The following is a 70,259-nucleotide window of genomic DNA, read 5'->3' on the forward strand; positions in this document are numbered from 1 at the left end:
ATCTTCGTTTTAAAAGCCAGGAGAGGGGGTTGGGGATTTAGCTCAGTGGTAGAGCGCTTGCCTAGCAAGCCCAAGGCCCGGGGTTCAGACCCCAACACAAAAAAAAAAAAAAAAAAAAAAAAAAAAAAAAGCCAGGAGAGATTGATAAGTGAGTAGAGATGTTTGCTGACTAGTCTTTGGAACCTACAGAAGAGAATGGACTCTGTATGATCTTCGCGCCCCCTGCAGCCCTCTCCTCTAATAATAATTAAGTAAATTGATTTTCTTTTTTTTTAAAAATATTTTTCAAGATTTATTTATTAGATATGAATACACTGTCGCTGTCTTCAGACATACTGAAAGAGGGCATCAGATCTCATTACAGATGGTTGTGAGCCACCATGTGGTTGCTGGGACTTGAACTCAGGACCTCTGGAAGAGCAATCAGTGCTCTTAACCACTGAGCCATCTCTCCAGCCCGTAAATTGATTTTCAAAAAGATTCCTTGCCCCACTCCATGGGGCCCCAAGTCTCTTGTGGGTTAGGTGCATCTTCTCTGCCTGAGTCCAGACCCAGCAGTCCTCTGCTGTATATGTGTTGGGGGGGCCTCATATCAGTTGGTGAATGCAGCCTGGTTTGTGGCTCAGAGATCCCAGGGGTCCAGACAGAAGTCCAGCAATGCTGTCCTCTAAGGGTCTACCCAGGAGCTGACTCAGACAGATGCAGAATCACAGAGCAAAGCAGTGGCTGAAGCTTGGGGATTCTTATGGAAGAACTGGAGGAAGGGTGGGGGCCCTGAAGGTAACAGGAACACCTCTGGAAGATAAACAGTGTGAACTAACCTAGACCATTGGCATTCTCAGAGACTCTACCACTAACCAAAAAAATACACATTCTAGACTAGGCCTCCCGGCACATATGTAGCAGATGTGCAGATTGGCCTTATGGAAATGGAACAACTGGAATGGAGCCTCTCCCAAGAGCTGTGGCCTGTACCTGGGATATGTGTTAGTTGGACTGCCTTGTCTGGTCTCAGTGGGAGAGGATGTGCCTGTCCTGGCTGACTTGATGTGCAAGGGTGGGGCCGTATCCAGGGAAGGGGAAGAGTTGTGCAGAAAGGATTCTGGGAGGGCACGGCAGGGAGGGGGCAGTGAGCAGGATATAAAATGTATAGTATAAATTAATAAATAAAAGAAAAAAGATTCCGGGGTTGGGGATTTAGCTCAGTGGTAAAGCACTTGCCTAGCAAGCACAAGGCCCTGGGTTCGGTCCTCAGCTCCGAAAAAAAGAAGAAAAAAAAATAAAAGAAAAAAGATTCCTTTAGTTTTATGTTACGTGGATGGGTGCTTGCCTGTAGTATGTAGTCTGGCTTGGTACCCACAGAGGCCAGAAGAGTGCTAGATATCATGGAACTGAGATTACAGGTGTTTATGAGCCCATATGTGGGCGCTGGGTCCTCTGCAAGAACAGCCAGGATTCGTAATGGCTGAGCCATCTCTCTAGTCCCTAAGACAGAAGAGTAGGGATGTGATCAACATCTGAACAGCTTGTTGATGGTGATGGTTTCCTGGCTATTCTAAAATTATGGAAATCTGTGTATTAAACATGTATAGCTTTTTATATGCCAACCACACTTGAGGAAAACAATTTGTTTTTGTTTTGTATTATTTATGTATGTACATGTGTGTATAGGGGCTGCAAATGTGTGCCACATGGGCGCAGATACCTGCAGAGACCAGAAGAGGGCGTCAGATCCTCTCCAGCTGGAGTGACAGGCGGGTGTGAGCTGCCTGACCTGTGTGTGGGGAACTGAACTCAGGTCCTCCGGAAGAGCAGGAAGCACTCTTAAACTACTGAACCATCCTCAGCCCCAAGAAAATAGGTTAAAAAAAATCTTCTGCTAGGCTTGAATCCTAGTATTCAGGAGGCAGAGGCAGGATGATTTCTGTGACTTGAGGCCAGCATGGTCTATACAGTGAGCTCCGGGCAGTCAGGGGTACATAGAGGGACACTGTCTCAAGAAACCAAAGTGGGTGGAGAGATACCTTTGTGGTTAAGAACACTGATTGCTCTTGCTAAGGACCTGGGTTCAATCCTTGGCACTCACATAATTCTTAACACCTGCATGATAGTTCACAATCATCCAGAATCCTAAGGGATCCAACACCCTTTTCAGGCCTCCAGGGGCACCAGGCATGCATTTGGCACATAGAACGTAAAATAAAATAAATTAATCTTTCAAAAAAAAAAGATTTTTTGCTGGGGATGGTGGTACATACATGTGATACCAATAGTTAGGAGGTTGAGGCAGGAGGATTACCATGAGTTAGTCAGCTTGCGCTACAGACCAAGACTGTGCCTTAAGGAATGAATATACTCACAGGGGCCCACGAATAGGACAGGCATCTCTCACCTTTGTCCGGCTTGCTATAACTTGCTGGCAGTCAGTAATGTGGTTACAATAATGTGGATAGCATTATAATTGCTCCCATTAACATTATGAATGAAGATTTCCTCATAGGAAGTCTCTGAGATACTTTAGCAGGCTGAAGATGATGGGGGTGGGTCAGGACTGAGGGCCATTTTTTTCTCAATCTGCAGGACCCACATGGAAAAGGGAAAGAACTGATCCCTACAAGCTGCCTTTTAACCTGTGCACACATAAACAAAAACTTAAAATAGATGAATAAATTTTTTTTTGTTTTTGTTTTTGTTTTTTTGAGACAGGGTCTCATGTAACCTAGGTTGGGTTTGAAGTCACTATGTAGTCAAGGATACAATAAACTTCTGACCCAGCCTCTAAAATAAAATGGTCTCACACTCATAGACCATCTCATTATTAAGGGAAAATTGCGGGCTGGAGAGATGGCTCAGTGGTTAGGATCACTGACTGTTCTTCCAGAGGACCTGAGTTCAAATCCCAGCAACCACATGGTGGTTCACAACCATCTGTAATGAGATCTGATGCCCTCTTCTGGTGTGTCTGAAGACAGCTACAATGTACTTATATAGAATAAATAAACAAATCTTTAAAAAAAAAAAAAAAAAAAAAGGGAAAATGGCATCCTCTCTGGATGGTTTACTTTGTTCTGTGTGAGGGAGGCGGGCAACTGGATTTTGCACCTAAAGAAAAATACAATCTAAATAAATTAGGCAAAAAGAAAAAAAAAATCAACCCATTGCTCAGATGGCTGGCTAGCAGCCGAAGCCAGATGAGTGTGCACTCCAGCTGCATAGCTAATCTTTACCCCAGCTTTGGTTCCAGTCTACTTCCACAGCTAGAGAGAGAAATCCAGGGTCTCGGTGACTCCTCCCTAGAGTCAGGGGAAAGAGCAGGACTCTGACACTTGGTACTACCCTTGGCTCAGCTCCATTGAAGCCCGTGCATCGGACAAAACTGAAATAGGGTTACTTACCCCAAAAGAACTATAGTGAGGATTGGCCCATTCCCACAAGCCAACAAGACATCTCTGGACTCACACGGAACTGAAGTAGCTCTGGGGAACCCAAACTCAGGAGAGGAGGGGGATGAGGAAATGGGCCCAAAGCCTCTTGCAACTGCACAGTTTTCGGCTTGCTTTTCTGCGCCAACAGAAATGCAAGCCTGCCAGGGGAGCTTGCAGATTCTGGGACATCGCCCTGCTGTTTCCCCAAGGTTTCTGGATTTCCTAATTCAAATCTGTAAGAACCCGACTGGCCAGGCTTGGATCAGGTTTTCTTTTGTCTCAGACCAATCAGCCAATCAGCTTTGGCAGGCTCAGTGGAGGGGAGGCCGAGCAGAGTCCAGTTTAAAAAAAAAAAAAAAGGGTGACTTGCTTTTACCCCTCCCTAAAGGCTGTGACTGGGAGACTGGGAGGGATCAATGAATAATCTTTCTAGTGTACTTTGATTCCAATTCCAAGAACTCCCAGGTTCCCTCCCTGTTCTAGCTAATTTCTTTTCTTTTTTTTTTTCTAGCCTTTCTTTTGTGGCTACTTCCTTGGATTTAAAATCTTCCCTTCTGGAAGGAAAGAGATTCCTAAAAGTCAGGAAGCTACCTTGCAGGCTCCCAGGTTCAGTCCCCAGTACCAGAAAGTAAAAAACAAAACAAAACAACAACAAAACACACAAAAACCCAAAAAAGCAGGAAGCTCTCGATATATATATGGCTTCGGAAGTTCAGCTATCAGACTCACGAGGCCCCTCTAAATAGTCAACAGCTAATGGAGAGGGGACTCTTGAACTTGTGCCCAGGTCAGGGATGCACACAGGTTTTGTGAGTTGGGAGCCCTTAGGGTGATCTTTTCAGCTACTTTGTTTCACCTTGTAAATAACTTCAACACACTCAATGGTTTGCCGAGGTAGACTTTGGGTGGAATTCTTTAGTTTGTCATCTGTGCTCTCTCTACAGCGAATAGTTGTCTATGTCTCCCCAGGGAAAGTGACACAAGCCACTCACTGAGTCTTAGGCAAGTGCCTTACCACTCCGACACATCTCCAGACTGTTTCATTCTAAACCAACACTGACACTCCCAGGGTGAGGTTCCCAGAAGCCAAATTTTCTGCCCACCCACGGACACACAGTCAAAAATGGCCCAGGGCGGCTGGGGAGGCCAGAGAAGGCTAGAACTCTTCAGGTATCTTAAAGGTACTTGGAGGATCTTGAACATTGGCTGTCTGCCTCACAGCTGGGCACCAGGGCTCAGGGCCAAGTGTAAGATTCTTGGAGACAAATCTTCCTCGTGTCCCCAGGTCTTGTCCTTCCAACTCTGCCTCCCTGTTGTGACTCAGCAGCTTTTGGTGCCTGGTTTTTAACTCTGGGAGTGGATTGGGTGTTTGTTACCGGGTAGGTGTGCAGACTTGAAAAGCTATGTAAAAACTGTGGTTCTTTCTAATGCAAAGCAAGCTCTGCCCACATCCTAGCCCGAAGGGCTTACCCTCATAGTCTAGATCTGGGCTTACGCCCGTTCCCCCAGCCCCCATCAGTTTCCTTCGTTCAGCCCACGGAAGAGCATTTTAAATCTGGAGTGGCCGCCAGTGTCCCAGCTGTCTTATTCAGCACAGCAGGTTGTGAGCAACCATCTGACGTCTCCTCTTCTGGACCCCAAATGCCTTGATTCTCCTAGGACGTCTGTCAATTGAAGGCAAAGGGTGTGAAGTCTTCACTCACATGCGATTTCACAAATTCTCCAAGCCTGATTTGGGTTTGGCTTGGTGTGGCACACTGGGAGCCTCAGCAGGGAAGGAGGCCATGCGCTGATGAGACCAGGCTGGGAGAAAGTGACCGCCCGCTCTACACTGCAGGAGAGCAGACATCCAGAAACCGCGTGACCTCCTCATATAGTGAGACTCCGCAGGCTCACGAAACTCACTTTGTCTTTTCTAATTTCTCAAATGCTTGGGAAATGGCGGAAAGCTGCTTCGACACCAGGGAAAATTGCACGCAAATGTGCAGTGCGGAGCCGGCCCTCGGGAGAGTTTAATTTGCAATTCACTCGCTGACGCACGCGGGCGTGTCGCAGGCTCCGGAAACCCAGTGTAGCGAGGTTGGAGCGCAGAGGACAGTAGCCGCTTTGCCCAATGCAGCGCCACCTTCGGAGCCCAGTGTGTCCCCACTGGGCCTCGGAGTGACTCGCGGCCTCGAGGCTGCGCAGGAGACACAAGACTCCGGGCGACCCTATTCGCTGAGGTCCTTAGGCCACTGCTCACTGTGCCGGAAACTCCCCTCCCCCTCTTCTCAAATGCTTTCAGCAGCCTGGTGGCTCCAACAGTGACCCGCGTGTCCCCGCGCACGCACACACCTCACGCACGTCAGACCCACGCCTCCCTACCGCCCCGTGCCAGAGTGCTCGCAGGCTTTTACGCGCGGTCGCACATGACCACACAGCCGCAGAGGGTGAGAACGCTGCTCGCGGGTAGGAAGAAGACCCCGGGACTGGTCTGGGCGCTGTCCGGGGTGGAGCCGAGGGCGGAGCTTCGAGTCGGGGCGCGTAGAGCTGGGGCGTGTCCGCGCCGTCGCGATCTGCGCCGCCCCGCCCTCGGCCGGTTCCCTGCGCTCCCAGCCTCCTCGCCGCAACCCCCGCCGTAGCTGCCGCTGCTCCCGCAGTCACCGCCTCCGAGGTAGGTGCAGCGGAGAGGGCCCGGGCTATGCCTGGGTCCCCAGGGCCTCGGGCCGCGCTCCTGGGGAGTCTCCAGGGAGGCGATCGAGGGAGGATCGGGCGAGGGCGCCGGGCCTAGGAGCTTAGCCCCGGGAAGGGTGAACCAGGGACGATCATCGCGGGCCTGGAGGGGCAGCGGGCTTGTAGAGGAGGCCTGGAGGGCAGGCGTAGAGCGGATCTCCGGAGGGAGAGATCCTAGCTCGAGTTTTCAGAGCTCCTGCATTTGGAAGCGAGGGGCTATCCGAACATGCGAGGGGCGGAAGGGCAAGGGCGGCCGCGTGGAGGCCGGGCGGGCCGCGGGTCTAGGTGACCTTTCCCGGCGGCGCCCTCTGGCTCTAGATCCGGTCGGCCTGGATCTGGTAGAGACCCTCCCACGGCCCAAGCCCTTCCCCGCCAGCTCCGAGGGCCTGTGCAGACCCGGCTTCCTTCGCCGAGAGGACGCGCTCCAGGCATGGCCATGCCCTGGATCCCCTGGCCCCTACATGCCTTAACCAGCCCACGCCCGGAGTAGGTGGCGCCGGGTCCCTCCCGTGCATGCTAGTGCCTTCCCGGGCGGAACGGGCTGCCCTGAGTGGACTTAGGCCGCAGGAACAGGGACCTGGGCCTGGACTGAAAGCGAGACCCCATAGGGAGCCATATGCCTGGCCTCCTTGGCCTTAGGGACGGATTCCGTGTTCTGTGTCGCCAAATGCAACTGTGCATTCTGGAAACTGTTTTCAGGGCCTGACATCAGATTGGAGGCCTGCAACTCTACATGGTTTGTCCAAGGTCACACTGGTAGGAAGATCTCAAACTTCAATCTTCTCATCTGCGAAATAGGAGCAATTATATACACTTCACTGAGTTTGGGGGAAGAATAAAATGATCCGATTAATACGAAGCCATGCACAAGGACACCTTAGAAACCTTGACACTTACCCTAGGAGTCGTAGGAGCTTTGGGGAGGGTTGAACTCAACCTCTGCAGACCTTCCCTCCCCCCCTTTTTTTGGTTCCACACGGTGTACTGGGAGGGATTCCCTACATCTACAGTCGTGTTATTTTAATGCCATTGTTACCGTGTCTGTAACAAGCATTTGGGCAGCACCAGGTACTGAATAACTGGAGAATAATTCACCAAACACTGTCTGTTTTCAGACTGACAGCCGTCAAGCTGGAACACTAAATCTGACTGCAGACCCAGAATATCCAAGGCTCCTCTTTCCTTGACCAGACAGATGAGTGAGGGGCTTTACTCCTCAGTCTTTTTTTTTTTTTTTTTGGTTCTTTTTTTCGGAGCTGGGGGCCGAACCCAGGGCCTCGCGCTTCCTAGGCAAGCGCTCTACCACTGAGCTAAATCCCCAACCCCTACTCAGTCTTGTTTAATAGCAAGCCAGGCATAGCTACTGAGGGCCTGCCTGTTTTTCTCCAGACTGACAAAACTCTAGGGCCAACTCAGGCTTACCTTTAGGGTCTTGGGTGGGACCACTTGACACACATTAGGTGGCTAAGAAAGGTCTGTGGGGTAAATTCACTTAAAAAAATGTCTATTTAATGTGTGTGGGTTTTTTTGCCTTTGTGAGTTTATATATATGCAGGTGAACTCAGCCCAGAAGAGGGTGTTGGCTCCTCTGAACTGGAGTTATAGGCAGTTGTGAGCTGTCGCACGTGGGTCTGGGAATTAACTACCAGGTATGGTGGGTGCACATTAAATCGTGGGATCTTAAACACCCATTCGATGACGTAGACCGCTCACTGACTTCTGGAAGCTCTCCTGGCCTAGCAGAGTCAGATATTATAAGAGCTACGACAGTACACGCTCACCTACAGCAGGAATCACGAGGGACGAGAAGCAGCTCCTTTAACATTCTACAACATCCTGAGTCCTCAGGGAACTTGTCAAACTGGTGTTTCTGGGCTTGAAGCTAGAGTGATATGGGTGAATGGGATTCGAGCCAAGGCCTTGGGCCTGTTGTGCTCTCCCCTTTCTGACAGGTTGTGTGGGTATGACAGCTAGAGTAAGGTGCCTGGCCCCAGTGGTAGTCGCGGGTGATTTGTTTTAGTTCTGATTTCTAGAATGAGGCTTTTTAGACAGGGGTTGTTTGGGACCATGTGGTCCTCATGCTGGAGCTGAGGCAGGTGGAGACTCTGGACTCTTGAGCTGGTGGTAGTAAGGGCTTGCCCCCCCACCTCCCACCCCCTCATCACTTTGCTCTCTGAGGACCTTTGCTGTTGCTGGAAATCCCCACAGTATGACAGACACCTTCAGTGGTAGTGACTGAGGGAAACATGTGGCCAAAGTGAGGAGGGTAGCCCCTAGGATTCCAGAAAGGTTGTTGTACTGTGTGTGGGGCTTTGAGCTTTCCCCAGGTTCCTGTGGTAGATGGATGGCCTCCATCCCACTGTTAGTCACAGCATGTGAGCACTTCACTTAGAGCTGAGCTAGAAAAAGTTCCAGAAGGGCAGCCTGGACTCTCAGTGCTGATCTGACTGACAAGAGAGCCACAGAGGCTAGCTCAGATGAAGTAGCTTTCTTGTGTCTTAGTTTCTCTGTTATACTGTAGTGGGGTTTTGTTTTAAAGAATTAAATGTTTGGAGGTGGGTAGCTCATGTGGAGGTCAGAGGGCAACTTCTGGGCCTCCACCCAGGCCTTGGGATCACCTGGGTCTGCTGTAGAAAGGTGACTGTCATTGCTGGACATCCTGGTGTTCTGTAGCCCTGCTGGGTGTACTTGGCGCTTGGGCACCAGTTCTCTGCTAGTATCCCCCACACCTCACTGCTGCTGCTTTGAGGAGCCGATAGGTGTGAGTGCCTCTGTAAAGCACTTACTGACTGGTTGGGAATGGAGAGAGGTACACTGCTGTGGGCCGTCTGTAGTGGACAATGCTCGCAGGAACCATTTTCCCCGGGACGAGATGGGAGGTGTTCTTCCAGGACCTGGCCAGATAGTATCTAACTAAACAATACCTCTTTATGGGTGGGGAGGACTCTGGACCCTGTGGTTCAGATTGAGCCTTTAACAAGATGCTCAGAAACCATTATTATAATAGTAAATATACAAAAGGAGAGCTTGGTTTGCTCCCTAGCCATATGGCAACAGAAACTGTCTATTGGACTGGCTCATATGGGACTTAGAATGCAAGCCCAGCATGCAGGAAGCCCTGGGTTCGACCTTCAACACCAGGGAAACTCAGTGTGATGGGGCGTACACTCAGAGGTGGAGGAGGAGGATCAAATTCAAGGTTATCCTCGGTGACATAGTGAGCTTGAGACTCACTATGGGCTACATTAGATCCTGTTTCAAAACAAAAACAAACCGGCCGTGGTGCATACCTTTAATCCTGGCACTTGGGGGCGGCGGCAGAGGGGGTGGTGGTGGGCAGAGGCAGACAGAGCTCTGTGAGTTCAAGGCCAGCCTGGTCTACAGAGTTTCAGGACAGTCAGGGCTACACAGAGAAACCCTGTCTCGAAAAACCAACCAACCAACCAAAGAAGCCAAACCCATTATTTATCCGTCTGCTCATCTCAATCGATAAGTCGAGCTGTCATCTGTCGTCTTAACAGAACTCTACTTATGTTTGTTTCATGCCTTCCGCGTGTACCAGCCACAGTATTCAGTGCTGTGTGCCGAGGGAAAATGGGGTTAGAGAGAGTGACTCGGGGTCTTTTACCTAGAAAGGGAGTAGGACAGAGGTGCTTGATTCCCAAGGCTGAGCACTTGAAGCGCTGACTGTGTCAACCCCCTGTGCCTTGTGATGGCTCTCGAGGTGCCTGTGGCTTTGCTGTAGTGTGAGCCCTAGTGTGCCTGGCTGGACCCTGTACCCTGGAGTGCTGGCTGCCAGCATAGCCTTCTCTCCACAGGTGGGTGAGTGAGAGGCCAGGCCGCCCTGAGTCAACCACAGCCTTCCCAGCCTTGTGGAAGGCTGTGCTGCCTGCCGCTGGTGGCCCAGCTTCCAGAGTGTTTTAAAATAGAAACAGAGCCTGGAAAGCCAGGCTGCCCCCCTGTGAGACTCTGTGGAGGGGGGAGGGGAAGGCAGCTGCTTTGGGAGCTCAGCCTGCTTCCAGAGCAGAGGGCCATCGCCTTGCTAGCATCTGGAACCAGGGACTGTTCCCCGGGCTGCCTTTGCTTGGAAAGAAAGTGGTGTGTGTGTGTGTGTGTGTGTGTGTGTTGTCTGTCTGTCTGTCTGTCTGTCTGTCTGTGGTTGGGGAAGCTGCTAGGAGGTTAATTTCCCCCTCTTGGTCCCTAGGGTTGGTGAAATGATTGATTTTGTTGTGACTATCATGACCTCTGTATTATATTTTTTACAGATAAGGGTTTTCCCTGCACATATGTATGCATATCATGGTCATGCAATGCCCACAGGGTCCAGGAAAGAGCATTGGTCAGATCCCCTTGAACTGGAGTTAGAGATCATTTTGAGCCCCAGTGTGGATGCAGGGAACCAAACCTGGGTCCTCTGCAAAGCAGCGAGTGCTCTTGACGGCTGAACCACCTCTCCATCCCCTTGATACCTCTTTCGTTTGCTGGTCCATCTTCACCCTGGCGAACCACCCAAACCTGTTGGAGAGAGAGCAGAGCCAAAAGTTTTCCCACAATTCTTTCATTCTTGGGGAGGGGATTCTGGGATGGCGATGGTAACATTTGGTTGCGTTGGCTCCTGACAGTAGCTATGAACTGTCATCCAGTTATTCGTGCAGTGTAACAAGGAGGTCACTTGCGTGTACAGGTATCTGAGAAAGGGTGGGCTGTGAGTCTTTTCACACCCCGGGCTCTTCTGCCAAGTTGATCACCCCTCCATCATCATCATCTATGGTGACCTGGAGGGTTTGAGAGATGCCTTGGCAGGTGGCGCCTGTTCTTTGGGAAGATGTCTTGTTTCCCCTCTGCTTTTGGAGATGGGGGATCTGAGCTCACTGGGGGTGTTTCTGGTGTTGAGGAGACTCTAAGTCCTGGTTAGGCGTGAGACCCATGGGCAGGGCCTATGCTAGTTTGGGGTTCTGGTGGGTGCTTGGTGCAGAGCGAGCCCAGTGGTTTTTGTAGACCATTGCTGTCTGCCCTCAGACTGTTTGACAGTTACCCTGGCAATTTTTATACTGAAGTTAAGGAGCTTTGCCCTGCTCTGTGCTTTCTGGGCAGAGTGGCCCAGATGTTGGTGGTTGCTTGGGAGTGGAATGTAGCCTTGTCCAGTGAGTGATAGGGCTACTGTCTCAGTTTCAATCAGTTCTTAGAACCGGCATGAACACTGTCCAGACAGCTTTTCCTTCCTAGATCTTAAAATATTAGTCTTATGTCAATCCGTGTTTTGTGCGTTTCTATGTATATATACCATGCGTGTATGTCTGAAAAGGGATTGTATCTCCTGGAACTAGAGTTACAGATGGTCACAAGCCACCACGCAGGTGCTGGGAATTGAACTCTGGTCCTCCGGAAAAGTAGCTATTGCTTTAAACCAACTACCCTCTCCCTAGTTCTTTCTCTCTTTTTTTTTTTTTTTTTTTTTTCGGAGCTGGGGACCAACCCAGGGCCTTGCGCCTAGGCAAGTGCTCTACCACTGAGCTAAATCCCCAACCCCTAGTTCTTTTCTCTTATGTGTATGTATGTGGACTACATGTGTGTAGTGCCTGAGAAGCCTGCGGAGTGCACTGCAGCTCCTGGAGCTGGATTTACAGAGGTGGGCGCTAGAAACCCAATCCCCGTCCCTCGAAGCGTGGACAGTGCCCTTAGCCTCTGAGCCATTTCTCCAGCCCTCTGGCATCTTGACTGCAGTGACTAACGTTGCTGACTTCTAGTATTTTCTGCTCTTCACAACAACATTTAAATAATGAAGTAGAATTGAAAAAATGGAAACCACTCCTGGATTCCACATCTACCTTCCCAAAACCACATTCCTCCCCGAGGCTGCCGTCCTGCCCACGTGGGGCCCCTTCTTCCTGTTTTCTCCCATTCGTTCACAAGTTCCCGAATGGATAAGGGACCCACTAATTATGTAGAATTAGAAATTTCCATGCTCTTTTCTTTCCTCTTCTTCTTTTTTATTTTAATGATTTATTTTTTCTTTTTGAGGCAGTATCTCACTATGCAGCTCTGGCTGGCCTTGAACTCACAGAGATCTGCCCACCTCTGCCTCCTGAGAGCTGGGATTTAAGGCCTGCACCACAACACCCAGCTTGGCTTTCTCTTTTCATTCAGCGGTACATAGTGTTCTACGTTCTCACTTATAAATTCACGCCTGTTATTGTTTTGAGATAGTCTCATAACCCAGGCTACTCACATTCCCTGTGTGGCCAACCTTGAACTTTTGGTCCTCCTGCCTCCTTGCCCCAAGTGTTGAAATTACAGGCTTTCGCCTCCATGCTCATCTCTCCTCATTGCTTTTGCTGACTCTTTGGCGTTCCTTAGTTTGTTAGTATCTTACTTTTTTGGTTTCGTCATTTTTCTAATGATGGGCATGGTGGTCACGTCTAGGTTTGTGTGACACAGGTGGTGGTGTAGAAAATATGTATGCTTCTGTAGGTTTTTTGGTGCCTGGATCACCTAGTGAGTGGGGCTCCTAGGAGTAAGATTAACGCTGAGTTAATTGTCCATCCATTGTCCTCCAAGAGAGTGGACTGCATTCACACTTCCTTCCTTGGATCAAGGCATTAGCATTTTACCAGTCTTGGGGTTGTCACTGTACTGCAGTCTTGGAATAAAACCCGTGGCTGGTTTTAACGCCTAAAGCACCCAGGATTCCCTCTGAGAGGTCCCTTAACCCGGATCAGCTCTTTCCTAGTGGGTTGCTGCTATGGGGTCTCCTGGTCTACTCTACTCCTGCTTTCCAGCTGCCTTGCGGGGGAAGCGCCTACTTCCTGGTTACATTGTAATTTACTTGTTCCTATTGTCAGACACCAAGTTTCTACTTTCCTCTTTTTGTTACAATGATACTTTAAAAAAAAAAAAAAAATCCAAACTGAGTCAGACTCTGTCCTTAGTCCTGAGTTCATCTAGAACTCCCCTCCTGGTCTCTCCCTCCTTGTCTTTCACCCTTTTTCTTCTCTCTCTTAAATTTTATGTATGAATGTTCGCCTTCTCACATGTGTGTACACCTGTGAGCCACCATGTTGGAGCTGGAACTTAACTGGTTTCTACTGCAAGAACAGCAAGTGCTCCTCACCTCTGTGCATCTCTCCAACCCCTCCTCTCCTCTGTTTTTTGAGACAAGAGTCTTATGAAGCATAGACTGGCTTCGAACTCACTATGTAGTCAGCGATGACTTTGGTCAACTTCTGGTCCTCTTGTCTCTTATCTCCTTAGGGCTGGGATTATAGTCATGTGCTACCAAGCCTGGTATGCAACACAGGGATAGTACTCAGGGCTCTGTGCGTGCTAAGCAAACATACCAACAGAGACCCATCCCTCCCCTTAAGCTAGTCTCTGGCTTCAGCCTCTGAAACTGCAGCAGCAAAAAGCACAAAGCAAACCCAGCTTGCAGTGACACTTTGGTAGGGCTGGTGAGCGAGCTCAGCAGTTAAAGGCACTTGCTGCCAGGTCTGAAGACACAATTTCAGTTCCCAGAACCTATACGGTGGAAGGAGAGAACTAACTCCTGGATGGTGTCCTCTGACCTTCCCAGGTGCACCACGGTACACACAGGCTCACTGAATACATGTAATTAGAGCTATAAGACCTGATGCTCATTGCATATTTACTCATGAATGCCCATCACGTGCCAGGTCTTGACATCTATGGACATTTGGGTAAACATCCGCTTGACAGGCTCTGAGGAGCTTTGAGTGCAGGGTGTGTTGGAGGAGGAGTGGAGGGCGGGAGCACGGTGAGTGAGCAGCTGTCACTGCCATGGAGTTGATGAGTCAGGAAGATGTTGTCCTCCCCAGGCCCCAAGATGGAAGTTACGTAAGTGTGTTGTGTGAACTGCTGGGTGATATACAATCCTTCCCCCTCTGCTTCCAGTATGGCTGGGCATCCATTCTTAGGCTGGAGTGGCGTTGCACTAATTGGTTCAAGGTCAGCCAGGGAAGGCTTGGGCTGGTAGACTGGGCAGACAGGGGTGGGGGGGTGGGAGGGTGGGGTGGGGTGGGGTTTGGGGGGGGAAACAGGTGCCAAATGAAGGCAATATGGTAAAATAGTATTGAAGGGAGCCTCACAGGGCCTGGCCCCTACCTTGAGCTCGGAAGTCCTAACTCACGCCCCCGATAATAATCTCCTTAGAGCTGATGAGGTATCTGGTGTTTGCTGTGGGCAGTGGTTTTTTTTTTTTTTTTTTTTTTTTTTTTTTTTTTTTGTTAGGTGGCTTTCCATGTTGGGTTTGGGGATTAGCGTCAACAGAGTGCATTTGGGGAACACTAAATAATGTGTGTTCTGCCTTTTCCTCGAGGTGGGATCTGGCCTAGATGCCTGCAGGGCGGGGCCCTGGGGGCCGTCTTTTCTGTGAGGTCAGGAAGAGTAGCAGGAAAAGGCTTGGCTTCTGATAGTTTGGAGACAGAGCTGGGTTGGTAGAGTGCTTGCCTAGCCTGCACACCGCTAGCCCCAACACCACGTACATCCGAAATGCTCGTACCCCAGCAATCCAAGATGGAGGCAGAAAGATCAGTTCCTGTCTGCATAGTGAGTTGGGGGCTAGCTTGGGCTACATAAGACCCTGTCTCAAAAGGGAAAATAAAGACGTGTGTGTGAGCACACTATTGAGGTAGCTCGGGGTTTAAGAGCACTGATGTTTTTAACAATGGATCTGCGTTTTGTTCATGACCATGAACTCTAGCGCCAAGGGATCTGGCGCCTCCTTCTGGTCTCTGCAGGCACCTGCACTCATGCGGCGCACAGGGAGATAGATATACACAGAAATGAAGTGAAATCTTAAATACTGGTTGGAGTGTTTGTGCGTGCTGCAGATGGGCCTGCTCTCTCTCTGCTCCTGCCTCTGGGGAGGGACAGCTCGCTCTGTCTGTAGATTCGTTTGTTCTTTTTGCTTGCTTTGTTTTGTTAAGGGTTTTCAGGTTTATTTTATGTGTATAAGTATTGTGGGTGTGCGTGTGTGTAACGTGCACTGGGTCCCCTAGTACTGGAGTTATGGACAGTTGTGAGCCACTGTGTGGGTGCCGGGAATTGACCCCTGGTCCTCTTAGCCAAAAAGCCATCTCTCCTGTTTTTGTACTTTCATGGATGGCTCTTAATCCAGGCAGAGATGGAGAATGTTCTGGGCTCTCTGCCAAGATGTTCAGCAGGTCTGCTGGGCTGTGCTATCCTTCAGCCCAGGATTGCTTGGTGTTGACTTTTCTTAGGGGCAGGGCTAGGCCCATCTGGCCTGAGGTGTGTGCTGTTTTTCCAGTGTGAAGCCTCCTGCCTGCCCCTGGGGCACATGTGCCTGCTTGGTTAGTGTGGAAGAAAGGGGCCAGTGGGAAGAGGGGAGTCCCCGGTTCTGGAAGACTGGATGGGGCGGTGTTGGTGTTTGTGGTCACTCTGCTCACATCAGATTCTGGCCTGTTGATGGGCAAGAGAGAAGAGCAGATGGAGTAGTCTCTGAAAATGGGGAAGATGGCCCGGACTGCAGATTCCGTTAACACTGGAAGTCCATGGTTGTTTCTTCTGTGGTGTTTATTGGGTATGGCTGTAGGCTGTCTTTAATTAGTTACCGATGGATTGATTTATTATGTGGAGGTCACAAGGTAGCTTTTGGAGTCGGTTGTCCCCTTCCTTCATGCAGGTGCCAGGTGTGGCAGCAGGCTCTGTTACCTGCTGAATTACCTTGCGGGTCCTGCTGTGAGCTCTCTGCCGGTCTTTGATTCAGGTTTTGGTCAGTTAGTTGATATTGTTTGTTTCCCTGGAGTCATTTGAGATCTTCCCCAGTGGGCACCCACTTGCCAGGAATATATCACAGTCTGTTTGTGAATGGGCACATGTGTCGTGTCAGATGTCACCTATGCAGATCCAGTTTGGTAGTTTAGGTGTACAGCAGTTTTGTTTGTTCGTCCCTTCACTCCTGAGACAGGGTTTCTCTGTGTGACAGACCTGGCTGTCCTGTTACTCACTTTGTAGACCAGGCTGGCCTCAAACTCAGAGAGATCCTCCTGTCTCTGCCTCCTGAGAGCTGGGATCAAAGCTGTGTGCACCACCACCTGGCAGGGTGTGGTATTTTAAAATGAAGGGACCCAGCTGAGGATGTAACTCCGTTGGCAGAGTGCCTGCCAGGGTACTTGAAGGCCTAAGTTGGTGTTGATGAGGCCTGTAATCCCAGCAGTTGCGGGATAGAGGATTAGAAAATCAACGTCACCCTCGGCTACATAGAAAGTTCCAGGCCATCCTGGACAACATGAGATCCTGTCCCAGGAAGAGGGGAGAAAATGGAACCACTCTTCTGGTTAGGGACATTACGGTTCTGGGTGGGACTTTGTCACTCATGGCTCCTTCTCTTCAGGACAGAAGTCACCGTGTGTGCTGTCCCAGAACAGGGTTTTAATTCTTTCTATACAGCTTGCCAACATAAAACCTTCCAGGAACACAGTGTCACCCTTACAGCAGAGACTAACCATCAGCGTTCCTCTCTTTCCCTGATCACTGTGATACTTAGTAAGTATTTGTTTACTGACTGAATTATGTGTCACCACCGAGTCCTGCTGGCCTCCTAGGTGCCTGCACCCGTGTGTGCGTACTACCCACAGACACGTAAATAGAGGATGATGGTACTTTTGATAGAACCTGGAGCCTTGTGTGTGCTAAGCAGATGTGCTACCCCGCACTCTGGTCTCAGCTCCCCGGATAGTATTTTCTTTTAAAAACTTTATTTTATGTGCATTGGTGTTTCGTGGTGTGTGAGGATGTCGGATCCCCGGGAACTGCAGTTGCAGATAGTTGTGAGCTATCTCATGTGGGTGCTGGGAATTGAACCCAGCTCCTCTGGAGTAACAGCCATTGCTCTTAACCACTGAGCCCCCCAGTATTTTTTTGATGGTCGCTTTTTTAAAATAAAGGACACTGGAGCTGGACAAGTATTTGCTGCTCTAACAGACAACCCGGTATCCATGTGGAGGCTCTCAGCTATCTGTAACTCCAATTCTGAAGGGTCTGACTTTCCTCTTTGGGCCTCCTCAGTCCCCAGGCATGAATGTGGTTCACACACATATATGTGTGAACATGGTTCCCATATATACATTCGGAAACACATAAGGCAAAAGAGAAGGGGCTGGAGAGATGGCTTGGCAGTTGAGAGCGCTGCTGCTCTTCTGGAGGACCTGGGTTTGATTCCCAGCACTGACCTGGCAGCTTGAGGCTGTCCGTTACTCTAGTTCCAGGGGATCCAACACACTCATACAGACATCATGCAAGCAAGACAGCAATGCACATAAAATAAAAATAAATCATTAAAAAAAAAGCCAGGTGGTGGTAGCACATGTCTTTAATCCCAGCACTTGGGAGGCAGGTGAATCTCTGAGTTCAGGGCCAGCCTGGTCTACAGAACAAGTTCCAGGACAGCCAAGTCTATACAACGAAACCTATCTAAAAAACAAACAAACGAACAAACCCCCAATACTTTTTAAAAAAATATTTATTTATTATATATAAGTACACCGTAGCTGTCTTCAGACACACCAGAAGAGGGCATCAGATCCCATTACAGATGGTTGTAAGACACCATGTGGTTGCTGGGATTTGAACTCAGGACCTCTAGAAGAGCAGTCAGTCCTCTTAACCACTGAGCCATCTCTCCAGCCCCAAACCCTCAATACTTAAAATTAATTTTTTGTGTGTTTGTGTGTGCAAGTGCACACATGGGCAGATGCATGTAGAGGTCAGAGGACGACTTGCTGGGGGAGCCCTAATGTGTTCCCAGGGATTGAACTCTGGTAGCCAGGCTTGGTGAGTGGCTAAAGAGCTACTGAGCCGTCTTGCCGCTCCTAGATTCCCTTCCATTGTGGAATGCTGCTGGCCGTGGTTTCACGTGAGGAGACACTTTAGTAGCTTGTCATGCTGTAAAAGAAAGTTTCGTGGAGTTGGCCTTGCAGAGGCATTTGAAAGCACTCCTCTGATACTTGTCGAGGGAATGAAATCAGAGCCACATCGATTGCCATGGGAAACTCAGTCTACTCTTGCGTAGTTACCGGCCGGGCAGCCGGCATTTTGTAATTATTGGCAAGGGTTCTGTGGTTGAGTATAGTGGCTGGCTCCTGGGAATATGTCTTTGATGGTTCATTCATTCATCAAATACTGACTGACTCTCCTTGTGCTATGGCTTAGGCCTGGTGCTACTGCAGTCAAAAGGTATCACTGAGTGTCCCCAGGTCTGGCCTCAGAGGGAGGGTAAGACAGCTCAGGGCACACCCACACCTGGTGGGGAAAGACTTTTAGAGCTGAGTGATTTTTTTTTTATTGGTTGTTTAATTATGTCAGTAAGTTTTATTGGTGGTAAACTAATTTCCGTAATTACCGATGCATTCATTCTTTCTTTCTCGTGCTTTTGTTGTGGCAGAACATGGCTGTGCCTCCCACATATGCTGATCTTGGCAAGTCCGCCAGGGATGTCTTCACCAAGGGCTACGGTGAGTGTCGAACAACGGTAGGCCTTTCACCTACTAAGGGAGTAGGTGAAAGTGTTTGTGACACTTGGGGTGGTCAGTTCCCCCCAGTTGACAACTTACATGTCCGGTCAAAAGGATGAGAGTCCTGCAACTGTGCGCCACCCAGTGGTGAAGCTTAGGTATTGCAAGACAAATGGCAGAGCTGGCCCCTTGCAAGCTCCAACATCTGCCCCTGTAGAACACCGTTCTAAATTTACCCTGACGGCCCACCGGGCCTGATGATCGTCTCTGCCAGCTGCTGGAACCTGCCCCACAGATCCTGTATGGCCTGTGTTCGTTATGTCTGCCACTGTTGACCCTGGCTTTCTTTAAGCATTTCCAGATAGCCATGAGAAAAGCAGTGGTGCCCTAGCTTCAAGTTATTTTTTTTTTTAGTGCTGGGGGTCAAACCTTGAGCTTGCTAGCAATCTTTCTGCTTCTGAGATACACCCCCAACTCCTCTGGCTTAATTAGTTAACCTGATTTTGGCTGTTTTTCTTTCTTTAGGCTTTGGCTTAATAAAACTTGATTTGAAAACGAAGTCCGAGAATGGATTGGTAAGTCGCTCCACTTGCATGGGACGTTATATTTGTCCCTGACCAGTAGGGGCGCTGTGGTTCGGCTGGCAGAGCCAAACAGTTGCCAGCTTGGATGATGGCTGTTGGTGCTTGTCTTCAAAACTCTGTGATGGGTGGTCTGGGACTATAGTAGCTTTTAATGCCTTTTTACAAGTTCTTTTGCATTATTTGAATCAAACTCCTGACCTAATGCACTTGGGCATCCATCTTTAATGCTTCTTATCTTTTTTTTTAAAAAAAAGATTTAGATTTATTTATTTATTTTATGTATGACTACACGGTTGCTGTCTTCAGATACACCAGAAGAGGGCATCAGATCCCATTACAGATGGTTGTGAGCCACCATGTAGTTACTGGGAATTGAACTCAGGACCTCTGGAAGAGCAGTCAGTGCTTTTAACCACTGAGCCATCTCTCCAACCTCAGACGCTGTCTTTCTACATGGCCCTGGCTGCCCTAGAACTCACTCTGTAGACTAGGAAGGATGTAAACATGGAAGCTGGGTGGTTTCTTATCCAGACGTTAGGGCCCCAGGGGAGGAAGGAAGCTTCCAACAAAGAACTTTCCAGAAGGTTCCTTTGGGTAGCAGGCTCTCTCACATCTTTGTACTTTCAGTTGTAATTGAACTATATTGTTTTGCCTGGACATATCGGGGGCTCTCTGTTGCTTAAGGGCTTTGGCCAAGGGCAGACTGGACTGTAGGCCAAGATCTACTCTTTCTCTTTCTCTCTCTCTCCTTTTAAGGAATTTACTAGCTCAGGTTCTGCCAACACGGAGACCACCAAAGTGAACGGCAGTCTGGAAACCAAGTACAGATGGACCGAGTATGGGCTGACGTTTACCGAGAAGTGGAACACAGACAACACCCTGGGCACTGAGATCACCGTGGAAGACCAGGTAAGGGCTCCCTGCCGGCCAGAAGCCCAGGCTCCTCTCGTTCCCATTGAAACATCCTGGGTCCTGCCTTGGGCTAACCTGTGCCACCTCTCTCTCATATGCAGCTTGCTCGTGGACTGAAGCTGACCTTTGATTCATCTTTCTCGCCTAACACCGGGTAAGGTTCTCACCCGAGAGGACGTTCTGGGAGTCCATTGCAGCACAGGATTTTGGTGTTTGGGTTGGGAGGCTGGAGGGTGGAGGGAATCGTGGGGTCAAGGCGAGCCAGGGCTACGTAGTGAGAGTCCACATCAAAACCAAATCGGGTAGCAACAACAATGAGGCAGCCTTGGTTCCAAGTGCTATCCGTTCTGGTCTGTGGTGGTGTTCTGTCCAGGAACACCATCTGTTAAGGGGCTGTGCTGTAGCAAGCATTCTCAGTTTAGGAAATGTATTCCTCCAGCATATGGTTTTGTGTGTTCCTGTGCTCATTTGGGGACTGAGGGTGCCTGGGCTGGGATGCTATTGCCCCAGGAACTTCCCTTTTACTTTTGACACAGAGTCTCCTGTAGCTCAGGCTGGCCTTGAACTCATTTTGTAGGCAAGGAGGATATTGAACTTGTGGCCCTCCTGCTTCTATCTCCCAAGCACTGGGGTCTTGTGCTCCCATACCCAGTTATGGGGTGCTAAGGACGGAAGCCAGGGCTTATGCAGGCCATTGGTGATGCACTCTACATCTGCACTGAGCTGTGTCTGCGGGGCTAAGGAGTGTCCTTGGTAGTGGAAGACTTAGCAGTGTTTGCTGCTAAGATCCCACAATACCATTGTGTGCCTGGCTGCAGGCCACGGGCTTTCTGTCCCAGCTGTTCTGTTTCGCACCAGGCTGCCAGTAAATGAAAGTGGCCAAGGCTGAAGGGCAGAGGTGGCATCTGGACCAGGGGCTGACTGGTCACTGTTGTCAGCCTATTTTGTAGGTGGGCTCTTCTCCCAGTTTTCTGAGACCCTGCAATCCTGGGAGCTTAACCACAAGGTGGCTCCTGGGGCTGCCAGGTCCTTTGGCTGTAAACAATGTAGGCTTGATTGACACATCAGAGGGCAAAGAGAGCAAGCTGGTCTGCCTCCCCTTCTGAGTGCTCTACGGGGCTAGAAGGTTCTAGAATATTCTATACTCCTGTGATTTTTGCTCTTAGAATGGGGAGTCTCCTAAGTCATCAGGGGAAAGTTGTTTTGCCCACTGATGATTGAGTCCATACTTTTACTAAATTTCAAGGCTTAAGTTTTTAGTTAGGCAGGTTTGTTGGTTTGTTCGTTTGTTTGTTTGTTTGTTAGAGGCAGGGTTTCTCTGGGTAACAGCCCTGGCTGTCCTGGACTTGCTTTGTAGTCCAGGCTGGTCTCGAACTCAGAAATCTGCCTGGCTCTGCCTCCCTGGTGCTGGTATTAAAGGCGTGCACCACCATTCCCAACCTTTGACAGGTTTTAGCTTGGCAGTACATGATCTCTACCATCTTTTACACCCATGGTTCAGCCGTGTGTTTTTATCGTTTGTGATTCTGTGCTCTCTCCCTCTCTCCTTCCTTCCTTCCTTCCTTCCTTCCTTCCTTGTTCGATTGCCTGCCTATGCTTCTCCAGTGCTGGGATCAAAGGTGTGAGCGACCATTCGGGTACTTGGAACTGAACCTTGGTTCTCTGCAAGAGCAGCGGGTGCTCTCAACCGCTGAGTCATCTCTCCAGCCCCCTTGGTTTAACCTTTTCTTTTGAAATAGTTTTACAGTTTTTAAATAGAAAATTGTGATACAAGCAATACACAGAGCTCCCTCTATTTCTCCCCCGTCTGCCTCTGATGTTGAAGTTTTATATCTGCCATCCCATTATAACACAGCACATGGTATATAATATGTAGCTGTTCACTACGTAATAGTATTTCAATCAAGCGCATGTAGGACTCTGGCCCCTTAAGATTACCAGGGAGCCGAAAAATTCCTGTTGCTCATTGCCGTCAAAGCACAGTGCATTTATTGAGTCTGTGATAATTGATACAAACGCCGCCCACTCTGTTATCTCCCTATAAAAGCTGAGCATGTGTAATTATGCTCATGTATTTGGGCCGAGTGTGTGCCTGGCTTGGGTACTCACTCACCATGTTCTTCGTACCATTAGAGCGTGTTTCTTCTTCTAAAGTATTTACCGTGAGCCCGTGTGCTGTGTTCTGTTGCCTGCCTTGGACATCTGTCTTTTGGGTACACAAGGAGGTCGTGGTTGAGTGGTTAATCACGGCCATCTAGGTTTTTGTAAGTGCACCCTGTGATGTTTGCTTAATGGCCAAATGACCCAACGGTGCAGTTTTCAGGATGTGTCCCCGTCATTAAGCAACTGTGACTAACAGATCTGTGCCAGCAAGTGCACGTTGGTGCCACACTATTAACTGATGCCCTGTTGATACCATCGTTCTGGCCCGGGACCCAGTTCTGGATCCTCCGTTGCATCAAGCGCTCAGGTCTCCTTTGCGGCCTCTCCCTGGGACACACTCTCCATCTTTCTCTGCCTCTCATGACCTGGACATTTTTGAGGAATTGGATTGGTCTGATGTTTCCTCCTGAGCACGTTCAGGTTATATTTTTGGCAGCTGAAGAAGCGGCACCTCATTGTGTCCATGCTGCTGTGTGCTATCTGAAGGTCGCTATTATGTCTTGACCTGTGACATTAACCTTGGTCATGTGGCTGAGGTGGCATCTGCTGGGTCTCCGCTGTAAAGCTGTTAGTTTCCAGCCGTGTGCTCAGTGGCTGTTACGGGGAGATACTGAGACTGCAAATATTCTCTCTCATCACACCTTGGGTTACACAGAAGCATCCTTTGGTGCTCACCAGCGTCACTATTGGTAACTGTTCCCTTCCTTCTTTTCTTGTTTCTTGAGACAGGGTTTCTCTATGAAGCCCTGGCTATCCTAGAACTCGATCTGTAGACCAGGCTGGCCTTGAACTCAGCGATCCTCCTGCTTCTGCCTCCCAAGTGCTGGGATTAAAGGTGTGAGCCACCATGCAGCCGTCATTCCTTTCTTACTTATGGGCTTTTACTATAGGGCAGGGCGGTCCTACTCCTCACTTGACCAGCCTTAGTTTTTACTTTGATGTATTATTTATGTTTTGTCTGTATATGTGTTTTGTCTACATGTGTGTATGTATACTGCTTGTGTGCCTGGCGCCTATGAAGGTCAGAGGGTGACCCTGGAGTCCCTGGGACTGGAGTTACAGAAGTGTGAGCCACCATGTGGGTCCTGAGAATAGAACTCATGTTCTCTGCAAGAGCCGCCAATGCTCTTAACCACTGAACCATGGTGCTCCATCCCTTTATTATCTGAAAAAATACACATACATACATACATACATACATACATACATACATACACAGAAGCAGTTTCTTCTGTGTGTGTGATCACAGTGTGCATATGGACATCTGAGAACAACTTGGCCGGTTTGGCTATCTCCTTTCTCCATGCTCGTCCTAGGGATTTGCTGCAAGCACCTCTGTGTGCTGCTCCATCTTGCCAGCCCCTAATCGTTTTTGACTCATGTGTAGACTCACGGTCATGTATTCTGTGAGTTATATTCAGTGGCGTCATTTACGCTGTGGCTCACGCTGTGACAGTTCGGCGCTCCTCCGGGTTGACATGTGTGGGCTTTGGGGGTGTTCTTCTCACTGTCTTTGAGCCTATCTGTGCTTCTTGCTTTGGATTTGTATGAAGTTCATCTCAGGCTCTTCGTTCCCTGGTCCTGCTGTCAGCCATTTCTCCTAGGAGCCTTGGCACCCATGTTGTTTAAAGGGTAGTGGTGTAGGCCCTAAGCTCGTTGGGTAGATGAACTTTGAGGACTCTTTGGCTCATGGGAAATTAACACTGGCTTCCTGACCCTCTGGTGATACCCAGAAAGCACTGACCTCCCTGAGCCAAATGTAGACACAACTGGACGGGACTGCAGACCTCACTTACGGATTAGCACCCACCCAGAGTTGCCTTCCACGGATAAGGCCTGCTTGCTAACCGCCAATCTGTGTTATGTGTCTCTTGAGTGCTTGTCAAATTAGCACCACTCCTTAAGTATCTTAAAAAAAAAAAAATCCCAATGACATTTGAGAAAGGAAAAACTGCACAGCTGTGTTCGGGGCAGATCTGAGTCACTGCCCCTCCTCTGTCCCTGTTGTTGGGATGCTTGGACCCTTAGCTAGAATCCCATGAGACAGGAGTCACCGTGCAAACTGGAGTGCGTGGTACCCACCATTGGTCAGAGGCTCTGCCACAGGCACCGCACTTTATGGTTAATGGCAACTTCTTGTTGGTTTTGTCTTCTGAGAGAGGGTTTCATGTAGTCTAGCCTGGCCTTGAGTTTTTAATGTATCTGAGGCTGGCCTTGAACTCCTGACCCTCCTGCCTCCATGGCCAGGTGTGCACCATGTTTTATTGAGACAGGGTCTGATTACGTAGCCCAGCCTGGCCTCCAAGTTATGATCCTCTTACCTCGGAAGTTGGTTCCCTCTCTCCATCATGTGGGTCTGGGCAATCAAACTCTGGTCATTAGACTTGGAGGCAATTGTTAGTACCTTAAACCATATTACTGGCCCTAAACTAAAAATTTTTTTGAGGGTATATTTTAGTCTATTGCCAATACTGGTCTTACCAATGCTCATATTGCCCCATCTTTGAAGGCCCTGGGTAAAAAACTTATTTTAGCAATTAGATCTGTTTGCCCAATAATTCCTGCTAATCTCCGATAGCTTAAAGAGCCGCTTCAGGCTTACTTTGTATGTTTGCTGCCCTAGATCTGTAACTGGCCATTTCCCAAGAAGCAGCAGGGCATCTGGGGGAGGGAATGGGTTCAGAGCCCATGGACTGCATGTGCAGAGAGACCCTTAATGTCACTGAATGAGGTCGGGAATGGGCAAGTATGTGCTGTCTTTTAGAGCGCTGAGTCATGGTTTCTGTGGTCTAGGCTGAGAAAGCAGTTGGCCAGGAAGTCTTCTCTTTTGCAAGTATGTGATGTAGTTCTAATTTTACTTGATAGATTTGATCTTTAAAAATATATATATATTTTGCTAGGCAGTGGTAGGTGGACTTTAATCCCAACCCTTGAGAGGCAGACAGATCTCTGAGTTCAAGGTTAGTGTGGCCTCTAGAGAAAGTTCCAGGACAGCCAGGGCCACACAGAGAAACCCTGTCTTGAAAAATCAAAAAACAAAGAATTTTTTTTTTTTTTTTTAAATTTGCGTGACTATGGCATGTGCACTTGTGGGGGGTTAGAAGATGATCTTCATGTTTTACTTTCTTACGGCAGGATTTCTTTCTCTTTCTTTCTTTAAAAATACTGCATTTATTTTTATGTGCACTGGTGTTTTGTCTTTCTGTGTGTCTGCGTGAGGGTGTTGGATCCCCTGGAACTACAGTTACAGGCAGGTATGGGCTGCCACCATGGGTGCTGAGAGCTGAACCCAGGTCCTCTGGAAGAACAGCTGGTGCTCTTAACTACTGAGCCCTCTTTCCAGCCTGAGGCATGAGGCTCATGTTCACTGGTCTCTGCCAGACCAGCTGGCTCTTGAGCTTCAGCAAGCCTCCTCTCTCCCTCTCTCCCTCTCTCCCTTTCTCCCATCTTCCCGTATAGGTTTACTGGGATCATGGAGGCTTCTGTTGTGCAGATGGCCCTTACTGGGTTCTAGGGCTTTGAACTCGGGTCTTTAGGCTTGTCTGGCAAGCGCTTTACCCACTGAGCCATCTACTCAGCCCAATAGGTGCTCTCTTATTCTTTGAATAAAAGTTAGGCTGTATAAATGTTGGTAGGTGACATAACCCATCCATCCTTCCTGAGGGACACTGGGTCTTGAGAAATAGCTGACAGACACTGAACTAACTGGTCTTAGATGTAAATCTGGCAAGACTGGACTGGACCTGAGATCTGAAGGACTTAGGTTCCTCGTCAGTAGCCAGGACTCTGAGCTGTGAACTCTGGGGTCTCATGACTATGGTGGCGAAAGTTCTCCTAACATATTCACTAAGCAGGGGAAGACCTATTGTTTCTCTTGTGTGTATGTGTGTGTTCTTGAGTGTATGAATATGCACCACGTGTGAGGGGAGCGAGGTGGGGGTTGGGGGGAGGCACTCGAAGAGGCCAGAAAAGATATCAGATCCCCAGGAACTGGAGTTAGAGGTCGTTGGGGACTGCCAGTGTGGGTGCTGGGAACTGAATCCTAGTCCTTTGCACAAGCGCTCTTAACCTCTGAGTCTAATCTCCAGCCCGAGGGGGTCTGCTTTTTCTTTTTTCCCCACTGGCTCCTGGGTGAGCCACAAAGATGGCCATCTCCCTCAGATTGCTGTGTGGGTAGCTTTGAGGTATGTGTCTCTCTTCTGCAGGTTTGGAAAGCAGCAGAGATACCTACTAGATGCCTGTGTAGGATCTTGGGTTTGCCATGGGGAGAGGCTGGAAAAAGAACATGGTGGCCCTCACTTTCTGGTCTCTGGCCATGGTGTGCACAGTGTTGATGCAGCCTTTTGCAGACTGGAGCTGAGCTCAGGAGGAGTTGTGTCCCGTTTGTGGCTTAGCAGGTGTTTAGGGACAACTGGCCAGTAGCCTCTCTTCTGTTCCTTCACAAACTAGGATCAGACAAAATGTTTATAGTTCTTGCATGATTGTATCAAGATGAGTTAGCTTGGCTTTAATACATACTCTTCCTTTTCCTTTTAGGAAAAAAAATGCTAAAATCAAGACAGGGTACAAGAGGGAGCATATCAACCTGGGCTGTGATGTAGACTTTGACATCGCTGGGCCCTCAATCCGGGGCGCTCTGGTGCTTGGCTATGAGGGTTGGCTGGCTGGCTACCAGATGAATTTTGAGACCTCGAAGTCCCGAGTGACCCAGAGCAACTTTGCAGTTGGCTACAAGACGGACGAATTCCAGCTTCATACTAATGTGTAAGTGTATGTGGGGTTGTTTTAGTTACTTTCCTATTGCTGGGGCAGAACACCATGACCAAGGCAACCTATAAAAGAAAGTGTTTAGTTAGACTTACCGTTTTAGTGTGTTACAGTCTATGATGTCAACAGGAACAGCTGAGAGCTCACATCTTTTTTTTTTTTTTTTTTTTTTTTCCCCCCCGGAGCTGGGGACCGAACCCAGGGCCTTGCGCTTGCTAGGCAAGCGCTCTACCACTGAGCTAAATCCCCAACCCCGAGAGCTCACTTCTTGATCCACAACCACAAGGCAGACAGAAAGAGGGAACAGTGAGGGTGGCAGGAGTCTTTTGAAACCTCAAAGCCCGCCCCTAGTGACACACCTCCAGCAAGGCCACACCTCCTAATCCTTCCCAAACAGTTCGACCAACTGAGGACCAAGCATTCACGTGAAGGCCAAACCCAGTCATTCATAATGCCACAGGTGTTTGTGTATGTGGCTAGGGTGGTGGCTTTTCCTTTTTTCCTAAGTTCGGTTTTCAGTCCTTTGGGTTAATGAGCCACAGGGCCTGTTAGCATTTTTGTTCCACATCACGTGGAGGATAATCAGGCGTTCATAGTATTCTCTCTATTAACGTGGTTAACAGCTTGCTGATTGCTGGATGGTGGGGTGCTGGGCCGGGCCTGTTAGGTTGGGGAGAGTCTGTCTGTGGACTCAGAGGTTGAAGGACATTGATATCTTGAGGTAAACAATTTCAATCATAAAAATAATCTTATTTGGTGCTAGAGGAAAGCTCAGCAGATAAAAACACTTACTGAGGGATAACTGGTTTGGTTCCCAGCATCCTTGTCATGCATGCTTCACAGTGGCCTGAAACCCCAGCTCCAGGGGATCCAGTGCTCTCTTCTGGGATCTGAAGGGGACTTCCCCCAGGCCCTCCCCATTTGGGGTTAATTCCATGAAGTACTAATCTGTTCTTTCCACTAGAGGGAGCCAAATAAATGGCTTCTTAAACTCAGACCAATAATGGTATTGGTCTAAACAAATACTGTTTCCATTAATACAATTAAAAACATGTATTTGTGTGTGTGTGTGTGTGTGTGTATGTGTGTGTGTGTGTGTGTGTCCGTGTCCGTCCGTCTGTCTGTCTCTCTGTGTGTGTGTGTTTCTGTGTCTGTCTGTCTGAACTACTATGCTCCAGTGTATGTGTGGAGGTTATATAACAACTTGCACGGAGTTTGTCCTCTTCTTCCTCATTTAAACCACAGCACTTGCCTTCCAAGGAATGTGGCGCAGAACTTTCTTGATTGTTCTGGCTGTGTCTCTTCTCCTTGACTTCCCTCCTACCATCTTTGATAACCATTTACAAAAGTAAAGACACAGACAATAGACAGCAGAGAGCTCTGTAGGATTCTAATTTTCTAGTTTCTGCTTTCATTGGGGGGAGGACCAAAACGGGTTTATTTTTATTTGTGTGTGTGTGTGTGTGTGTGTGTGTGTGTGTAAGATGTGTGTGCAGGTGCCCATGGTGGGCTGGATGCTCTATAGCTGAGTTATGGGCAGTTGTAAACTGCCTGATGTCGGTGCTGGGAGCTGAATTCAGGTCCTTTAAAAGAGCAGCGAGTACTCTTAACTGAGCCACTTCTCCGGCTCCATCTACCTCCATTTTTAAAGAGTATTTAGAAGCTGTCTTGAGGTTCTGTGCTGCTCTGGTAGTAGTCTGGGATGCTTTAGAGAGTTCTCAGTGATGGGTAAGATGTTTTATCTTCTGAAACTTCAAGACTCTAGTGTCTGTCCTGCTCTGGTAGGGCTTCCTGTATTTCAGCACTTGTTCTGTGAAATTTGGTCTCCATACCCTGGCTCGATTAGTCTATTTCTGGCAACCTGGCTTTCTTGTTAGTGTTGTTGACTCGACCTGGGTTTCGTCCCACCTCCCCAGACAGCTGGACATCTGTTGGCTATGCTTACTTGCAGGAACGATGGGACGGAGTTTGGTGGCTCCATTTACCAGAAGGTGAACAAGAAGTTGGAGACTGCTGTCAATCTCGCCTGGACCGCAGGAAACAGTAACACTCGCTTTGGAATAGCAGCCAAGTATCAGGTCGACCCTGATGCCTGCTTTTCGGTGGGTACCTGAGAATCACCCGTCTCACACGATTGAGAGATTTCTGTGCTTCTGCTTAGATGTTTTCTCACTGGGCAGAGATGATTCTTATGTTTAATTGAGATGCTTGAGACAATACTTTTTAGAAGAAGTATATGGCCTTGGTGGTCTGGAACTTACTCTATAGTTCTCATAGAGATCTGCCTGCCTCTGCCTTACCAGTGCTGGGATTAAAGGAATGTGCCACGATTGGCCTCCATGGCTTTTGTTTTTGTTTTTGTTTTTGTATTTTTTTGGAGACAAGGTTTCTCTGTGTAGCCTTGGGTGTCCTAGAACTTGCTTTGTAGACCAGGAAGGCCTCAAACTCAAGAGATCCACCTGCCTCTGCCTCTCAAGTGTTGGGATTAAAGGCGTGCCAATCCCACTTGACACCTGCGTGGCTTTTATATATTTCAGTATTTTTACACTGTAGGAGCTGAACACTTATGGAGGTTAATTGGGTAACTTCCTTAAAGGCACCCAGCACCCAGCAAGTATGTGCTGGGCCTGGCTGTAAGCAGACCGCTCCGTTCTCGAGCCTCTCTAATTCATCTGTCCCATCATGACAACTGTAAGGGGTGTTTTATTCTTCCCCTCATTTCATTTGGTTTTCAGTCCCTACAGTCCACATGAAGACATCAACAGTCAGTGTATTCCAGTGGTAGAGCCCTGGCCCAGCATGTTGGAGGGCCTGACTTCAGCCGCATTACAGGGGAAAACCCCAAACAAACAGAATCAAGGCTTCGATGTAGCTCGTTTGGTAGAATGCTGGCTTAACATGCAGAACTGCAGAAGCAGCAGGCAGAAGGATCAGAAGGCCATTCTTGGCTATGATGTAGCAAGAGTTCAGAGGCAGCTTTGGGCTCTATAGTGAGCTCACATCTCTAAAAAAGACAAAACCAGGTGGCATCTTGTCTTGCTAACCCCATGGCACCCGTCAGGGGCCCAGAATGGCACAGGTTTTATGGTGAACCCACTCAACTGACCTCTGTCATCGCACTGTAGGTGGCCACCTTTTTGAGGTGGAATGAGGAAGTGTTGTGTTGCAGAATGTTTCTGTGGGTTGGTGTAACTCACAGAGTCTATTGTAAGTCTCCTGACCTGGGAGACTTACATGAGGCATGCTTGTAAAACAAGGGCTCTTCTTGTTGGGATGTTGGGAGCATAAAGGAACAGTTAGAAGGGACACGGCCTGCCGAGAGCCCTTCTTCTCCTTGCTCTGTCCTTGGAAGTTCACAGAAGCGGGGAAAGCACACGCACCTGCACATGACACATCTCATGTTGAGTTTTCCAAGATGGCCATGAGCAGGCATGAACACGGTTCTGATACCTGGGATTTGCCTAAGATGCTGTCACCAGTTTTGGAGGTAGACCTGTGGGACAGTTTTCACGGGTGAGGGACACCATCTTCACTTGGACTTTTTTTCTTTTTCCTTCAGGCCAAAGTGAACAACTCCAGTCTAATTGGCTTAGGGTACACTCAGACCCTAAAACCAGGTAGGTGTTACCCACGTGCAAAGCTAGTTTTCTGTTGCGTTTTGCTGATTTCCGCTATTGCTGAGGGACATTATAAATGAGTATATATAGGCTTTTATAATTAAATGTTTATTAAGGGAGTTGGGAAGCCATTGTAAGAAGAAAGAGAGTCCGAGAAATAGAGTGCAGAAGGAAACGGCCTGGGCTAACTCACATCACATCTCTGGTTCTTTTCTCCTTTCCTTTTCCCAATATATGATACCCGATAGCTACTCCCAGGCTGGAGTCAAAATTAGCCTGTCAATCATCCTCACGATAGACATAGGGATGGTGGGTAGTGGGTCTTCTACGCATAGTTATCCCAGCCTCTCACTAGTGTGTGAGGAATGCGTGAGGAATGCAGAAATGCTCAAGGCTGATTATGTGATATGAGAATCAAGTTCCTCTAGGGAAAACCAGCCCTTTCGATCTAAGTCCCAGGAAAAGAAGAAGTTTATTGTTTGTGTGTGTGTGTGTGTGTGTGTGTGTGTGTGTGAAGGTGAATGTAAGACTCAGGCTGTTACAGGATAGGGTTTCCCTCTAAGGCAGTATTGCTCCAGCATCTTATTGTATGGTGGCGGTAGTCATTGGTACACTCATTGTAACTGGGCTGGGGAAGGCAGGATGGAACGGGGATTCGGAAGGATTCCAGCAGGGTCTCTCTGCTCTGCGTACCAGCGGCGGCCATTCACATGTGTTGCTTTGAGGATGGCAGCAGGCCGTGTTGTATTATAGAAGCTTGACGGCTCACCTCGCTTGGCCACCGCCTGGAACAGACTCTGACTTTGATGTTAACCTCTCTTCTCTTTCCCTCCCTCCTGCCCCTTTCTTCCTCCAACTGTCACCCCTCCCTCCCACACCTTCTGCCTCATCTCCCTACAGGTATCAAACTGACGCTGTCAGCCCTGCTGGATGGCAAGAACGTCAATGCGGGCGGCCACAAGCTTGGTTTAGGACTGGAATTTCAAGCATAAATGAATATTGTACAATCGTTAATTTTAAACTATTTTGCAGCATAGCTACCTTCAGAGTTTAGTGTACCTTTTAATGTCATATGTTGGGGATGCGAGAGTTGATCGATACCACGTTAGACCTCCAGGCGAAGGATGACTCGGCTTTAAGGTGTTTACCGTTTCAGAGGTACAGCGGAAACCCCATTCCAGGAAGGGTCCTTTTTAGCTGTAGGCGTGGGCTGGGGAGGAGCTCCTCTAGAGATGCCAGGCTGCAAGTGGAAGCTGGGAACGTGTGGACCCTTTGTAAATCTGTATCCAGTCCGCACATGAAATTGTGACTTCCTGAACATCGAACCCCGGTGTCCCGATCCTGTCTGCTCGGAAGCATGTACACACCTACGTGAAAGGGACGGTTTTTTTTTTTTTTTTAAGACAGATGGTCACGCCCTGTTCCCATCGTGCCCTGTTCCCATCCTAGCCCATCAGTTACCTGTTTTACACCAAAAGTAGTCTTTAGGGTGTAGTTAGCAATTTCTTTTGTGCCATTTTAGGGTGGAGAGGGTGGGCATGATGGAGCCAGTCATTCAGGACTTAAATCTTCCTTGTGTTGTGGTGTGGTTTTCTTCCTTCTATTTTTTTTTTTAATTCCTTTTTTTTTTTTTTTTTTTGCCATTGCACCAGAGTATGAAATAGCTTCCGGGTTCTCCGGCTCAGAGCTGGGCGGGTGATTGTGGTCACACCCTGACAACACTAGGGATCTCAACTGACTCCTCTTGTAGCCACACCACTATTTTTAGCAGTTTAATGGGTACATTATAGAGTCTTCCATTTTGTGTGGAGTTAGCTCCTCCCCTTCAAATGCTGTAATTAACATCACTTAAAATAAAACTTGAATAAAATACTGAAACCTCATCCTCTCGTTGCTTTTGGTAAAACTGTGAATGGCCAGGGCACTGGTTTGGATTTGTGCTTTGCTCCTTTGCGTTCATAGGACTTTTGTTCTTGGTGTCTGTCTGATAAGTCACCACTAACCTGACAGAAAAGAAGACTCAGGCGGCTGGAGAGGTGCCTCGGGGCTTAATAGTGCTTCCTGCTCCTGTAGCCCTGCAGCCGCTCTCTGACTCCCTCTCCTGGCCGCCTTAGGTACCCACACGTGTGTGACACAAATAAAAACATCTTTTAGGAAAGCATTACGGTTGATGTGATGGCACATCCTTGGAGATAACACAGGATATAGTGAGTGAGTTCTGTGAAGAGGAGAGTTGTGAGGTGTAGGTTGATGTCATTATGCAGGTGAAGGCTGGGACTGGGTAGAAAGAGGCCTGTCATGGGCGAGAAGGATGGACAGGAGAAAAGTTTTAGAGAGGCAGAGAAGGCTGGAGCAAGGAGGAAGGAGCTGAGAGAACATGGCGGCGGATGTTAAGATTCCTCTCTGCACATATTACAGGTTGTAATGACTATTCTTAAGGGATGGATATGTATAGGATTTTGTGTTGTCTAGAGAGGCAAATTATATCTTATCAGTTGGACCAGAGGTTATTGTGTGATGTGTTCTTTCATGCGATGATTTAAATTGAGTTCAAGAAAGTGTATGGTGGCAGGATGTACTGGGCCCACCACGGAATTGGGATGTGTATACCTGACCTGGTGTGGTGGAAACCAGCCAAGAGAGCAGTGAGTGAGGGCGGGGCAGCCTGACAGGGTTGGAATGGCTTATGGACAGTGGGTCAGTAAGTAGATGGGGCCAGCGTGGAGCTGCTGAGATAAATTAACACTAGTTCCAATGGCCCACCAGAGCCAGAGCCAGAACTATCGAGAGAGCTTGAATGCCAAGGTACGTGTGGAAACTGTTCCGCTGTTTTTTTTTTTTTTTTTGTAAGGTTCAGGAGGGCCTGCCTTTAGTGTTGGAGTCAAACCACAATGGGCCAACATGGTTCCACGTGGAAAGGTTTAATAAGAGGAATAGTAGAAGAGGAGAGGAGTAAAAAGCCGGCCATGAGCATGTGGAAGGAAGGGGGGTGGGGTGGGGAGAGAAGGGACAAAGGAGAAGAGGGCAAGAGAGTGAGGAGGGAGTAAGCAGCCCCTTTTATAATGCCAGGCAAACCTGACTGTTGCCAGGTAACTGGGGCAGAGCATACCTGGCTGTTGCCAGGTAACTGGGGGTGGAGCTTAGAATGCCAACAGTTGAGTCAGGAAGCTAGGGGTGTTGGATCTAGAGAGAACTGCAATCAGTCACAGGCAGTCTGAGGAGGGTACTGGGAATTGAACCAGGGTCCTCAGCAAGAGCTTAAATTAAGTATTGTTGAACCACAGCCTCTTCCAATAATAAAAACTTTTAGAAATTTTATATGTATACATATATATAGTGTAAATATAAATTATATAATATACATGTATAATCTATATAATATATAGTGTGTGTAAATTATATATAAATAAGTATATATGTGAAAGGTCACTAATCACAGATATGTCGAGGGTGTGCTGGCTTCTTTGCTCAGGTTTGAATGAGAGTGTTGCCTTAGGCTCTGGCATTTGAGTACTTAGTCTCCAGTAGGTGCTGTCTGGGGAGGCTTAGGTGGTGTGGCCTTGCCAGAGGAAGTATGTCACTGGTGGGTGGGGCTTATGCTGTTCCTAGTTTGTGGTTTGATGCCTAAGCTTTCAGTTTGCCATTCCTGGTGCCATGCTTGTCCGCTGCCATGCTTCCCGGCCTCAGTGGTGATGGACTCCTAACCCTCTGGAATTGGGAGCTCAAATAAATTGCCCATGGTCACGGTGTTTTGTCACAGCAATAGGAAAGTAAACACAACTAGGATGCACCCTCATTTCAGCAAGAGAGTTTGGGTCTACATGGTTGTGATAGAATCCACTTGTTGGTTGTGAAACTGAATCCCTTCTTGCTGACTTGTTTCCTGAAGAGCATGCAGTACCTGAATGATACCATTACATTGGTTTCTGTCTCCAGTATGTGGAACTGGAAGGCTCCTTGTCTAACCCTTACTAGGCTCTTGTTCTCCGGGACCAGCTCTGTCCTTTTACTGGCTCATGATTAAACTAGGCTCCCCTTTATAAGGTGAGCATCCATGAGAAGTAAGCTTACCACACTTACAATAACTACCACTCACAGGCTTTCCCTTGTGGGCCATGAGGGGGTGGTCATTTTGAAGTTTAATCTTGTTTTTTTGAGACAGAGTTTCCCTGTGTAGTCCTGGCTGTCCTGGAACTTGCCGTGAAGACCAGGTTGGCCTTCTCAGATTCACCTGCCTCTGCCTCCCAAGTGCTGAGATTGGGTGTGTCAGCCAGTACCTCCTTTTTTAAAAGAAAGATTTTAATTGCTCCTATTTCCTAGATATGGCTGCTTCGCCTGCACATGTTTGTGCACCACATGCAGTCTGGTGCCTACAGAGGCCAGAAGAGGGTGTTAGATCCCCTGCGGCTGGAGTTACAGGTGGTTGTGAGCTGCCACGGAAAGCTGGGAACCCAGCCTGGGTCCTCTCAAAGAGTAGCCAGTGTTCTGAACCACTGACCCACCTCTCAGCCCTTCTCCTCTATTAACGTTTTTATATTGATTCTCCTTATACGTGTGCATGTGCATTACAGAGAACAGTCAAGGGAGTCTATTTTCTCCTAGTATGTGGGTCCTGGGGATTGAGCTCAGGGATTGAAATTTAAGGAACTGAACATACATGAGTGGAAACCTATAGGAAATATACCCACAGACAGGAACTCTGTACCAAGGCTCTAGCCAAACTTTCTAAATTTATGTTTTCTTTTTCTTTATTTTTTATTTTTTTTGGGGGGGGGCAGGGTTTCTCTGTGTAGCCCTGGCTGTCCTGGCACTCACTCTGGAGACCAGGCTGGCCTTGAACTCAGAGATCCACCTGCCTCTGAGGTTTATATTTTAGCGTTTCATCAAATATTTAACACTTCTCCATAGTTAAGGATGCATCAATAAACAAGGTAAAGTCAAGCCGACCTTGGCAGGCTTGCTGTCCTGTGGGGGACACTGTAAGCCTGGATAATATTTAACAGGGTGAAGGGTTAAGAAAGAAAAGCAAGAAAGTTGGCTAGGAAGTCGGAACGAGACACTGCGGTTGAGGATAGGCTCGAATGTCCCAAAGACATAATTCGATCACTTCACAAAACCCTGAACAAAAACATAACCCAGCAGGTGGGAGGTGGAGGTGAAGGAGTTCAAGGTTATTCCTGGGTAGAAAGGGATTTTGAGGCCAGCCTGGGCTACTTGAGATCCTGTTTCAGAACCAAAATCAAAAAGGGTGCTGGGGAAATTATTCAACTGTTTAGAGCACTTGCTGCTCTTGTAGAGGACCAGGGTGTAGTTTCCAGGATCCGCATGGGGTGGCTCATAATCACAGCAAACTCCAGTTCGGGGTGGGGGATGTGTGGGGGGATGCTCTTCTGGCATTGGAGGGCACTTGAACTTACACACACTTTTACTTTATTTTTTTAAAGTTGATTATTATTATTATTATTATTATTATTATTATTATTATTATTATTATTATCGAGACAGCATTTCTCTGTGTAGCCCTGGCTGTCGCATAATCACTTTGTAGACCAGGCTGGCCTCGAACTCACTTAGATTTGCCTGCCTCTGCCTCCTGAGTGCTGGAACAAAAGATATGCGCTATCACACCTGGCTATTTTTCATTCAGAAATGATTGCTTTCATACATGTATGTGAACTCCATGTGCCTAATGTCTGTGGAGATCAAAAGAGGTTTTGTGGTCAGATTCTCTGGAACTGGAGTTAGAAGTGGTTTGTGAGCTGTTTAATCTGAGTGCTGGGAATCAAACCCAGTCCTCTGCAAGAGTAGCAAGCGCTTTCAACAGCTGAACACTCTCTCCAGCTCCATATATATAATCTTTATAAAACGTATTAAACCTAAGTGTGTAGGAGTTTTGCCTGTGTGTGTCTGAATCAGCTGTACGTCTAGTGTTTGAGTGTGCCCTAAGAGGGTACCACATCCCCTGGGACAGATGGTAGTGCGCCCTCACAAAAGTGAAGGGAATCGAGCCCAGGAGCTCTAAAGGGATCAGCCAGTGCTCTTTTTTTTTTTTTTTTTTTTTTTTTGGAGCTGGGGACCGAACCCAGGGCCTTGCGCTTCCTAGGCAAGCGCTCACCGCTGAGCTAAATCCCAACCCTCAGCCAGTGCTCTTAACTGATGACCCACTTCTCAAAGATGACGACGACAAATCACAAAATAAAACAACAACCACCCGTTGAAAATAAATTCGTACCATTCGCCTTTCTCTGCACCCTTCTCTACAATCCCACGCTAACCTTTCCGGTTCAGGAATGCGACGTCATCACGTCGGGACGTAGCAGCTTCGGGAGTGCGCTTCGGACGCGTCTCTGACGTCACTTCACAGAACCTAGCAACAGCGCAGGCTCCGGGCCGAGTCCGTTATGGCTGCCGCCTCCTTGGGCAGAGTGAGCGGGGCTGCACGAGAGAAGCTGTCGCCCGGGCCGGGCGTCCGGAGCTTCGGAGCGCTGGCGCGATCTCTGGTGCTGGCGTTGCTGCTCGCGCCGGTCCTGTGCTATGGTAATGGACGCGGGGAGACGGCGAGGGAACAGGCCGGGCCCGACGGGGACCAAGCGCCGCCGACTCACGGTGGTTCTCACTGGCCGAGTTCCCGCGGCCAGGGCTGGGCCAGGGATCTGAAGCGTTCCCAGTGCGGTCTCCCCAGGCCTGAGAAGTGGGGTTGTGAGATTCAGACACCCGAGTGGGTGGGTGGGCGGGGACGGGAAGTGGCCCTGTCGTGGATAGAATCTCTGAGAATACGCTCCCTGGAGGAAGGGCGCTCGTTGTGTGGGGGAGGTCCCCAAAGTGCTTGAGAATGGGGAGTTCAGAGATCTTGCAGACTGGATGGCCGAAGTGATAGCCGGAGTTGGGGAGAGTGATGTTTAGAGAGAAGAGGCTTGGAGTTAGGGGACAAACAAGGCTAGGCAAGGTTTTGTTTTGTTTTCTCCCGGAAAAGGTGACAGAGACGGTGACCCAATGTTTGGACTGAATTGATTGACTGTTTCAGAGTGGAAGAGGGGGGAGTTGTTTGGGGGTTCCATCTTTGAGGTCCGGGAGGTTCTGATATAGAGGCGGGGTGCAGGGACGCTGGACTGCCGAGGGCCTTGGAGGAGGAGCAGAGGAGAGCATGTCAGCAGATGCCCTTCCTTGAGCTGAGGTTTAACTGAATTCCCTCTCCTTATTTTAATGGATTTAAGAAATCCATTTGAGACTTTCATTTCTTGAAAATGTTACAGCATAAATCAGGGTATTAAAAGCCTTTCTTTTTTTTCTTCTTTTTCTTTTTTTCGGAGCTGGGGACCGAATCCAGGGCCTTGTGTTTGCTAGGCAAGCACTCTACCACTGAGCTAAATCCCCAACCCCTTAAAAGCCTTTCTTGAAAATGAAATCTGTAAGCCGAGGCAGAGACTTAGCAGGAGAAACCTACTGTTCAGAGCTGAGCATTGTTAAGTAGTTTTCTTTCTGTCACGTTGGTGCAGTCATTCTCTCCCCAAAGTCAGTCAGTCAGTCAGTCTGTCTGTCTGTCTTTCTTTTGATGAAAACTAACGTGAACTGGGGTGACCTCCTTCTCTGCCCAGGGGGACTCTCCAGCCGATCACACATTCCTTTCTTACAGTGCTGGGTCGCACACATTGTTTCCTTCCAAAGCAGCACTGAAAGCAGGCAGCTGACTGCCCTACCTGGAAGATTTTGGCAGAGTCTGTAACGGGAGAGGCTGGGGCTTCCAAGCTCTTTTATGATTGATAGACTGTAGTGAGGATTTCCCTGGTGGATGCAGACATGATTGCTTTGATTTTTAATCATCTAAGGCAACAGTCTGTAACCGCAACTTTAGGAGTATCCGACACCTGTGGCTTCTGTGGGTATGACACTTAAGTTTGTCACACACACAGACACACACACACACACACACACACAGACACACACACACACACACACACGCACAGAGTCTAAATGTTACCTTTAAGCTAGAGGTAGTACCAGTTAGGCAAGGGGTCAGCACCGTCTCAGTGATACCCGTGTTGACAAAGCTCGACCACGAAGTCTTTTAAGCACACGCAGTCTGACGTCAGTTGTTCTGCGTTCTCTTTTCACCCAGTTGGGTCAGCACTGCATCCGATGCTTCATGGAAAGTCCTAGCTTACTCTCCTGTGCTGTACTTGTGTGCTTCTCATAATTTCATTTCTCGACTTCCTTGGTGCTGGGTGTGGCCTTCATCAGAGGGATTTTGCCTAGCTGGGATTCAGGGAGGAGCCCTTGGGCAAGTATAGTCGGTAGTGAGATGCTCTTTGGGGTGCAGTATGCATCATGATGAGATCAGGTTGGACTGAGTGCATTTACTGTTCATTCACTGAATGTTGTGATTTTTTTTTTTCTTTTTTCTTTTTTTCGGAGCTGGGGACATGTTGTGATCTTTTAAGTAGACAGGATGGGCAGGCGTTAGGGAGATTAGGAATTGGGTGATCAACCTGATCTTGGTTGTTGACTTTTTAAAAAATATATCGTTCTTTACATTTATTTAGTGTGTATGTATAGCTGTAGGACATAGGACAGCTTTTGGTTCATGGTGAATTCCAAAGTACAAACTTTCTTATTTACTGAGCCACTTCACTGTCCCTCAAATAGGATCTTGTGGATAGTTCCTAAGACTGGCTTTTTCAAGAATGAGGGAGCCAGAAGGTTTAAAACAATGTGACTGTGCAGTGGTAGCATACACTTTTAGTCCCAGCATTCAGGAGGCAGAGGCAGGCAGATTTCTCTGAGTTTGAGGTCAACCTGGTTTACAGAGAGCGTTCCAGGACAGTCAGAACTATAGATAGAGAGACTCTGTCTCAGGAAAAAAAAATGTGTATGCATCTGTCTTTCTGCCTGCCTGCTTGTCTGTCTCTCTGTCTGTGGGTATATGGTGGTGAGTGGCAATGGAGGCTAGACCATTGATGAATTGCAGGCAGTTGTGAGCTACCTGATAGGGGTGTTGGGAACAGAACTCTGATCCCCTGGAGAGCAGTCTAGCATCTTAAGCTCTGAGCTGTCTCTTCAGCCTGCTAAGGGAGTTTTTAAGTAGAGGAGTGACCTCATGTCAGTTTCTGCTTGACGGCAGGCTGCTATGCTAAAGGAGGGCAGTAGGGTTAGGACGGAAGCAGGCAGATGAGTTACAAAAGCTGAGGTGATTGTGGCTTGGACCGGGCTTGGGCATCAGAGTGAAAAGACTTCAGATCTTGCTTATGCTTGGTGCTAGGTATAGGCATTAATTTGTGTGTGTGTATGTGTGTGTGTGTGTGTGTGTGTGTGTTGGGAGTGTTGGCAAGCCACAGTTGGACTGCTGCTTTCTTCACTTTTGAATTTTGAGATTCTTTGTTTTAGGAACACACCTTCGTTGGTATGGGGCTTGGAAATCGTTCCTCTGCACTGTAGCTTGTCTTTTTATCCCAGGAGGCTCTTTGACAGAGCAGTTTCTCTTCTGAAGAATAGCAATTACCAGGTTTTTCCCTTTTACACATTGTGTTTTTGCTTTTTTGGTAAAATATAAGAACTCCTTTCCTAGTTCCAGATTTCAAAGATTTTTTTCTCTCTTTTTTTTGTTTTGTTTTGTCCTTTAATATTTTATATTTTACCTGACTTATGCTTATTTAATTTTTGCGTGAGGGGCGAGACCTAGGTTCATGTGGTCTGAGATAGTGTGTGGATTGCACTGATGGACTTTAACCATCAGGTCAGCTTTGCAGCCGAGACTACACAGCAGCGGTTTCTCCACATTTTCTCCCTCAGTTCTTTCTGCTTTGTGGGTTGAACTGGGATCTTGCCTCACACAGCTGGCCCTTTATTGCTTTTGTGGCTGGCATGGAGAACCTGGGAAGACTTTAAAGGAGCAGGGTCGGTTGCCCATTGTTTCAGAGGTTTCTGTCCATGGCTGCCTCGTGTAGCCGAGCTGAGGCAGAGCATCACGCAGGAGGGGCGTGCGGCAGAGGGCCATGCTCATCTGCATGAGCAGAGTTCTGGTGATTCGTGGACACTCTTCTGATGATCACTTTTCTGAGAGAAGTTAGACAGCATGTCACCAGTGGTTTTCACCAGGAGAAAAGTGGGGTTATCTGAAAAGGTGTTGGGAGTTTGAGGAAACTTGGGGAGTAGGAAGGAAAAGGGACTAAGAAATTACAGCATAACCACTAAGAGTTACACGCAGTGTAGAAGCTTCCACATTGAATTTCAGATGAAATGAAAACAGTGGTATGGCTGTAATTCTAGCTGGGAGTGGCTACATGGTGCACTTGGGGATAAAGAGTTTGATTTAGCCTTTGACAAATGAGGGAGGCTCTGTGTGAGTGGCGAGGCCATTAGCCGTGGACACAAGAGGGATTCGAGTGCTCGGCCACACCACTGAACTGTGAGAAGAGCAGAGTGTAACGGCCAGACTTGGTGGTGGCTGCAGGAGCTGAACAGTGAGCATTGGACTCAGTCTTCCTGGGTTGAGAGGAGCAGCCCAGGAGTCAGAAGGCTGGGCCAGCACTGCAGGAAGCAGCTGGATACAGATGGGCCAGGCTCGTGGGCGAGCTGGTAATAGTGGAGTGAGTGGCTGATGGGGAGTTGGGCTGAGTCAGCAGAAGAGAGGTCATGGATTTTGAAATCCACAGTAGCTCTTCTCTGGATGGGAGAGAACCCTACAGTTAGGAGCTAAAGTCTTACATGGAGGGGACCTGCCAGGAGTTGGTGATAGGGGAGATGTATGTCCCCAAACCAGTGGCACTTCTGGGGATGGATGGGAAGTGGTGTGTGGTGCAGACTGTGTCCCTCTGTCTGTGCAAGGGTGTGGGAGGGAAACCAGCTGTGGAGTAAAAGGGCTGTAGGGCCAGCGCGTTTAGAAGGGAATCAGATTTCTGTTCATCGACAGGAAAGCATGAGGAGAGAGCTGGAGGGCCCACGAGAGGGTTCCTGTGTAGTCAGCCATTCCTGCTCCTCCCCCTTTAGAGACTATCCAAAAAGTTGGGTAGGGGGAGATATGTTACTTTGTTTATTTTGGAGATAGGGTCTCCTGTAGCCCAGAGTGCCCTCAAAACTAGCTGTGTAGACTAAGGATGACCTTGAACTGCTGGCGTTACAGATGTGTTGCTATGCCTGGCTCTAATTTACTATCTTTTAACATTTATTTTTCTGGTGCTAAGGATCAAACCTAGAGCCCCACATAAACCATGCAGCATCGTTAAATCTATTATCTTTAAAAACTGTTTTTTCTCCTTCTTTCTCCTTGATTTATTTTATTTGTAAGAGTATATTGTAGCTGTCTTGAACTCAGGACCTCTGGAAGAGCAGTCAGTGCTCTTAACTGCCAAGCCATCTCTCTAGCCCCCTACTTTTTTGTTTTTTTAGAAATTATTTTTCTGGGAGACTTCTGTCCAATTAAGACTTCCCCCTCCGGATTGGGGATTTAGCTCAATGGTAGAGCGCTTGCCTAGGAAGCGCAAGGCCCTGTGTTCGGTCCCCAGCTCCGAAAAAAAAAAAAAAAAGAAAAAAAAAAAAGACTTCTCCCTCCACCTTCATACTAAATAACAAAGTAGATGTCAGCTCTGCTGTCTAAATGATAGTGTATTTGTATGAACAGTTGTCTTCTGTGTGTGGAATATTTGTGAAGGCCTGTGGCTTGTTCTTAGAGGCTGAAGTTTAGATCACACATTATAGGGTGTTGTCATTACCATCACCATCACCATCATCACCATCACCACCATCACAATCACCATCATCACCATCACCATCACCATCACCATCACCATCACCATCACCATCATCGAAGCTTACTGAGATTCTTCAGCAGCAGCTCCACTCAGTAACATATTGGAAACACTGTTTAGTTTAGCCACTTTTTCCTCTGTGGACTATATCTCCATTGATTCTTCCTGTTGGGTGGAGTTACTTGTGTAAACAGTCTTAGCTGTACTTCAGTGAACTTCACTGAGGAGGTAGGGGCACAGGACTGGAAGATTGTGCAAGCATTTGGCCTCATTTCCCAGCCGGAGGCTGCCTTTCCAACCTTCAAAATACATTGATTTCACTAAGCTTTCAAGTTCTGGTTTCTGGTTCTTGTCCCTTAGAATTTTGGTGATTTTTTTTTTTTTTAAGAGTCTTCAAGTATCACTTAGAGATGCTGTCTACAGCTTGTTTTGTAGCTTTATATACTGATTATATGCTTGAAACAAGATTTTTTTAGAGTAAAAATCTAGCCTCTAGCAGCCCCAACAAACTAGGCTCTGTCACCTATCTCCAGTGTTGCAAATTAGAGTCAACGAATGGTGAAAAGCAGAGAACTAACATGGCTGTTTTGGGAGAGAAAGAAACTGAGAAAAAGGTTTAATGACCCTTAAGCCCTGTTTTCAGTAAGATTCTGACAGGAACTTTGAGCATGGGGCAGGGAGAGGACAGGTGATGCATAATTGAGCATCCCGGTCAGGGTGTATTCTGGGATTCTTGTCTCTGGTTTGGTTCTGCAAGGCAGTCAGAAGTTCCTTTTGCTGGAGGAGACGTGGTGGGTTCTCAGGGGATCTCCAGTGCCGGGGTGCACCTGGTGGATAACTGCTCTGTTCTAGGAGGGTCTGCAGGTTTAGGACAGTGGCTTGAAGGGTGACACAGGCTAGACAGACGCTTCTTGAGTGCTTAACATACCAAACTGCAGAGAGAGGCAGGACACAGACAAAATGAAGGCTTTTTACCCTGTGCTTGCTCATTTTCTGGGTTCCAATTGAGGGTCGGTCAATTTTAGCAAAAGAAGTTTCTAAGTACCTGTTTTTGTTTTTTTTTTTTTTTTGGTTCTTTTTTTTCAGAGCTGGGGACTGAACCCAGGGCCTTGCGCTTCCTAGGCAAGCGCTCTACCACTGAGCTAAATCCCCAACCCTCTAAGTACCTGTTTTATACTGCCTTTAGTTCCAGACTCTGTGCCGTGTGTGTGTGTGTGTTTGTGTGTGTGTGTGTGTGTGTGAGAGAGAGAGAGACAGAGACAGAGACAGAGAGACAGAGAGTGTGTGTGTGTGAGAGAGAGAGAGAGAGAGAGACAGCGAGAGAGAGAGCGAGAAAGAGAGAGAGAGAGAGAGAGTGTGTGTGTGTGTGTGTGTGTGAGAGAGAGAGAGAGAGAGAGAGAGAGAGAGAGAGAGAGAGAGAGAGAGAGAGAGATGTATGTGTACTAGTTTTTTGTGTTCCAAAGCCTCCTCCCTTTCTATTCTGGCAATGAGACAGAACCTGGACAGGGCTGGCTGAGGCCCAGTCTTTGGGAAAGGGAAACAGTGGGGGACTGACCTGAAAGCTGATGTTTGCTTATTCTCTGAGTAGTAGGCTGTGCCACAGTGGCTCTTCACTCTGTTCAAGTTGTTACTGAGCAAAACCATTATTGCCTGAGGTGAGCTGACCAGGAGGAAGTGTAGTTGACTGCTGGCCATTGACACTTAACTGGATCTTAAGAGAAAGCCGCAGGGATTTAGTTTGCTGCTCAGTGAAAAATTCGATAAATACATTTTCTTTTTTTTTTAAGATCTATTTATTTATTATGTACACAGTATTCTGCATTACAGCTGCATGTCAGAAGAGGGCACCAGAGCTCATTACAGATGGTTGTGAGCCACCATGTGGTTGCTGGGAATTGAACTCAGGACCTTTGTAAGAGCAGTCAGCGCTCTTAACCACTGAGCCATCTCTCCAGCCCTACATTTTCTCTTAGTAAAGGTTAGCAATGTTGGGGTGCTTTTGTTTTTCAGGTATACCAGAGAATACTCCAAACAATGCTACCGCTACTACTCCGGCTGTGCCTGAAAACTACACCAAACCTTCTGTTTCCCAGATCAGCACCACACTTACCCCAGCCAGTACAGAGAAAAGTGGAAGCAGCTCTGCGGCGCCCACCCCGTCTGCTGCCCTGTCTGTGCCCCAGGAGGAGGCCGACATCAATGAAGATCCCAGCATGGAGGAAGAGGATCTCCTGGCACTCAACAGTTCCCCAGCCACAGTCAAAGACACTCTGGATAATGGTGACTACGGAGAGCCAGACTACGACTGGACCACCAACCCCAGGGATGAGGAGCCTGATGATAATGTCAACATTGAGATAAGCAGAGAGAGCAGGCGCTTCAGAGGCTTCGAGGACTCAGTGCAGGTGGTGAAGCTCTCGCCCCCCAACAGAGAGGATAGCCATTTCTTTTTTCATCTCCTTATTTTTGCTTTCTGTGCAGCTGTTGTTTATGTCACCTATCACAACAAAAGGAAGGTAAGTTGGGATCTTAGCTCTTCTGTAAGGCCGTCGTCTCAGTCCGATTTGTAGTTAGAGACATGAGGAGTAATGCTACATATGCTGCTAGGAAGTTACTTGAAGTTCTTCATACTGAACTAAACCAAAGTGCAGCAAGCTGTTGATTTCTCAGACAGGGCCTCACTAAGTAGCCCTGGCTGTCTGTCCTAGAACTCACTCTGTAGACCATGCTGGCTTGAACTCACAGAGATCCACCTGCCTCTGTCTCCCAGGTGTTGGGGTCAGAAGTGTACACCCCAAAGCCTGACTTGCAATTCTTAATTTGGTAATGATACTTCAGTGGGAATATTTATGGAACAAGAATATTAATTTAATATTTTAATTTATTATGCATTCACTTAATGGTCTTACAATAATGTTATTTTCTGGTTATTCAAGGATTGGGCTGAGGATGTGACTCCATTGATAGCATTTTGTCCTAGCGTACATGAAGTCCTGGGTTCATTTCCCAGCCTCACATAAGCCTGGGCTTGGTAACACTTCTGTAAGCCCAGGTGACTTCCAGAGGGTCTGAGATTCAGGGTTAGTCATTGTCAGCTTTGACTTTGTACTGAGGGACAGGCTAGCTTGGGCTATATATATATATATATATATATATATATTTTTTTTTTTTTTGCATGCTTGTCACTTGGGGAGTAGAGGCAGGTGGGTCACTGTTGTCCGTGGTCAGCCTAGACTATATGAAACTGTGTCAGAAATAACTAACTAGGGCTGGAGAGATGGCTCGGTGGTTAGGAACTCTGGCTGCTTTTGCAGAGAGCTGGGTTGTAATTCCCCACACTCATGTGGTAGTTCATAACCGTAACTCTACTGGGGGATCTGGTTACAAACAGACAAACAGCCCACCCTCCTAAACAGCATGTTTAATGTAGAGAATTTAGAAATCTCAAAGACTTTAGGAAAAAAGGTAAATGTAAGCTGTCACTCAGAGCATTAAAATATACTTTAAATGTATTTTTGGTCCACAGATACACATACATATACACACATGCTCTAATTTTTCAGTGAATGTTATGCAGAGTTTTACACTTCGCTTTAAAATCTTAGGTGAGCTGTGGGTGTGGGCACTTGCCATAGGGCTTGTGTGGAGGTTGGGGGACAGTTTGCAGACTTGTTTTCTTGTGTCTTTCTGGGCTCTGGACATTGAGCTTGGGTCACCATCTTGTGTGACAGTGTCTCTACTTGCTGGGTCATCTCAGCGGCCCAGTATCCTATCTACTTATTACTGCTATTCTCAGTTGTTCGTGTGTTTGCGCACACGTGTGAATGAGTGCAGTGCCACCAGGGGCTGGAATTAGAGGTGTGAGGTGCCTGAGGTGGGTGCTGGGGTCTGAGCTTGGTCCTCTGCAAAAGCAGCACTTACCAACCGCTGAGCCGCTCTCAGCCCCAGTAACTTGTGTTTTGCCAAACAAATTATGGATATTTCCCATAGCCTATCTCCCCCATTTTATCTTCTATTTTTAAGATTATAATATAATTATACTATTTCTTCCCTCCATATCCTTGCTCTTTCAAATTCATGGCCTCTTTTTTCATTAGTAGTTGTTATACGTATATATATATATTTTTAAAATATATATTTTTATATGTTCTTGAATAGAAATAAATATTTGCAGTGCTGCAGGGCAGTGGGACAGGGTGACCCTGAGTGTTGAGATCCTGCAGCAATGCTGAGCAGGTTTCTAAGCCTGTGCTACCGGGAACTGGCCAAAAACTGGATCCCTACATCCAGCGTGAAGGGCACCGTGGGGGCCATAGGATGGCTATGGGCCTCAGACTGGCCGCTGGTCCTGGACTGGGTGCCGTCCATCAATAGCAAGTTTAAGAAGGGTGATTAGGCAGCCCCTCCTCCCCCCACAGTCCTCGCTGGTGTCACGCCCACTGCCTTAGAGACAGCTTAGCTCTGTGGAGGATGCTGAGGAAGTCGCACACTGAGGAAGCCCACATCACTCCAGGGGAGCATCCGAATTGATGGACATGGGACAGCCTTGATGGGGGCAGCATTAAACCTTGTACTTATACTGGGGGGGGGGTAGGGAGAAGTATGTATTCCTCAGTGTGAGCTGCTCAGCTTGCATGTTGCTTGTATGTGTATTGTCAGGGCTGACCATTTATATTAGTTAACCAAGTGCTGTGCTCTTCCCTGAAGCAAACTCCATCCAGCTCTTCCTGTAATTCTTTGTGTAGGTTGAGGCCTCATGAACTTTCCCTGTCCACTTTGACACTGTAGCATATTATTTAAAAATGTGGTTTAGGGGCTGGAGAGATGATGGCTCAGAGGTTAAGAGCACTGTCTGCTCCTCCCCTGAGAGCTGGAGTTCAATTTCCAACAACCACACAGTGGCTCACAACCATCTGTAAGGAGATTGGGTGATTTCTTCTGGCCTGCAGGCATACATGAAGGCAGAACGCTGTATACATAGTAAATAAATAAATCTTTTAAAAATGTGGTTTAGTATCTGCATACTTGATTGTGCTGTGTTCCTTCTGGATGGCTTGATGATTCCAAGCTTTATTTCAGAGATAGCACAATGATGGCCTTTCTGTGCTGCAGTTAAAGGAGGTGTGAGCTAATGGGGGCGGCTGTCACTGCCACTGAGTAGTTGAGCCTTTGGGAGTTCTAAAGGGTGCTCAAGCACGGTTTCTCAGTATATGGAGAGCTCGCTCTCTCTCTCTCTCTCTCTCTCTCTCTCTCTCTCTCTCTCTCTCTCTCTCTCTCTCTCTCGACTTGCCTTATCATTTAAGCTGTCGTCCTTCTTTTCTGAGGCCTGAGTTTTCTTACCTGAAGAATGGACTAGTTAATTTCAGAATGTCTTCCAGTTTCCAGAGTCAGTGACCAAAGCAGCAGTCAGACCACCAGAGTTGCCTGTTAACTGAGCTGAGTGCTGACACTCAGGTTGTGGGCAAGTGGGCTTCTAGTCTCCACCGCACACCCACCCAGAGGCTCTGTGTAGCTGTGTGGACAGGCTAGAGAGGGATGCCATCTTATTATTGCTAATATTAGTTTTTGTGTCCCACAGCCTGAGCAAGGTCCTGCACTTGTTACAGAAATGTTACCAGGTAAGTTTTTTCTTTGGCATGTCTAATTGTTCTGTTTTCTTTCAGATTTTCCTCCTAGTTCAAAGCAGAAAGTGGCGTGATGGCTTGTGTTCCAAAACTGTGGAGTACCATCGTTTGGACCAGAACGTGAATGAGGCCATGCCTTCTCTGAAGATCACCAATGACTACATTTTCTAAAGCACTTGGTTGGCGTTGGCTCATTATGCTGTTTTATTTGCTTCACTTTTCTATGATGTGCAGACGTTTGCCACAGGCAAGTGGTACCTAACCGAGACGGGGCACTCTCTCTTGCCTTGGTGCTTTGAGAACTAACTGTCGCAAACAAGGAGTATATGATTTTTTTTTTTTAATCTTTCTTTAGAGCTAGATTCAATCAGGTATCTGAAATGTGAGTTAAACATTACTCTATATTTTTGTGTAGTTGTTATTATTTTCCATTTATTGTGCCTCTGGCAGCTGTGTTCTCTTTGAAAGGCCCCAAACTGGAGCTCAAGTCTCACAGGGCCCAGCACTGCTGGTTCCCCTCCCTCTCTGACACCCAGATGCTGTTTCCCGGTTCCTTTATTCTACTTATGGTTGAGCTCGGGTTCCACAAGTAGCCTAGGCTGGCCTCAAACTGTCAGTCTTACTGCCTTGGCTTCTCAAGTGCTGGTACTACCAAGCTGGACACTCACCCATTTCCAAATCTCATAGTTTCAAACACATCTTGGGGTGTGTGGTCCCAGTTTTAATGTACAAAGATTGCAATCTAATGCTTTGCTTTAAAATAACATTTCCCCATCTTTCAAAGCTGCTTTAAAGGACAGTGAAGCCTGCTCAGTTACTGATGGCACTTGCTGCCTACCCTGACAACCTGAGTTCAGTCCCCAGGTAGAAAGGAGATAGTGAAGTCTTGGAGGTTGTCCTCTGACCTCCACATGTGTACCATGGCATTTGTGCACCTACACACACATGCTTAGACACATAGTAAATAAATTAGTTAAAAAGACCCACTGTGGGTGTTCTAACAGTGTAAGATAAGATAGTGTAGTTGCTGCTTCACTGGTCATGGTGAACTTGTTTAGGAGTTCACAGTGAGCACAAGGGGAATGTTAGGTGGATTCCAGTGTTTGGTTTGGATTATGGAATGAAGTGTAGGGTAGAAGCTGGTAGACCGTTTAACCCATGACCAGGGGCTTATTCATCAGCACTTGATTTGAGCATGGGTTCCAGGGTTCAGATGACGAGCGGAGTGTAAAACAGGTCAGAGGTTTCTTATTTGTTTCTTGATCACAGTACATTGGAGGAGACTCTGGAGCCCATTGTTACTTGAGTAATACTGTGTCTTGGTCCTGCAGTTAAAGCAGTAATGGGAAGAAGTTCACACAGACCTACGTAGCGGTGACCTTCAGACCTCCTCCTCCCCAGCCCCCGGCAGCTGGGGTTATTTGCTGTGTTTTATGGTAGCCTGTTTTTTTAGAGTTGATCAGAATGAAAATGTGTGATTTGAACCATGCTTGACTATCAAGCTTCATTACAACTTTCCAGAAAACATGGTCTTTACTGCGTGCTCAGTAAAGCTGGGGCAGGCCAGCAGCCATGCTCCCTGTGTGGACATGGAAGCATCAGCGTGGTCTTCCCCCTTCAGGGACAGCTGACTGTCCCTGGGAAGGGCACTGTAGTGAAACACATCTGGACTGTTTTATTGCAGTAGTTTTTTTCATATCTGAAATTGTATTATTTAATATTTTGAATAAGATTTTAAGAAATAAATGGTAAAGATATAAATCTGTGCTTTTGTCAGTGTGGTTGTTACAGTGCTGACCTCAGTGGTCACAGAAGACCTGTGCTGGCTGGGAGGGGTGAGTCTTAGCCAGCTGTTCCTAGGCCTGCTCAGCCTTGGAATTCCGAAGCAACTTGCACTTCTGCCTGGGTCCTGCATCTGCTGTCAGCAGCAGACTAGGATGGCAAGAAGGACTTGGAAGTGACCACGCGTACTTTCCAGGCCTTGGCTCCTTATTGAGCTGCCTAAACCAAGAGGGTCAAACCAAGAGGGTGACAGACCTGGGCCTCTCGGTGACCTCCTGGTGTGGTTCACTGTTGCGGTGCTGCCTTAAATAGCCTCTGACTTTGGGAATACCAGATCATCACAGACAGAAAACGCTGTTGTGAGGGTGGGGGTTAGCAGGCACCTTAGGTGCTGGGTGAGGGGGCTCACAATGCACATTCGAACCTCGGCTTTCTGGACAAAGGACCCACGATCTGCACTTAAATCATACAGTACTAATGGATCCAAGAGGAAGTGACCTTCCTCCCATGGCCTTCTGGGACCTCTGTCCAGGATTGTCACTACTTCTCTCTGTTAGCTCAAGAGATGTGGGTTAAAACTTGCCAAGTAGGGGGAAATAGCATTTATGTTTGTGTGGGGGCCTGCCTTGGTATGTCTGTCTGTGCGTCTTAATTTTTGGGACAGATCTTGCCATGCATGACCATGCCTGGTTTTGGTGAAGTTTCTTTGGGGCGAGGGGTTGCTCACATGGATTGTTCCAGACTGAGCTTGAGAAAAGGAAGTGGCTGGGACTTCCTCCCATCCCCCGTCATCTGGCAGTTCCCACATTCCTTTAAGCTTTTAGATAAAGTTTCTAAGGAATTAGAAGCAAGGCAGGCCAGGATCAGATAGTTGGCATTTAGTCAATCTCTGCAGCTGACACTCAGGGCACACCTCTCTGCTGGGTAGATAGAACCAGCCTTCAGAGTGACAACTGTCACAGTCCTACAGGACGGTAAAGCACGCACTGATGGTGAGGCCTTAATGACACTGGGATTTGGTCAGAGTTCTCTGTTTTGAGCGTGTGTGTGTGTGTGTGTGTGTGTGTGTGTGTGTGTGTGTGTGTGTCCATTTGTTTATGTGTATGTTGAGGCTGTTCTTTGGTTTTTAGCTTGGTTTGATGCAGCAGCAGCTTGTACCATTCTGGGTTCCCCATGAATTAGTTTGTCCTGACTGGGCAGAGTCCGAGTGTACAGTATAGCAGTCTTTAGCTCAGGTGCTATTCACTTGTGTCGTAACTTTCACTTAGGAGGGGAGTTTGTCCAGACAGATGTTGGAGTGGGAGCTGTTCGATGTGTCTCAGTAGTCTACTGCTGTGGGAACCTGCTGTCTGTTGCTGAGGTCTGGTTCGGGGTAAGCAGCATTTTCTACCCAAGGAGCCTTTAAGCCTAGTGCTTCTCTAACCTGTAAGAACCCAGATACCTGCTTATGAATAGCCTTTATTTAAAGCCCCTGCTCAGAGCTCCATTGGTTGGCCTAATACAGGGTTCTTTTTTTTTTTTTTTTTTTTTTTTTGGAGCTGGGGACCGAACCCAGGGCCTTGCCTTCCTAGGCAAGCGCTACCACTGAGCTAAATCCCCAACCCCCTAATACAGGGTTCTTAAACTGTGGGTCATGACCCTTTGGGGGTGGGGTAGGGAGGATTGAAAGACCTTTCACAAGGGTCATTTAAGACCGTCAGAAAACAGATGTTGTGCTGGAGAGATGGCTCAGTGTTCAAGAACACTGACTGCTATTCCAGAGGTCCTGAGTTCAATTTCTAGCAACCACACGGTGGCTCACAACCATTTGTAATGGGATCTGATACCCTTTTCTGGTGTGTCTGAAGACAGCTAGTGTACTCATATTAAATAAATAAATAAATAAATAAATAAATAAATAAATAAATCTTAACAACAACAACAACAAAACCCCCCACAGATGTTTACATTATGATTTATAACAGTAGCAAAAATCACAGTTACAAAGTAACAATGAAAATAGTTTTATGTTGTCAGGGGGTGGGGTAAGGGGATCACCACAGCATTAGGTACTGTATTAAAGGATCTCAGCATTAGAACGGTTTGCTCTAATACCTTTCCAGTGAGACCCAGTCTTGTTCTCTGTAGTTCTGGTAAGTTCTGAGGTCCTGACACCCTTCTTACAGAGCTTTTTTGCCACTCCCAGGTGGTGGATCCCTGAGAGTCCTCAGGGAGGAAGCGCCCTTGGGAGCTATTGTGTTCCTTGGAGTCAGTCATGGGCCTAGACTGGCTTCCTTCTCTGGATCTGGCCTCTAGGCTGAGTCCTCCTCTTTGTGGTCTTAGGGAGAAGTGAACGTGTTTCATGTCTGTTTCTTGGGAGAGAGAGAGGTATCTCAAGGGCTGGTTTAAATGTCTCATCCTTGCCAGAGCCGGGGTAGTCCTGGTCCATGCTGCTCTTAGCTCATCCTTGAGGGATTCTGACTGGGGAAGAAATGGAGGGAAAAGTGTGGCCCTGGGTGATCTTGAGCTGAGTTGTGTCTCTCAGCCTTGTGCTTTGTCAGATTGGTAACTGAGTAGTTCAGAGAGCTTTTGGGAACAGGAAATGGATTAATCTTTCCAAAAGGAGATTGTAGATGGAGAGATTTCTTACCACGTCATTGGCCACAGAAGGGCCATCACAGTTCTTGGACCCACAGAGTTCCTTGGGCCAGTATAAAGTGGCCTCTATTCCTGGGGCAGCCTTCCAGTTCCCAGGGGGCTCCTCTGAGGTACACAGCTGGTCAGGATTAGGTTTGTGCTGCGCCTTCTAGGCATGTGTGACCCTTCGAGGAAACAGATGGTAGGTTTTCTAGCGCTCTCTAATCCATTCTCCATCCTTGTCCTTGTGGGGCTAATGGGATGGAGGAGGGGAAGAGAAGGAAGGGGAGACACACCAACACACACACACACACACACACACACACACACGGACACACACAGACGACTGATTTCAGGGTGTATGCATGCCTGCTCCTCTCCTAAGGGAGTGAGAACTGAGCTTGGTTCAGGCTGCAGAGTTGCTGTCAAGGGCACACATTTGCCGTCCCTTGGGGAGACTTGTTCTCCAGCTTAACACTCTTTAGTTGCTTGTAGTTCTTTGTCTAGGGTGAGGCTCCATAAGATTTCCCAGTCCACATTAGCATGTCTACTCATGTGTTCTTGTTTGTGACAATGGTGACGAGGCTTCTTTGACATTTCTAAGAGGTACTACCTCACAGCAAACTTCCCGTTCTGGCTTTTACAACCTTTCTGCCCTGTCTTAGGGTTTCTGTTGCTATGAAGAGACACTGGTGTTTTGAATAAGTTTGGCCCCATAGGCTCCTGTTTGAATGCTTGGCCCACAGGGAGTGGCACTATTAGGAGGTATGGCCTTGTTGGAGTGGGTGTGGCTTTGTTGGAGGAAGTGCATCACTTGTGGAGATGGGCTTTGAGATCAGTCTGTGTCCAGTGTGGAATTCCAGTGTCGTCCTAGCTGCCTTCAAATCAAGACGTAGAACCCTTGGATCCTCCAGCACCGTGTCTCCCTACACACCGCCATGCTTCCTGCCACGGTGATAATAGAACCTCTGAGCCTGGAAGCCAGCCCCAAATGAATGGAATAAGAGTTGCCTTGGTCATGGTGTCTGTTCACAGCAATGGGAACCCTAAGACAGACACCATGACTACAGCAGCTCTTTTTTTTTTTTTTTTTTTTTTTGGTTCTTTTTTTTGGAGCTGGGGTCCCGAACCCAGGGCTTTGCGCTTCCTAGGCAAGCGCTCTACCACTGAGCTAAATCCCCAGCCCCCACAGCAGCTCTTAAAAAGGAAAATTTAATTGGGGCTGGCTTCCAGGTTCAGAGGTTTAGTCCATTACCAGCATGGTGGAGCTGAGAGTTCTACATCTGGATCTGCAGGAGGAGAAATGAATCACTGAGTCTGGCTCGAGCTTCTGAAACCTTGAAGTCCACACTCAGTGGCACACTTCAACAAGGCCTCACCTCCTAACACTTTGGAAAAGTGCCACTCTCTGTGAGCCTTTGGGAGCTGTTTCCATTCAGACCACCACAGGACCCTTTCCCACAGTTGTCCTTGAGCCTTAGGTACAGGAGTCGTGTTGTGGTTGTTTCAGCTGCATTAAGCTCAGGGAATCTGATGCCCTCCCTGGGCACCACATGGTCACCTGCTCTCTGCATTTTGATCTGTTGTGGTTTTTCTGTAATGGTCTCTGTCTGTTGCTAGGATGTGTTTCTTTAAAGAGGGGTGAGACCTGTGCTTATCTGTGGGTATAAGGAAAAATATTTAGAATGCAGCTAGGAGTTATGCCAGCTCGAGAAGTGCATTAATTAATTACAGAGCCATCTTCCAGCCCCCTTTACTGCTCTTTTGTTTAGCTCCTTGGTCCATTATTGAAGTGGTCTATGAAGGTTTCTAATTATTATTATAGATTTGTCTAGTTCTTATAAATCTGTCGACAGTGTGCAGACATTCCCGGACTCTTGTTTGGTTTTCATATGTTTATAGTTTCATATGTCTTTATTTTTAATGTTTGAAGCACTTTGTTAGGGAAGAATAAATTAAGTAAAGAAAATGGCTTTTAGAAAGGATGCAAGGTTGGGGCTTGTGATGGTTTGTGTATGCTTAGCCCAGGGAGTGGCACTATTTGGAGGTGTGGCCTCGTTGGATTAGGTGTGTCACTGTGGGCTTGGGCTTTAAGATCCTTGTCCTAGAAGTCAGTCTTACAGCAGCCTTCAGATGAAGATGTAGAACTCTCAACTCCTCCTGCACTATGCCCGCCATGTTTCTCACCTTGATGATAATGGACTGAACCTGTAAGGCAGCCCCAATTAAATGTTGTCCTTTATAAGACTTGCCGTGGTCATGGTGTCTGTTCACAGCAGTAAAACCCTAACTAAGACAGGGCTGGAGATACGGCTCATTGGCAGCTCTTTGGGTTCAATCCCCAGCACCCACATGGCTGCTGACAAGATTCTGTAACTCCAGGTCCAGGGGATCAGATCCCCTCCTCTGCACATATGAGGTGCACAGACAGCCATGTAGGCAAAACACCCATACACATAGAATAAATCATAGTTAAAGGGATGCAGGGCTTTTAACGCTGGTGACATGTGAAGTCTTCCAACCTGTCATTTATGGGGAAACTGAGTAGTAAAGCCAGAGTGGTGGCTGGCAAGGTGGCTCAGCAGAGGTTGCTACCAACTCTGACAACTGGAGTTTGATCCAAGTCCCTAAAGTTGTCCTCTGACCTCCATGTACATGCCACGACACACACTCCCCTTCACACACACACATCTCATATAGACAGTAAATCAATGCAATAAAGAGGAAAGCTGGGCTGGGGATTTAGCTCAGTGGTAGAGCGCTTGCCTAGGAAGTGCAAGGCCCTGGGTTCGATCCCCAGCTCCGAAAAAAAGAACCAAAAAAAAAAAGAGGAAAGCTGCGATTGGGCAGGAAACATCTTACATTGGGGTAGGAGAGACGGCTCAGCATTTGAGAGCACCCAGGTTCAGTTCCCCGAATCCACATGGCTGCTCAGAACTGTCAATAATTTCAGCCCCAGGGAGTCTGGGAATTCAGGGAATGCCCCCATCTGGACTCTGCGGGCATCTGCCCACATAGAGACAGACACACTTAGTTGAGTAATATTTATAGTTAAAATGGGCCTGGGAAGATGCTCAGTGGTTAAGAGCACCGCCCACTCTTCCAGCGGCCTCAGGTTCAAGTCTCAGCACCCAGATGGCAGCTCACAAGCTTCTGTAACTCCAGTTCCAGGGGATCCAACACCCTCTTCTGGCTTCTGTGGGCACCAACGTGCACATCATGCAGTCATACATGCAGGCAAACACTTGCACACATAAAACGATAAGTTAAAACGTCTTTAAAAAGGGTTCCCAAGATTTGTGGCATATGCCTGTAATCCTAGTCTGTGGGAAGCTGAGGCAGGAGGATTGAGAGTTGAAGGCTAGCCTAGACCACATAGTGAAATGCTGTCTCAAATATAAGGAGACAAGTCTCACAATGCTAGAGGACCACCTACAGAGCTTGGGGGCAGCACTGGGGCAATCCCCAGCACCCACGTGTCTAAACTCCAGGTCCAGGGGATCAGATCCCCTCATACCCACAATTCCATTCCTAGACTAGAAACCCACCGAAAATTTCCCCTGTGGCACTACCATCATCAACCACACCTACCACCATCATGACCATCATCACCACCATCATGACTTCCAGTGTCAACATCACCATCCCACCATTACTACCACTTCCACAAATATCTTTCATCTTTTATTAATTTGTGAATATCTTAACTGGCCTCCCTCCTGCAGTTTCCCTTCCTCCTTGTCTTTCTCTCTGGTCTCAATTCTTTTAAAGATTTATTATATATAAGTACACTGTTGCTGTCTTCAGACACACCAGAAGAGGGCATCAGATCCCATTACAGATGGTTGTGAGCCACCATGTGGTTGCTGGGAATTGAACTCAGGACCTCTGGAAGAGCAGTCAGTGCTCTTAACCGCTGAACCATCTCTCCAGCCCCTCAATTTGTTTTGTTGAGACAAACTCTACTTTTTGTTTGTTTAGATTTCTCTGTGTGTGTGTGTGTGTGTGTGTGTGTGTGTGTGATGCCCTCTTCTGTTGTGTCTGTAGACAGCTACACTATACTAAAAACAACAACAACAACAAACAAACAAAAACAAAACAAAACACCATCTGATGGACATGTTGGGAACTGAACTTGGATTTTTGGGATCACCATTTTTAGCCCTGAGCATAGGATCTTGCTATGTACTCCTGGCTGACAACCTTCAAATAGTCCTTTTCTCCTTTTTGCCAGTGTAGAGCTGGGGCTTCCTTAATGCCTATCTTGAGGTGCTTACTGTCATCTCACATGGGTCCTATATGCTCTGTTCATTTTGTTTTTATTTATACTTTTTCTTTTCTTTCTTTCTTTCTTTCTTTCTTTTTTTTTTTTTTTGAGTACACTGTAACTGTCTACAGACACAACAGAAGAGGGCATCGGATCCCATTACAGATGGTTGTGAGCCACCATGTGGTTGCTGGGATTTGAACTCAGGACCTCTGGAAGACCAGTCAGTGCTCTTAACCATCGAGCCATCGCTCTAGCTCCTGGTTTGGTTTTTTGAGACAGAGTTTCTCTGTGTAGCCCTGGATGCCCTATTACTTGCTCTGGCCTCAGACTCACAGAGATCTGTCTGCCTTTGCCAAGTGCTGGGATTAAAGGTGTGTGCATGACCTCCTGGCTTCATCATCATCATTGTTGTTGTCATCACCATTATCATTAAATTTGTTGCTAGGCAGTGATGGCTCACGCCTTTAATCCCAGCACTCAGGAGGCAAAAGCAGGTGATCTCTGAGCTTGAGGCCAGCCTGATCTACAGAGCAAGTTTCAGGTCAGCTAGGGCTACACAGAGAAACCCTGCCTTGAAAAACAAGCAAACAACAATTAGGTTGATTTGTATGTGTGTATGTATATATGCATGCACGTGGTGTGTGTGTGCGTGCGTGTGTGCGTGTGTGCGTGTGTGTGTGTGTGTGTGTGTGTGTGTGTGTGCGCGCGTGTGTGCTGCAGGCACATGTGGAGATCAGAGGCAGCTCTGTGAAGTTGATTCTTCTCTTCCACTTCTATGTGAGTGTCAAGGAGCAAACTCAAGTTTCCAGGCTTGCATGGAAAACACCTTTAACTGTGAGCCTCTGTGTTGCCCCGCCCCCTTTTTAATAATTGTTTGTGGTAGAGGGGCCACACTCTATCATAGTTAGAGATCTCTCTCCTTCTCTTCCCACTTCCTCCCTTCCTTCAGTTGAAGGAGCTACCCCAGGCTGGCTTCCATGGAGTCAAAGCCGACTGAACTTCTGATCCTCCTGCTTCTGTCTTTACCTGCCAAGTGCTGGCATTCCAGGTACTTGCCTCCAGGCCTGGTTTATGTGGTGCTGGGGATCCAACCCAGGGCTTTGTGCATGCTAGGCACACGCTTTACCAGCTGAGCTACATTCCTGGCTTCCCACCAACCCCCTTTTGCTGGTTATTCCTTGGTAAAGTGAATCATGTGTTGGTAATGATGCTGAGACAGACACGAGGCAGAGCCAGCTGCTCTCCCTGGTTTCTTGGCTCAGTCAGGTTGCCGTGAGCATCACCTCTGTGCGTTGTTAGGCTGCATGGTGCCTGTGTGTGAGCTCTTGCAGCCATACTCCAAGGGAAGGCAGTTCTCCCACATGACCTTTGGTGGCAAGATTATTTGGGTCCCCGAAGTCACTGGCCTTATTGTTGACTGTCAGTTTGTCTCTCCTTAAATACCTAAGTCTGTTTGTTTACAGTGAGGAAGACGAGGCCATCCTGCTGCTTGGTTGAGGGTGAACGGGAACACAGCCTTTTCTAAGGCCTGCTGGGATGCTTTACTGCTGAATATCTTTAACACATAAACCAGACTCTTGGCTTTGGGCCTGCAGGCAGAGAGCCGTGTATCAACAATGTTCCAGAAGAAGGGGCCCACAAGGGATGTCTTTGAGCTTACTAGGAAGGTGGCTTGGTCAAACCAAACACCAGCACAGTGTCTGGCACTGAGACACATTGTACCTACAGAGTAATGAAAGCTTGGCATCTCCTCCAGCCCCAGGAACCCATAGGCGGCCCATTCATCTCATAGATGGCTCGTTCATCCCATAGGCAGCTCATTCATGCCATAGACAGTTAATCATTGTGCACACAGAGCCATGCCCTGGGCTGAGCTACAGATACAGGACAAGAGTGAGAGCAAGAGTTTCCAAGGCCCAGCACTTAAGCAAGTCAGTGGTCAAGTCTTAGCTCCAAAGGAAGTTGAGAAAAGCCTTACAGTGAACTCTTTAAAGTTTTCTATTTTACGTGTATTGTTGTTTGGCCTGCATGTATGTGCGTGTGAGGGCATGGGACCCCTGAAACTGGAGCTATAGACAGTTGTGAGCTGCCATGTAAGTGCTGGGAATTGAACCCAGGTCCTCTGGAAGAGGAGCTAGTGCTCTTAACCACTGAGCCATCTCTCTAGCCCTTTCTTTTCTGTCTTTGAAGAACATAACTTACGAACCAAGTTGGAAAGGGGCTGCTGCCTTGAGGGATCCTGGTTAGCATTACCTATTCCTCCCAACTCTGAAAATAGTCTCTGTAGCTTGGACCTAAGAGGAACACTGGTGGTACAGGCAGAGAGACAAGTGAATCTCTGAGTTCAAGGCCAGAGGGAGGTCTAGGACAGCCAAAGCTACACACAGAAATCCTGACTCAAAAAACCAATAATAATAATAATAATAATAATAATAATAATAATAATAATAATAATAATAGCAGCAGCAGCAGCTTGGGCCTAGCTCTGTTTCCATAGCTGAAAAGATGAACAAACGTGGAGTGCTGGAGACTGGTTTTCTCCTTCCTCTTCCAGAAGAGCAGCTATGTGAGCTTGAGGAGGTGGAGCCTGCTGTAGCACTGGGTGTGGCCCTTTAGATCACACCTCTGGGTTGCTCAGGGCCTCCCTTCACAGACCCTTAGTTAGCATCTTCAAAATCCCCCAGGCTACCTCTGGATTTCATTTTTTCATACATATCTCCCACGCACGTAAGGATGCTGTTCACACGAGCGCAGGTGCTCAGAGTCCGGGAGAGGACATTGGATCCCCTAGAGCTGGCACTGCGCATGAGCCACCTGGCATGGGCCCTGGGAGCCAAACTCGGGTCTTCCGCAGGAACAGTACGGTCGTTTGTCTCAGGCTCCAGGACGCTGCTAGGTCTGCAGAAACACATGCATTGCACCCTGTACTTTTACCCCCGCTTTTCTTCCGTGGTCATGGTCTTTGAGCCCTCTGGCTCTGGTATAAAGAAGGAAAAGCAGGCAGGACTGTCATCTAGGAGTTGTTTTGGCCACGTCGGTGGCTAAAGCCGTGAGTGTGGAGTGCACCTTGGTCATCCCTTGCCCGGCTGCCCATCCTTGCTCTCTGTGTCTCCTGCTGCACCACTCAGTCCTCTTCTCCATCCCCCGTGGCAGAATTTTGTTTATACACATGGTGCCTTCCATGGATGGGCTCAGATTTATCAGAAAACAGCTGCTGATTTCTAGGGAGAAGATGACAGAGGCTTATGCATTAAAATTAAAGAAAATAATTAGGTCTGGAAATTTCATCCCCGGAAACCTCTGAATACAAATATCCGGACCCGGTCGAGTGTTGTGATTTGAGGGTGGAACGGATAACTGAACAGGGAGGCCAGCCTTGGCTCTACGAAGACAGAGAAAACTTGGCCCAGAGTCCCAAGGTGACCCGGGTGACGACTGTAAGGCAAATTTCTCTCACCCACTGCAGTGGGCTTTGGAGGAGAACACTGCTTTATTCATTGGCTTGCGTAAAGCGAGGAAGCCATTTAATAATGCTCACTAAAGCTCACCAGGAGGAAGAGGATTTGAAGCTTCAAAAGGGCTGGGGTGAGATGGGGCGAGGCTTGAGATTTTTCAGAAGCTTCCCGGAAAAGGGAGCAGAGGCAAGGGATAGGGGGCGGCAGTTCCTAAGTGTCTTGGGGAAAAAAGATGTCAGCCAGTACTGGCTACGTGTACCTAATGTTTTTTTTTTTTTTTTTTTACAGCCTAGAAGTGACACACGTGGTTAATGATCTGCCTGAGCCCTAGTAGGCCCATTCCTTACCCCTTCTCTCTTCTGACGCTTGAGAGACGCTTTTGATGTAATTGGCCCTTGAGGCACAACTGTAATCACGTGACCTCCTTCAGCTTATTTTTAATTACAAGGTCTATTGCATTGTTAAATTATTAACTCTTGTCAATTTCTTCCCGTGGTGTTTTTTGATCTTGATGGAACTGAAAACGGCAAGGCCTTGTTGGCTCATTTGAGATTCAGCCCACTGTTGCTTAAACCCAGACAGGGAGCAGGTGTCTTGGTGTGGGAGCTGTTGGGACTGCAGAGTCTCTCCTGGGAAATAGGTGACAGGGCTGGCTAGGGCCTTGCGGTAGCAGTGGGAGGGGCCAGCGGGGTGTAGGCAGCAGCTTCCTCAGCCACCTCTGAGCAGAGGCCAGGCACATTTTCTGCATTCAGAAGTGGCACGGGTCCCTTTGGCTCCTCTGTCAGGGCCCAGATGCCCTTCCCTTCAGCTTTGCCTAATCCTGGTCATTTCCCAGGACCTCTTTCTCCTCACCCTTCTCAGCTCAAACCCCATTGTCCCTTCTCTGACGCCCATGAATGTTCACGACTAAAAACCAAACAACCACAAACACTGAGCGCCTACTTGTGTGGTCTTCCAATGTCCACAAATGCAGGTTCTCCTTGTCATGCTAAGTTTGTCCAGCAGAGGGCAGAGTGACTACACCATAGAGCAAACTTCCTCTACTCTTTTAGGAAGAAGGGAGCTTTGGAGTTTCTACCAGATCCTGGAATTGGTTCTGGCTTTGCTTCTGGCTTTGACAGTGAACCCAAGTCTACAACAGACAGTTATACAGAAGGAACCCTCACTGCCATCCTTACTTGCCCCAAACCTGGCATAAGCTTGGAATCCATCAGACCATCAATCTCCCTCAATTTATTTTGAGTTCAGGCACCGATGTCCATGGATCCACCAAGGGTGAGGGACAACCGTGAACCTGAGCATTGGTTTGGCCTCAGTGATGCTGCTGACCGACTTCATTAAGGGGACTTGGCAGCTGCTTTCTAATCATGGTGGTTTGAATATGCTTGGCCCATAGGGAGTGGTACGGTTAGGTGGTGTGCCCTTTTTGGAGGATGTGTATCACTGTAAGGGTGAGCTTTGAGAGCCTTCTCTAGGCTGCCCGGAAGACCGTCTTCTACTGGTTGCCTTCAGAATAAGATGTAGAACTCTCAGCTCCTCCAGTGCCATGCCCGCCATGTTTCCCACCTTGATGATAATGGACTGAACCTCTGGACCTGTAAGTCAGCCCCAAATAAATGCTGTCCTTTATAAGAGTTGCCTTGGTCGTGGTGTCTGTTCACAGCAATAGGAACCCAGAATCAAAGACTGAGAATGTGCCTAACCCCACATGAGTGACCTTGCAGTGTGGTTTAGGAACAGGCATTTTGGGTGACTGGGTCAGCGGGTAAGTCTAGGATGGCTAGGGTTGGTGTATTGGCTGGCTTTGTGAGTCAACTTGACACGAACTGGAGTTATCACAGAGAAAGAAGCCTCAGTTGAGGAAATGCCTCCATGAGACCCAGCTGTAAGGCATTTTCTCAACCAGGGGTCAAGGTGGGAGGACCCAGCCCATTGTGGGTGGTGCCATCCCTGGGCTGGTGATCTTGGGTTCTATAAGAAAGCAAGCTGAGCAAGCCAGGGGAAGCAAGTCAGTAAGAAACATCCCTCCATGGCCTCTGCATCAGCTCCTGCTGCCTGACCTGCTTGAGTTCCAGTCCTGACTTCCTTTGGGTGATGAACAGCAATGTGGAAGCATAAGCTGCATAAATCCTTTCCTCCCCAACTTGCTTCTTAGTCATGATGTTTGTGCAGGAATAGAAACCCTGACTAAGACAGCTGCTATGGCTTAAAGCCCATGGGACAGTCCCGTTCTTTTCTGGGCTGGGGACCCACAGTTTCCAGGTCCCATTTCGGAGATGAAGGAGATGAGTGTTGGTGGAGTGTGGTGGTGCCAGGCTCTGACCACTGTGACCTGTGGGGAGGAGGCAGGACTCAGTGTGACTGCCCCGCTCCGGCCCAGTTCCAGGTGTGGGTCTGCATTGTGATGAACACCACAGAAATGTGTGACAACCCTGGAGCCTGCTCAGACTCTGAAGGCTGATGTATCTCTCCATGGGGAGAGGTGTTCGGTATCTGGTCCTTGGCAGAGATAATCTTGGCAGAGATAATGGCAGTAGGGGAGAGAGAGACTTTTTTCTTTAGCGTTATAGCTACTGTAAGACGCTCTTGCTCATGGAAATAACCCCCCACTCATGTTCTTGCAAGCAACACTCATTAAACTCGTTCGTGTGTGTGCATGTGTGTGTCTCTCTCGTGCACTCATACATGCATGCACACGCACACAGCTGGATGCCTGCTGGCCAACTTCTGTGAGGCATTCAGAGGTTCAGAACCAGGGCCTTCCGTGTCTGTATGCGGTTCTGGCTTGATAAACTGAAGCGTGGCTGGTGTTGCCAGCCCCTAGGTGTCACAGGCTTCTCAAGCTGGGAAGAACTCATTTTGAATTGCAGTTTGAGGGAAATAGTCCTCCGTGGTGGGAGAGACTGGTGGCAGGAGTGTGAGGGGGCAACTGGAGGGAGGGGGGCTTTATTTTGGCCTGGAGTTTGAGAAGTTACCGTGGTGAGGAAGGTGGGCTGGAGTTCATGGTGGAGCAAAGAGTTCATGGTGGAGTTCATGGTGGACTGCGGAGAGCATATTTGAGTTCATGGGGGAGCAGAGGGGGCATGGTGAAGTTGGCACGTTGGCAGGAGCATGTGGCATTTTGGTAGATTAGGAAACAGCCCAGTATGGAATCTGGAATAGATGTAATCCTTTAAGGTTTAATCCTAGTGAAACATTTCTCCTAGCCAGTCCACTGTCTCAAAGGTTCCCCACCCTTCCAAGACTGCACCCCTTCCAGGGACCATGTGGTTTAGGTCTCTTACTGGCCATTCCTGAGCTCCTGCAGTCCAGCTGCCACTGTGCTGAGCTCAGAGCTCAGGGTGCCCAGGACACACACACATGTATGTGCACACACACACACACATGTTCACACACACACTCAAACACACATGCATGTGCACACACACACTCACACACACGCATGCACGCACACACATGCACACACATGTGTACACACATGCACACACATGTGTACACACTCACTCACACACATGCATGCACACACATGCATGTGCGCACACACACACATGCACACACATGCATGTGCACACACATGCACACACATGCATGCACACACGTATGTGCACACACACAGACACGCATACACACACAGACACACACACATGCACACACGCACACACTCACATGCACGCACACACGCACGCACGCATGCACGACCTTGGGGGTATATGTGAGGTACACGGGAATGCACCGGTGGTGCACCCCCCACCCAGAGTCTCTTGCAGTGATTCGCCTTTCAGGGCCTAAGAAGAACAGGAGCAAGATTTCCCCATTTCTGGCCAGGACGGCCAACAGGAGCAGCCGTGTCTCCGGCTCACACTGATGCTGACACAGATGTGGACATCGGCACTGACGATGCATTCCTCGAACTTCACTGCGGACAAGGCTCTTCCCATGAATCAGCCAGTTCAATTCTCCGACCACCACAGGAGTGCTGGGGTCTACATGACAAAAATAAATGAGCAAATGGACACAAAGTAAAAGGTTAAAGGGAGAACCCGGTGATGTGGGTAGCACAAGTGATGTGACAGGCATAGCAGATACCGTGGTGTGTGGTGATCTTTCTTTCCGCAGCCGGGGAGAGGTGGCTTCGGTGGGAGGTCTGTCAGGGACCGAGGTCTAGAGCCAGCACCTTGGGGGCTGGGCGGTGCAGAGGCCGGCTGGCGAGCAGGAGACCAGGCCCTCAGGCCGGCCGCTGCCACCCACCTGATCTGGAAGGACATGGAGCTTTGTCATCAAGCACAGCCACCCACACTGCACTGTCCTGTCCCCAACTCCAGCTAGTGTTCGGAAGGGGAGGAGTGACTTTGTCCCCTAAGCCTGAGAAGCTGTTCTGCTAGACTTGGCTCTGCTAGAATCCACTCCTTGTTATCCAGAGATGGTGAAACTGAGGCAGAACGTGCAGGGATCTGCTCAGATTCTCACCGCTCATCGCTGGTGGTGTTCCTGGCCCTCTGCTCTGCTCCACTGTCTCCAAGACAAAGAGTCTGACTTGAGTTTGGGCTTTGAAAAAGGACTCCATAGGAATACAGTCTAGCAAGATCAGAAAGAGAAAGGCCATTTTGGAAAAAAAAAATCCAGTTTAAATCAGGAATGGTTTGAGGATAGTTACAGGCTAGCCTGGACTACCCGGTATAGCCTGGACTACCTGTTATAGCCTGGACTACCCAGTATAGCCTGTCTCCAAAGATACATTTAAAAAACTAAGATTTAGGGGGTTGGGGATTTAGCTCAGTGGTACAGTGCTTGCCTAGGAAGCGCAAGGCCCTGGGTTCGGTCCCCAGCTCCAGAAAAAAAGAACTAAAAAAAAAAAAAAAAAAAATTAAGATTTAAAGTGTGCTACATTTTTACTTTTTGATTTGCTAAAGCATGCATGACATTAACTCAAGCAGTTCAAAATTATAAATGACAAGGAAATTGCCACCATCCTGCTGTCCCCTGGTCCTCCCCCTGCAGGACCACCAACGCTGGTATGTATTCATGCATATGTAATCAAATAGGAAGGTAAGAGAGGTTAAGTTTTTCTACATGTCTATTGTGTGTGTCTAAATGAGGCACACATTTTTTAAAATTATGTATGTGGGGGTTTAGAGAACAACTTGTGGGAGATCGTATTCTCTCTCCACTATGTGGGTCCCCACGACTTGAACTTGGGTCATCAGGCTCAGCAACAAGTGTCTTTATCCCCTGAGCCATTTCACTGATCCAAAGTGGATTGAAAGGAAAATTTTTACCTATTGTATCTGAGTATGTCAAAGCTGCTAGGCTAGTGAGGAACTCAGAAAGACGCATGGGTAGCCTGATTCTGGGTATGGAGCTGGGGAGAGGGGAGGGGCTAAAGAAGTGAGGCATAGCGGGCTGGGTGGGAGGAGAAGGGGGAGCAGAGAAGGGGGAGGGGCAGAGAGAAGGAGAACTTGGCTTGGATACCCACGTGGTCTTGTAGACACAGAGCAGGGGCCATCCTGGAGTGAAGATGGCACCTTCAGGTGTGTGTGTGTGTGTGTGTGTGTGTGTGTGTGTGTGTGTGTGTGTGTGCGCGCGCGCGCGCCTGCCTGCAGAAACCAGAAGAGGGCTTCAGATTCTCAAGGGCTGGAGTTAGAGGTGGTGCTGGGGGCTGAACTCAGGTCCTCTGCAAAAGCACGAAGTACTCTCAACTGCTGCTCCAGTTCCCATCCTCCACGTCTGAGATTGTTCTGTTCGGTCAAGGTACAGTATTAAAAAAAAAAAAAAATCCATGCGCTGGGAGTGTCGGTGCTCTCCTTTAATCCCAAAATTTGCAGGTGGATCTCTGATTTCGAGACCAGCCTGGTCTACAGAGCGAGTTCTAGGACAGCCAGGGCCACACAGAAACCCTCTCTTGAACCTCCCCTACCCGCAGTGCTATCTGTGGTCCCTAACTCACCAACCTGGCTCTCAACTACCTCTGGGAAAATCCTCCAATACTTGGCAGGGGGGTGGGGGACCAGGGGGTCGGAATGGGAGATACATCACAGAGAGATGAGTAAAGAGCTGAAATCTTGGTTGTCTTTTAAAACATGAAAAGTGAAAAAATATTTAGCATTTTTCACTTTGTGTTTAATATCGTGTTATGGTTTAATTCTTCTCCCCAAATACTCCCCAGGGCCTCTGACTGTTTCTGCAGCTCGGTATTGGAAATTACCTCTTTGTTTCCCAACTCCAGGGATAGCTTGAAGTATGAGTCAGAACTCAAAGCCGGTCACCTTCTCTCCCCCTTCTTGTTGCGGTGTCCATTGATGCCCACTTAATGGGCTGGAAATGAGGTCCCCAGCGTCTGTGTCAGGGCCTTGAGACTCTTATCTCCTCATGCAACTTTCACTTCAGAATTAATGTCCCGCTGGCTAGGGGGAGGAGTAAACTCGTTAGGGGCGCTAACCGATTTCTTCCTCATCACCTAACTGCATTCATTGCATGCGTGTGCTCAGAATAATGTCTATTCTACAAGCCAAATGGGGAAAGGCTCTAATGTATTTCCCTGCATTTGGCCTGCCACAATTGTAAATTACCTCGCTTAATGGACTTGGGGATTCTGTTATCTATTTGGAAACTTCCGAGCTCCTGGAGAAGCAAATCAAGTGTCTTAGTTCTGAAGGAAGGGAGGGGGGGTGGGGGGAGGCTTTGAAGATTTACCCTTCAACGACAGCATTATTGATGTCTGCCGGGTTTTGCAAACACTTTCCTGTGGACTAAGTGTGCACGAAGAGGCCTCAGGTCTTTTTTTTCTCAATAAGTCACCCTGAAATAATGACTACAGGGCTCATAAATCCGCTCTGGAAATCAGCCATTCTGGGAAGGTATTTGGTACTTTCCCTCTCGCCAGGTCCATTCCATCTGCACTGGGGGAGGAGGGTCGCCTTTAACCCCAGCACTCAGGAGGCAGAGGCAGAGGGATCTCTGTGAGTTCAAGGCCAGCCAGCCTGTTGACATAGCGATGTTCAGGTCATCCAACACAGCAGCAGCCATCTGTTTACGGAGGGGTTTCCAAACTGTCATCTCGTCTGATGACATATAGAAACTGGGCCCACAGATGTCACCTCATTGTAAGGTGCCTTCAGACCCGTATCTGCTTTTCATATTTCCTGCCTTTGTGATGTTAATTCTGTATGTGAGTCTGACAGGCCCACAAGGATGCCCAGATATTTAGTGAGACATTATTCCGAATGCTTCTGTGGGAATATCTTTGGAGATGAATGTTTAAATCGACTCTCATGGTTATGAAGCTGACAACTTCAAAATCTGCTGAGCCGATGTCCCAATTTGAGCCCAAAGGCCAGAGGCTGCTGTAGAACCAGGAAGAGCTGATATCCCAGGCCAGAGGCCACCAGGAGTCTTACTGGGAGAGGTCAGCCTTTTAATTTTGTCAAGTGTTCAACTGATTGGAAGAGGCCCACCCATGTTAGAGTCAGTTCCTTATAAAAGATCTCACTAGTGTCTGGTGAGATCACTTGGCAGGGAAAGGCACTTGTCACCAAGCCTGACTATCTGAATTTGATTTTAGGGGCTCACATTGTGGAAGGAGAAGATTGCCTTCTGCAAGTTGTCCTCCGACATCCATGTGTGCCATAACACTGGGGTAACCCCCTTCCCTACCACCCCTCTCTCTCATAAGTGCACTTGCACACGTGTGTGCATGCACACACACACACATGACATCAGACACAGGCACACAACACACACAGGCACATACACAGAGACACAGACATTCAGATAGACATACACACACAGACAGACACATAGACATACGCACAGGCAGATAGACATACAGTCACATAGACACACAGAGATAACACACAGACATACACACAGACACAATAAACACGCACATGACATCAGACACACACAGTCACACACAGTCAGACGCAGAGAGACACAGACATTCAGACAGACATATACACATACACAGAGACAGACACACACATACAGACACATAGACATATACACACAGACAGATATACATACAGTCACATAGACACACAGAGACACACACAGGCATACACACAGACAGACACACACACACAGACACACACACACACACACACACACACACACACACATACAGAGGCACCTCTGACTGGTCCTTGTGGTAAGGTACAGGTCTACGCTTGGGAAGGAGGGAATACTGAAATTGGCTGTGAATTAATAATTAATACAGAGCTGAGGACTGAGCCCAGACCTCGTGCATGCTATGCAAATGCTCTACCTCTGAGCCATAACTCTCATCAAGGGTTTCTTCTGTTTTATGTGCATTGGTGTTTTCCCTGCACTCCGTGTGCATGTATTGCCTGCAGAAGCCAGGAGAGGGCATCAGAGCCCCTGGAATTGGAGTTACAGTACTGGTGAGCCACTCTGTGGGTGCTGGGAATCAGACTTGGAACCTCTGGAAAATCAGCCCCGCTCTGAACCTCTGAACCAACTTGGTAGCCTGCAACAGTTGATCTTTAACAGCGGAGTCAGCTTTTTAGCCCCAGCTGCCAGAGTGCTGACTTATTTTCTTTTATGCTAATTTTCTTTTTCTGAGTCAGGTTTTTCTGTGTATCCCTGGCTGTCTTGGAACTCACACTATAGGCCACGCTGGCCTTGAATTCATAAGATCCACCTGCCTCTGCCTCCCGAGTGCTGGGATTAAAGGTGTGTGTCACTACCATCTAACAATTAACCTTTTCTTAACCTTTATCTTACTGTATGGTGTTCTACCTGCACACATGTTCACCATAATCACACAGTTCCTGGGGAGGCCAGGAGGAGGTTTGGATCCCCTGGGGTTGGAGGTATAGACAGTTCGAGTCTTGTGTGGGTGCCGGGGTTGAACCCAGGTCCTCTGGAAGAAACAAACAGTGCTCTTAACTACTGGGCTACCTCTCCAGCTGTTTGTTTTTAAATTTGATTTCTAATTGTGACGCAAGATACAAACTGCCTTCTTTGGTCATCCCACTGCTTCTACCTGGCCTCAGCCAAGCCCTGCCCTCCAGCAGTGGTAATTGCAGGGAACTCTGCCTGTCCGCCTCCTCCACAGTCCACAAGTGAGAAGCAGCGTTTTATAAATAAATAGCCCAGGGTGAAAACCACCTTAAACATAGCACACCCAAGGCAAGGTGTGTCATGTGGGGTGTGACAGTGTGGCTGGCAGGTGGGAGGCATGGGAAGAGGATGTCCCTTTGTCACTCTGAGCCCCTACAGTCACACTGAGCTCCCCGGTTCTCACGGTGACTCCCTGGCTCCTTGTCCTGACTAGCTTCTTAGAGGTCATTAATTAGTGAGAGCATGGCTGGGGTGGGGTCTCGGGGAAACCAGCATACAGGGGCAGACCTGTGGCCCTGCACACAGGTTCCCCACCAGTGGCTGAGCCCTAAGAAGTGGGCACACCTCAGTCCTGGGTGCCTGAGTCCTGCCTGTTCCTTTTTCACTATTTCCACACCATGGTCACAGCAACTGTGGTCAGTCATCGTAGTCATCACCATCACCATTACCATCATCATCGACTCTCCTTCCTACTCCTCCTCCTCTCCGCCCTCTTCCTCCTCTCCCCCTCCTCCTCTTCCTCCTCCTCCTTTCTTCTTTTTGGATGCAGGAGTTCCTGTAGCCCAGGCTGACCAGGAACTCCCTGTGTAGAAGATGACCTTGTACTGATCTTATCTCTACCTCCTCCTGCCACCCCACCCAGTTTATGTGGTACTTGGGAATGGACCCAGGTCTTCCTGCATGCTGGGCAGGCACATCACCGACTGAACTACATCCCAACAACAAAGGAACCAGTGGCATCCTTTGCCCACTGGAATAACCCCCCTCTCTCTCCTTTCACTGGCTCCTTCTGTCCATCCTTCAAGTCCCAACTTCATTTCCGAGGCTGGGACTTCGACTCTCTCCTGGGACGAGGTTAGGATATCCCATCATGCACTGCGAACGCTCCATTTCGCCCATGGTTCTGAAATCAGTAAAGCTCCTCGGGAGTTGCCAGTTTAATGTCCCACATCTTCATAAACTCCCCGGAGATTGCCCTTCCGTGTCCCCAGCACCTATCAGGGGGCTTGTCACACAGTAGGTGT

General features: G+C 48.1%; 3 protein-coding genes across 3 annotated transcripts; all 3 read left to right on the forward strand.

The window, feature by feature from the left end:
* The first annotated feature begins 5,953 nt into the window (after window positions 1-5,953).
* Window positions 5,954-32,551, forward strand: Vdac1 (voltage dependent anion channel 1). Its single transcript, XM_032912260.1, has 9 exons — window positions 5,954-6,078; window positions 18,556-18,625; window positions 19,151-19,200; window positions 19,966-20,118; window positions 20,223-20,275; window positions 26,821-27,048; window positions 29,003-29,153; window positions 30,611-30,668; window positions 31,569-32,551. Exons 2-9 carry the CDS (start codon window positions 18,559-18,561, stop codon window positions 31,658-31,660), a joined length of 852 nt encoding a protein of 283 aa, XP_032768151.1. The 5' UTR covers window positions 5,954-6,078; window positions 18,556-18,558; the 3' UTR covers window positions 31,661-32,551.
* A 4,465-nt stretch (window positions 32,552-37,016) lies between these two features.
* C9H5orf15 (chromosome 9 C5orf15 homolog) lies at window positions 37,017-49,798 on the forward strand. The gene is made up of 3 exons (XM_032913004.1): window positions 37,017-37,205; window positions 44,420-44,925; window positions 48,073-49,798. The coding sequence occupies exons 1-3, from the start codon at window positions 37,070-37,072 to the stop codon at window positions 48,202-48,204; spliced, it is 774 nt and encodes a 257-aa protein (XP_032768895.1). The 5' UTR covers window positions 37,017-37,069; the 3' UTR covers window positions 48,205-49,798.
* On the forward strand, window positions 46,606-46,943 carry LOC116909430 (cytochrome b-c1 complex subunit 10-like). The gene has a single exon (XM_032913006.1). It carries the CDS (start codon window positions 46,635-46,637, stop codon window positions 46,803-46,805), a length of 171 nt encoding a protein of 56 aa, XP_032768897.1. The 5' UTR covers window positions 46,606-46,634; the 3' UTR covers window positions 46,806-46,943.
* Window positions 49,799-70,259: the final 20,461 nt, after the last annotated feature.

This window comes from Rattus rattus, chromosome 9 (assembly GCF_011064425.1).
Source record: "Rattus rattus isolate New Zealand chromosome 9, Rrattus_CSIRO_v1, whole genome shotgun sequence".
Taxonomy (NCBI): Eukaryota; Metazoa; Chordata; class Mammalia; order Rodentia; family Muridae; genus Rattus; species Rattus rattus.

Bases quoted from the DNA above. Each gene is read 5' to 3' on its own strand.
- C9H5orf15 (XM_032913004.1), top strand. From the start codon at position 37,070: ATGGCTGCCGCCTCCTTGGGCAGAGTGAGCGGGGCTGCACGAGAGAAG. The intron at 37,206-44,419 runs GTAATGGACGCG...TTTGTTTTTCAG, and splicing joins CGCGCCGGTCCTGTGCTATG to GTATACCAGAGAATACTCCA. The intron at 44,926-48,072 runs GTAAGTTGGGAT...GTTTTCTTTCAG, and splicing joins CCTATCACAACAAAAGGAAG to ATTTTCCTCCTAGTTCAAAG.
- Vdac1 (XM_032912260.1), top strand. From the start codon at position 18,559: ATGGCTGTGCCTCCCACATATGCTGATCTTGGCAAGTCCGCCAGGGAT. The intron at 18,626-19,150 runs GTGAGTGTCGAA...TTCTTTCTTTAG, and splicing joins TGTCTTCACCAAGGGCTACG to GCTTTGGCTTAATAAAACTT. The intron at 20,119-20,222 runs GTAAGGGCTCCC...TCTCATATGCAG, and splicing joins AGATCACCGTGGAAGACCAG to CTTGCTCGTGGACTGAAGCT.
- LOC116909430 (XM_032913006.1), top strand. From the start codon at position 46,635: ATGCTGAGCAGGTTTCTAAGCCTGTGCTACCGGGAACTGGCCAAAAAC.